General features: G+C 42.0%; 1 protein-coding gene across 1 annotated transcript; it reads right to left on the reverse strand.

The window, feature by feature from the left end:
- Positions 1 to 15632: 15632 nt before the first annotated feature.
- On the reverse strand, positions 15633 to 60551 carry ADGRA3 (adhesion G protein-coupled receptor A3). The gene is made up of 19 exons (XM_083630131.1): positions 59963 to 60551; positions 49262 to 49333; positions 41613 to 41684; positions 40841 to 40912; positions 39452 to 39523; positions 38750 to 38910; positions 38055 to 38268; positions 37629 to 37793; positions 31869 to 32070; positions 29795 to 29944; positions 26571 to 26732; positions 26144 to 26347; positions 24949 to 25162; positions 24610 to 24818; positions 22439 to 22554; positions 21078 to 21201; positions 18904 to 19049; positions 17316 to 17411; positions 15633 to 17217 (listed from the first exon to the last, which is right to left on the reverse strand). Exons 1-19 carry the CDS (start codon positions 60211 to 60213, stop codon positions 15969 to 15971), a joined length of 3951 nt encoding a protein of 1316 aa, XP_083486257.1. The 5' UTR covers positions 60214 to 60551; the 3' UTR covers positions 15633 to 15968.
- Positions 60552 to 60948: the final 397 nt, after the last annotated feature.

Raw genomic sequence — 60948 nt, forward strand, 5'->3', positions numbered from 1 at the left:
AAATGGAAGTGTGGCACTCCAAACGGATAGGCTTCCGAAAAAAGCTCACAAACCTGAACACTTACTTCCGGTTTGCAATGTTTGGGTTCCAAGTTGTTTGAGTACCAAGGCATTTGAGAACCAAAGCACCACTGTAGCTAGTTTGCCATCCTCCACAGGCAGAAGTCTGTGCCTTTAACAGAGGCAGATAAAACTTCTCAAATTGGAGTATAATTATTGTTTATTAAATTACCACCCTTCATCAGAGGATCACAGGGAGGTTTAAGTTACAGATAGGTAGCCGTGTTGGTCTGCCATAGTCAAAACAAAACAAAAAAAAATTTCCTTCCAGTAGCACCTTAAAGACCAACTAAGTTAGTTCTTGGTATGAGCTTTCGTGTGCATGCACACTTCTTCAGATACACAGGAGGTTTAAGATATAAAAATACTACTACCACTACTACTAATAATAATAAATTTATTATTTATACCCCAGTTTCCCCAGCCACTCTGAGCAGCTCCCAACAGAATATAAAAAACACGATAAAACACCAAACATTAAAAACTTCCCTAAACAGTGCTGCCTTCAGATGCCTTCTAAAAGTCAGATAGTTGTTTATTTGCTTGACATCTGACGGGAGGGCGTTCCACAGGGCGGGCGCCACTACCGAGAAGGCCCTCTGCCTGGTTCCCTGTAACCTCGCTTCTCACAGGGAGGGAACTGCCAGAAGGCCCTCGGAGCTGGACCTCAGTGTCTGGGCTGAGCGATGGGGGTGGAGATGCTTCTTCAGGTATACTGTGCTGAGGCCATTTAGGGCTTTAAAGGTCGGCACCAATACTATTGTTACATACCATTGTAACAAATGAAGATGGTAACTCGAAGATATACTGAACAGAACAGCTGTCCGAGCTGAATTTCTTCCTTTAATGTAACCTGCCAAGGGAACACGTGATCTGGATAGCCTAGTGTGTGCAATGCATTCATTTCTCGCTTTCCGTTTTCTGGAATGAGGATGAGCTCCAAGAAACATTGATTTAGTGCTTATCCATTATAAATTGCTAACGAAGGAGGACAATCCTTTCATCCCTTGTCTAATTCTGCATTACTATAGCAGCATGCTACTCTGAAACATTTCACCAATTAGTGAAATCTCCAATTAGTATTTAGAAACAGTTTTGCACAGTACAAGCAAAAATTAATAAATAAACAGATTGCATTAGAAAAATAAATATTTCAACTGTCTCCCTTGAGGGATTCCACAAAGTTGTTTAACATTCCTTGACGCAGTCTGTTTTCCGGTAGTGGGTGGAGGGCATCATTAGCAACTTAATAGCAAACATTAACCTAGTTGCATATACGTTGGAATGTGTTGGTACAGCCTACTCATGTTTTGCTTATTGCCCACAGGTTCAGAATTAATGATTTCCCAGCTACTTTATTTGTTCTGCAGAACCAGGCACGTAGAATTACATATTTAGAAATGCAAAATTGGACTTTGTATAATTGCAATGAATAATTACAACTGCAACGAAAACTCAAAGCTTAAAACCGAGTCTTGCAAACTATTGACTCCAGCAACCACGGGTATTTCCATGTTTTCTTTGGCAAATCCAGTCTATATAGCCAAATCTGTAACAAATTGCCTCTCTTGAGAGGGATTACAGTGAAACCCCTAGAAAGGACTGCAGGTTGCTTGGAACCACCTTGTTGAGATAATTCAATACACAATATACTCTGCTACATTAAAAAGAAAAACAAACCCCACACTTTTTCAGTATGCAGAAAGAGCATGTGGGGGCATTTGGCTGAACATACTGAGAAGCTGGGACGCGGGTGGTGCTGTGGGTTAAACCACTGAGCCTAGGACTTGCCGATCAGAAGGTGAGCGGTTCGAATCCCCGCAACGGGGTGAGCTCCCATTGCTCGGGTCCTGCTCCTGCCAACCTAGCAGTTCGAAAGCACGTCAAAGTGCAAGTAGATACCGTATTTTTTGCTCTATAGGACGCACCGGACCACAAGACGCACCTAGTTTTTAGAGGGGGAAATCAAGGGAAAAAATATTATTTCTCCCCCCCCCAGCCCCAAAAAGCAGCGGAGAGGCTGCAGGGGAAGCCCGGGTCCCCCCCCCAGCCCCAAAGAGCAAAGAAGCCAAGACAGCGAGCGGGATCCATCCCGCTGGCTGTCGTAGCTTCTGCCATAGCTCTCTCCAACCGGGAGCTAAACCTCTCCAGCGCAGCTAAAGAAGCGTGGCTAAAGAAGCCAAGGCAGCGAGCGCAATCCATCCCGCTCACTGCCTTGGCTTCCTTAGCCTTGCGTAGCCTCTCCTGGCTGGAGAGGCTGCACACGGCTATTGCAATTCCCCCACCTCCCACAAAAGCCCATAGGAGCTGCGCACCCTTTAAGGAGCGTGCGGCTCCTGCAGGCTTTTCTTATAGGAGGGAGAAGGGACTGACTGGCCGTATCAGTCGCTTCTCCCTCCTAGGGAAAAGCCTGCAAGAGCCGCGCAAAGCTTGTGTGCAGCTCTTGGGGGCTTTTCCTGCCTGCCTCCCCCCTGCATTCGCTCCATAGGATGCACAGGCTTTTCCCCTTAGTTTTTAAGAGGGAAAAAGTGCGTCCTATGGAGCGAAAAATGTGGTAAATAGGTACCGCTCTGGCGGGAAGGTAAATGGCGTTTCCATGCGCTGCTCTGGTTCGCCAGAAGCGGCTTAGTCATGCTGGCCACATGACCCGGAAGCTGTACGTCGGCTCCCTCGGCCAATAAAGCGAGATGAGCGCCGCAACCCCAGGGTCGGCCACAACTGGACCTAATGGTCAGGGGTCCCTTTACCTTTACTTTTACTGAGAAGCTTCCTCATGATTCAGCCTTCCTAATTCTGGGGAGATTTCTAAGCACATCCAGAGGAGCATGCTAGACAACCTTTCCAAAACTCCCCAATTACCGTATTTTTTGCTCTATTGGACGCAGTTTTCCCCCTCCAAAAATGGAGGGGAAATGTGTGTGTGTCCTATGGAGTGAATGCAGGCTTGTGCCATAGCCGCGCGCAACCCCTCAGGCAGGGAGAGGCTGCACGGGGCTATGGCTTCTTTAGCCCTGCGCAGCCTCTCCCGGCAGGGAGAGATTGCACGGGGCTAAAGAGGAAGCCAAAGCAGCAAGCGGGATCCATCCCGCTGGCTGCCTTGGCTTGTGCCATAGCCGCACGCAACCCCTCTGGCAGGGAGAGGTTATGCACAGCCTGTACACTGCTCTTTGGGGCTGGGGGGGGAGATTTTTTTATTGATTTCCCCATCTAAAAACTAGGTGCGCCCTATGGTCCGGTGCGCCCTATGGTGCGAAAAATACGGTAATGCAGGAAAGGATGGGGACGGGGAAACAAGGTACACCCAGGGAGGGACATTGAGATCGGGGTGGTGTGTGCCCTCCACCCCACCTCACCCCTGGCTTGAACCATCAGACTTTCTTTTTAACCACCCAAAGAGGATGAGAGTTCAATATCAAAGTGGTTCAAGTGTCATAAGATTCTACGCTCAGTCAAAGACTCCTCCAAAATGGCAGTGTGCTCAGATGGTGAGCATACATTTTTAATAACGCCTTCCCTATTAAAAATAATTGACAATATTGTTTTATCCCCCTTTGATACATTTACCTTCGATGGCAGCCGACATTTTAAGCATCTAAAACTTTTCCCGTCAGTATTTCAGTTGGCCCAAAAAGCTCCCCCAGCTAAATTTCTGCATGCAAGTCAACCAGCAGCCCCACAGTGCCTAGGACTTGCTGATCAGAAGATTGGCGATTCGAATCCACGCGGCGGGGTGAGCTCCTGTTGCTCGGTCCCTGCTCCTGTCAACCTAGCAGTTTGAAAGCATGTCAAAGTGCAAGTAGATAAATAGGTACCTCTCCGGCGGAAAGGTAAACGGCGTTTCTGTGCGCTGCTCTGGTTTGCCAGAAATGGCTTAGTCATGCTGGCCACATGTACGCCGGCTCCCTCGGCCAATAAAGCAAGATGAGCGCTGCAACCCCAGAGTTGGCCACGACTGGACCTAATGGTCAGGGGTCCCTTTACCTTTACACATTAGTGAGGGATGTGGGGTGACGCTGTGGGTTAAACCACAGAGCCTAGGACTTGCCAATCAGAAGGTCGGTGGTTTGAATCCCCGTGACAGGGTGAGCTTCCATCGCTGGGTCCCTTTACCTTTACCTTTTACACATTAGTAAGGTCCTCTATGCATTTCATGGCATGTTTTAAAGGTAAAAAGTAAAGAACCCCTAGCTTTGCTCGTGGGCATGGCAGGAGAAGCTTCACCTGATAGATTTCTATACATCAGCAAATCAGACAAGGCATGGTGGTGGGGAGAGATGGCAAACAAGACTGGGGCAGAAGGCAAGCCCTTCAGATGCACCTGCTGTGTTTGCATGTATACTTGAAGAAAAGTATGCGTGCAGAAATCTGTATTCCCTTCCCTCAGACTTCTCTTCTCCTCTGGTACAGGAGTTATAGCAGAGGACAGACAATATCTGGCAGAGGGAGCGGGTCATGTGGCCAGCATGACTAAGCCGCTTCTGGCGAACCAGAGCAGCGCACGGAAACGCCGTTTACCGTCCCGCTGGAGCGGTACCTATTTATCTACTTGCACTTTGACGTGCTTTCAAACTGCTAGACTGGCAGGAGCAGGGACTGAGTAACGGGAGCTCACCCCGTCACAAGGATTCAAACCGCCGACCTTCTGATCGGCAAGTCCTAGGCTCTGTGGTTTAACCCACAGCGCCACCCGCGTCCCACAGTACACAGTAGGCCCACTGAAAGTTATGAACCTAAGTTAGCCATGTCCTTGAATACCAGTGGGCCTGCGACATGTATGAGCGTTAGATGCAAACCTATGGATTCTTTTTTTTTGGCCAGTACAATAGTGAGCAACAAAGAAGAGTTAAGGAGTGCGCTGGTAGTGGCAAGGGACAGACCAAAGGATAGGGCCTTTGCCTTACTTCTCTGCTATTTATATCTAGTAAGGAGGAGTTTGAGAATGCCTGTTTAAGGGAGAACAGAGATGGGGCTTCTCTGGTATCACTCAGAGATAGCTTGTTCGGTGTGAATAAGACAGTTTGCACCCTGTGACATCAGCATCTTCACAAGTGGTCCACAGGAGGCTATCACCATATTGGCCTGAATATAAGCCACATCCGCAAATAAGCCACACCTTAAAAATTCAAGGGAAAAACAGGGGGGAAATGACAATACTGGAATATAAGCCGCTCCTTTAAAATTCCGCAGGCACTCACACCTGTAAATGGCAAATGTTTCAGCAGCGATATCGTAAAAAGCTAATTTTGGTAAGGTCACAAATTTAAGCTGCCCTTTAACTTTTTACGGTCAGAATTTGCGGGGGGGGGGGGGGAGAGAAGTGTGGCTTATATTTCAGTTGGGGAGATTCACAGCAGCAGAAAATGTTTTTCTCTTTTTTATCCATATGTGGCACATAAACCAAAAGCACAGTGCCATAAGCAATAAATGTCACCATCATTGTATACTGAAATCTCCTGCCTCTCCCACCCCAAGTGCAGATTTACATTAGTGAATGGCAGATGGGAGGAATTGCGTGAGCTGAAAATGCTACGAATTTTGAAGAGTCTCATTTGAGATGGATTTTTGCCCATCTTTCTTCAGGAAAGCACGATGCCCAGGAGACCCTGAGGAAAAAGGAAGGAGGCTGCGGATAGCAAAAGTTATCTGTTAAGGGAGCCAATTAGCTAGCATCTGAGAGAGAAGAGCCCAGCACTTCCCTTCCTTTCGCCCCCAAAAAGGTTACCAAACATTACGTAACAAGTCTAAGGATATTGTTGTTTTGCAACAGAATTATTGAAGCCGGGGCATGGCAGGACTTTCCACAGAAAAATGTACAATGGGAACTGTATGCATATCAATTCACTAAGCCAATTCATCTATCGGGCCTGATATGAAATTGCTCAGGTAAAAATCACAGAGGGTTGGGTGTGAGGAGCTGATGTTCATTTTCCAAAATATAAAAAGGCTCAAAATGACAGGCACACTTTCATCTCTCCCTCTCCCTCTCTCCTTCCTGCCCTATTTTGGTCTGCTACCATATACAATATTGGGTAGAAACAAGAACAACAACATTATACTGCATCTAATTAAACTTCATCCAAATGCCCAACCAATGTATTATTCAATGCCAAATTTTCTTCGTTTGAAAAGGCGGGGGGGGGGGATTTATTGCAGTAAGGAAATTGACAGGTAGATGCTCTGAAAAAATGTGGAATGATTAACAGGAAGACATAAACACCACACAGGCAAACCAGGATGAATGCCCATTGCTATGCGTATAACCTCCCTGGAAACAAATCAAAACTGCTCAGTAAAGGCTGGACGCAGTCTAACCTCCTTGTCAGCTTTCTGCAAGCAAATGAGGACGAACGCACAACAGATTGTCTGGAGGAGGGCTAAAGCAGGAAGGGCAAGGTTTGGTGTGCACGAGTCTTAAATGTGCTCATTTCTCATGTGGGGACTAAAAAATAAAGCGTGACTTGAGTCTTTGAGACCTTATGACCATGGGAAGCTGCTGGCCCAGGGGAAAAGTCCACCAAGGGTGAGAGTAGATGGCAGGCACAGCCAACCTCTCTTTCACCTCTTACAATGCCAGCATGGTGCGTCGATGGGAAACTGGTTTTAGAGTGTGCATGAGAGAAATCCCTGCTTTTTGAGGTATTTAAATATAATTTAATGCTGTACTGTTTTTAACACTTGATTGGGAGCTGCCCAGAGTGGCTGGGGAAACTCAGCCAGATGACCGGGGGATAAATATTATTATTATTATTATTATTATTATTATTATTATTATTATTATTATTTCGGTAAAAAAACCAGAGGCCTTTTTACTGGGATTAATTGACGAGGAAATTCAAAAAAAGGATGTAAACTTGTTTATGTATCACAACGGCTGCAAGAATTCTTATGGCCCAAAGATGGAAGGAGCAAGAACTCCCCACCCTGGAAGACTGGCAAATAAAGATGGTAGAATATAAGTGGTTTAACGAACCAATTTTGTTGCACCTCTGAAATAACAGCTGCAGCTGCACGCAGTCAAATCAAACCATGTTTAACTTCCCACCATCTCTCTGCAATTCATATGCTCGTGGATATTTAGGTACAATGGACGAGAGAGGCATAGAAGGCGTGGGCAGATAAAGCCTAATTGCAGATCATAAAATCCATATTGGAGAACAACCTATTAAGAGATAACTAAGGAGAAAGAAGCTAAGAATGAAAGCAGGCCTAGTGGCCTTTCCCTCGTTGCTGACCTTTTCTGAACTGTGGTCTTATCAGTGTTTTACAGCTCAATATTCAGACCAGTAACCTATGTGTGTTCAAACCACTTCCACAACTCTCAATACACCTGCCTGCCTCATTGAAAAGGCTGTAAATGGCTACCAGTCAGGATGGCTACATTATAACTTCAGTGTTAGAGGCAGTAAGTCTCTGTACGCTAGTTGTTGGGAATCTCAAGTAGAGAGAGAGCTGTTGCCCTCAGCAATTGTAGCTATTTGCTCTGCACTAGGAGCAAAGGAGGGACGCGGGTGGCACTGTGGGTTAAACCACAAAGCCTAGGACTTGCCGATCAGAAGGTCGGCGGTTCGAATCCCCGCAACGGGGTGAGCTCCCATTGCTCGGTCCCTGCTCCTGCCACCCTAGCAGTTCGAAAGCACGTCAAAGTGCAAGTAGATAAATAGGTACCACTCCAGCGGGAAGGTAAATGGCGTTTCCGTGCGCTGCTCTGGTTCACCAGAAGTGGCTTAGTCATGCTGGCCACATGACCTGGAAGCTGTACGCCAGCTCCCTCGGCCAATAAAGCGAGATGAGCGCTGCAATCCCAGAGTCGGTCACGACTCGACCTAATGGTCAGGGGTCCCTTTACCTTTACCTAGGAGCAAAGTAAGCTGCCTTATACCAACTCAGACCACAGGGTTCATCTAGCCAAGTATAATTGGCAGCTATTCTCCATCATTTAAGGCAGAGATGCCCAGTTGACCCTGAGATACTGTGCATTCAAAGCACATGCTCTGCCACTCATCTATGGCCTAATAATAATAATAATAATAATAATAATAATAATAATAATAATTCATTTATACCCTGCCCATCTGGCTGGGTTTCTCCAGCCACTCTGGGCGACTTCCAACAGAACACTAAAATACAATAACCTATGAAACACTAAAAGCTTCCCTAAACAGGGCTGCCTTCAGATGTCTTCTAAAAGTTTGGTAGTTATCTTTCTCTTTGACATCTGATGGGAGGGCGTTCCACAGGGCGGGTGCCACTACCAAGAAGGCCCTCTGCCTGGTTCCCTGCAACTTGGCTTCTCGTAGCGAAGGAACCGCCAGAAGGCCTTCGGTGCTGGACCTCAGTGTCCGGGCAGAACGATGGAGGTGGAGACGCTCCTTCAGGTATACTGGACCGAGGCCGTTTAGGGCTTTAAAGGTCAGCACCAACACTTTGAATTGTGCTTGGAAACGTACTGGGAGCCAGTGTAGGTCTTTCAAGACCGGTGTTATATGGTGTCGGTGGCCACTCCCAGTCACCAGTCTAGATGCCGCATTCTGGATTAGTTGTAGTTTCTGGGTCACCTTCAAAGGTAGCCCCACATAGAGCGCATTGCAGTAGTCCAAGCGAGAGATAACTAGAGCATGCACCACTCTGGCAAGACAGTCCGCGGGCAGGTAGGGTCTCAGCCTGTGTACCAGATGGAGCTGATAAACAGCTGCCCTACGGGGGAAAGGGATAAAACTGCCGTTTAGACCATGGGTAGGCAATCTAAGGCCCAAGGGCTAGATCCAGCCCAATCATCTTATAAATCCAGCCCGTGGACTGTCTGGGAATCAGTGTGTTTTTACATGAGTAGAATGTGCCCTTTTATTTAAAATGCATCTCTAGGTTATTTGTGGGGCCTGCCTGGTATTTTACGTGAGTTGAATGTGTGCTTTTAATAATAATTTATTATTTATACCCCGCCCATCTGGCTGGGTTTCCCCAGCCACTCTGGGCGTCTTCCAACAAAACACTAAAATACAATAACCTATTAAACATTAAAAGCTTCCCTAAACAGGGCTGCTTTTAGATGTCTTCTAAAAGTTTGGTAGTTATTTTTCTCTTTGACATCTGGTCAAAGAGATGCATTTTATTTAAAATGCATCTCTGGGTTATTTGTGGGGCATAGGAATTCGTTCATTTATTTATTTTTTTCAAAATATAGTCCGGCCTCCCACAAGGTCTGAGGAACAGTGGACCAGCCCCCTGCTGAAAAAGTTTGCTGACCCCTGGTCTAGACAATACTGCCCTGGACGAACCCATTGGTCAGGATCAGTGAAAGGCAGTTTTCTGTGAACCATGACCACTCAAAGCATGTTTAACAACTTCAGTTAATGGGAGAATTTGGCATTTCCCAATGAAACCAGTGAGACTGAGAAATGCTTAAGTCTGGTGTGACCGTGCTCATCTTGTTAGGAAGGAAGTCACCAAAATGTTTGTCAAATCTTAGTTTGCATGTTCTAAGTGCTTCCTGATGGCTCCATCTAGTGGCTCTATTATTATTGTATTATACACATCAAACTGGTTTTCTAGGAACTGTTACGTCTTCAGGCCACAAAACAGGCAAGTACAAAGGCATTGCTGCCCACATTCACCTGCACTGAGTGGGTGGCCTGTGAAGTTTCTTGAATGTGAATTTCAGCAAGAGGTGAACCTCAAACTTTGGAGCCATAGTTTTGCCCACGATGCCATTTTGGCCAAGCTACACCCACTCGTCCTATACCTGATGTCATACATGACTTTAAGTTCTGCACACCTGAATGATTGCCTTGGCTTGGGAAAACGAATACTGTTTAAACATTAAATGGCAACTTCAGTGTGCATCTTTAAATGACAATCTATGAATTTATTTCAAAATGGGAAGCATTTAAAATATATTTGAAAATTAATAATACTGACTTAAAATCCGTAGCGGCATTTGAATAATACCAGTAATATCGTTCACTAGTTATATGATATAACATATTCTGAAGTGATTTGAGATGATAGCAATAACATGTATCGGCAGCAAGGAATGGTAATTAGATTTATGGAGTAGATGGTCTCTTCCTTTTAAATCCGACTTCCCATTACAGTTTATGGATTATGAAATTTACATTAATTCTTTGTGTAATGCGCGGTTGATGATATTATTATGTTGTAATTTGTCTTTTTGTTGTTGTTGTTATGTGTTGAACAAATAAAATATTTATTTTTTTTAAAAAAATGACAATCTTTGGCAACTATAGCTACAGGTGGAGCCCGTATCTCAAACTCTTTGCATTATTCAATCCCTGATCATGCTTTTTATGGTACAGTCTGACAGCATTTTCACAATCACTGGCCCTAGACCAGCACAGTTATTTGTACTTAAGAGGCTCTCAAGGCAGCGAATCGCTAAGCCTAAACAAGAACATAGGGCTGCATCCAACATTACAGAGTAGACCCACTGAAATTCATGGATGCGATTAATTTAGGCCTGTAAATTTCAATGGCCTGTGTAAAACTTCATTGGCTACGTCCTACAGAATTTACTTCAAAGAAAAATATTGGCATTGCTGAAAATAAAATACATGCCAGCTGAGCAAGATATTAGAGAGGTTTTGAAGAGATTCTTAAATCCGCCTTTATGAAACTTGTTATTGCGGTCTGGCCTTCAAATCGGTTTTGGATGATGTATCAATACGTTGTCCAGCCCTAGCATCCAACTGCCTTCCCTACTCTGATAGAATACACCCAGCAGATAAACACATGGCAGATGACCTGAACCCTAGTTAGGCAGGAACATACTTCAGACCCCAGCAGCCAAATGTCATAGCCTCATGTTGAACAACGTGCAGAGCTCAGTAGAGTGGGAGCCAGCCTACCAGAAGAGTATCTGAGGTGTACTTGCCTGGATGAAGAGTCAGTATCCAAAGCCAGGTCCAGTCCTAGTGTTGGTCAAACGGCAATCCACTTGGTCAGAGAATCCAAAGGTCAGGGGGTCAGGGGCCAAGGCAAGCAGGAAGCAGCAAAGTAGGACCAGAAACTACAAGTGTTGTTTCCAGCATCTGAGTACTGCTGGAAGCTTGGCTGAAGCCAGCTGGTTCTCATCAGACCTTCTCCTGTGTGTCCTTGAAAGCTGATCAGCTGCAGGTGGAGTCACTTCCCCCTTCAGGCTGCTGTTCAGCAGGCAGAGCTGACTCCTGGCCCATGACATCAAATTATATGAAGTTTTATTAAGAGTTTAAAAAGTGAGGTGAAGAGGACAAAGTAGACTGGAAAATAACACGAGCTTTTTGGCTCCAAACTACTGTACCTAGGCTGACCTAGCTACTTACAAACAGGCTTATGGTCTTAACACACCATAGGTGGTCGATTGTATAGTTTTCCTATGGTTGATGTAGTGGTTAAGAGCAGTAGACTCGTAATAGGTGAACCGGGTTCGTGTCCCCACTCCACCACATGCAGCTGCTGCATGACCTTGGGCCAGTCACACTTCTTTGAAGTCTCTCAGCCTCACTCACCTCACAGAGTGTTTGTTGTGGGGGAGGAAAGGAAAGGAGAATGTTAGCCGCTTTGAGACTACTTCAGGTAGTGATAAAGTGGGATATCAAATCCAAACTCTTCTTCTTCTTGATGGACCCTGAGGTGAGGGACCTCATGACAGAATGAAGAACACCCCAATTTGGAGGGTTTGAATTGAGTGCATTGGATTGAGTGCTACCTGCACTGGATTGAGTGGCAGCTGACACCTTTTGACCAATCCAAGCACGTCACACCTGGGAGGTAACTAGTGTGACACCTTGCCCAGACTTGGGATGTTGGCCAGTACCCTCTGGGGGCAAAGATGGTTATCTCTGGTGGAAATTGCCACTGGATTTCTCAATCTTTCCTGCCAGACAGAATCTATTTTGGGTTTGTGGATTCAAGATTGATGCACTTGCCTCGCTCAAGCAAAATGGAAGAACAAGGGAGCAGGGCTTTTTGTCCACACTCGTTATTATGAACCTTACCCTAAAGGGGATCAAAGACCTCAAAACTCTAGACTCCAAACCGATGTGTCTACATTAGGTTTTGGTCGTCCCATTTTGTTCTAAATAGTTATGAACTGTGGTTACTACACATTTTAAGCATGCTTTGAAAGAGTATGTAGCACTACCCATGTGCCATGGTGTTTCATGACGTACAGACAAGAGAACATATCTCAGGGCTGAGAGGCTTACTCTATTTCACCATAGGAGAATCAAGGGAAGAACAGAGTAGAGGCAGGGATAAGTGGAACAAGAAAGAATTCCTTTAGTTACATGTGTTTAAGATGAGCCTCCTCCATAACCAGTTCTTACCATCTCATATCATGTGAGCAGATCATCAGGGAAGGATGGAGACAGCTGCAGAGGGAAGCCACATGTCAGGATCAAAACCACTGTTTTTTCAATATTTTAAAATATGTTTACTATTTTATACTTTCATTCATGGCGGTTTGCTTATTTAAGAGAACTTACAATTTTGGTCAAGCTATATTAGTATGCCAACTAGAAATTAGGTAAAGGGACCCCTGACATTTTCAGTTTAAGAACGTACCTCCAGAACTAGCAAGTGAGGAAAGGGACTTAGCTAGAATTCTTCCTTACATGCTGGTTTTTGTTATAAAGGTAAAGGTAAACGACCCCTGACTGTTAAGTCCAGTCGCGGACGACTCTGGGGTTGCAGCGCTCATCTCGCTTTACTGGCCGAGGGAGCCACGCAGACAGCTTCCGGGTGATGTGGCCAGAATGACTAAGCCGCTTCTGGCGAACCAGAATAGAACACGGAAACGCCGTTTACCTTCCCGCCGGTGCGGTACCTATTTGTCTACTTGCACTTGACGTGCTTTCGAACTGCTAGGTTGCAGGAGCAGGGACCAAGCAATGGGAGCTCACCCCGTCGAGGGGTTTCAAACCGCTGACCTTCTTATCGGCAAGCCCTGGGCTTTGTGGTTTAGACCACAGCGCCACCAGAAGTTAATTATACACAAATCGTGCCTGGGCTACCACCAACTGTTCTCTGTTGAGAGCCAGTGTAGTGTAGTGGTTAAGAGCGGTGGACTCATAATCTGATGAACCAGGTTCGCATCCCCGCTCCTCCACATGCAGCTGCTGGGTGACCTTGGGCTAGTCACACTTCTCTGAAGTCTCTCAGCCCCACTCACCTCACAGAGTGTTTCTTGTGGGGGAGGAAGGGAAAGGAGATTGTTAGCCACTTTGAGACTCCTTAGGGTAGTGATAAAGTGGGATACCAAATCCAAACTTTTCTTCTTCTTCTCTGAATAGTCAGTTAATAACGTAATTAGCATGCTCAGTACAGTAGTACCTTGGTTTGCAACTGTTTCGGATTACAACCGTTTTGGAATACAACCACGTCAAACCCGGAAGTGCGTGTCCCTTTTTTTGGATTACAACCCCCCCCCTTTTGGATTATAATTCTTTTTTTTGGGGGGGAGGCCCCATTGGCGAATGCGTGCCTTGGGTTACAACCTGTTTTGGTTTATAACCAGACCTCTGGAACAGATTATGGTTGTAAACCAAGGTATACTTGGTGCATTCATTTCCCCCTGGCCTCATAGCTTACCTTAAATTCCCACCTGCTGTACCTCTGACATCATATATGATGCCTGCTGATTTGTGGTCTTTCAAACTTTGGCTGGTGGCCCTGCCCACTTGTCAAAGTTGGCTTGCAAGGGTGGGAGAAGATAAGGATCTGTTCAGATCTGTTTTTCCACTTCTGGCTTACAGTCTCACCCCATCTCCCTGTGTAACTCAGGAAAAAGCTTCATGCTTCTGATGAAGTGGACTGTAATCTGTGAACCCTTACGCCATAAAATATTGGTAGTCATAGGTACCTGCTATAATTAGAGGCAAAGGAGCGCATTTCAACAAGAAATGCAGGTGAGCTAAAATGAAAGCATGCTGTACGACTTCCTAACTAACCAAGACTCCCAATGTGATAGGACCATGAAAGGGAGAGGCTCCCCTGAACAGACACAAAAAGGCACTCTGAATTCAGCTGAGATCGCATAAAAGGACAGAGGGAAGGGATACGAATCGAGGGAATTCATTACTAACTTGTCCTTGCAAAGGTGGGAGGCAGGTCACTTACAAAATTGATTTAACTGACTAAAAAAAAAAAGACCCAGTTAACAGAATTTTTACTGCAGAAAGGAGCTGTATGAAAAGTCTTCCATTTTCAAACCAAAAGACATACACACTTTAGCCAGGTAAAAGAGTGTCATTAAAAATGAAGTGTTGATGGATGATTGGGTGGTAGACAAAGAGATAATGCATTATCCTCAATTAAGTGAAGAAGTGACTCCAATAGAAATGGATTACATCCATTAGGAGAGAATCAGTGTGGCCTAGAATGTAAGCTTTTATGTCTAGGTTCATCAAAGAAAGCCTCAGCCACTGAGCATTCTTGTGTTTAGCCTCTGTTTTCACTCTGTAAAATGGAAATATCACCAACATGCATTACAAAATTACTGACAGAATGAAGACCTTGTACGGCAAAGCCTCCTGCTCATTAAAATTGTTTTACTGCTTTCAAAATTGTCAACAGGTGTCCCTCTGGAACTGAACTTTAAAGAAAATGAAGCAAAACTGGAATCTAACTGGCTTTAGAGCTGAAGAATGAGGGAACATGATATATTGCCATTATTATTGTTTTGTTGTGTTTCGTTTTGTGATTCTACCTGTTTTCAATGCTAGATTTTTCTTATATAGCTACTCTAGACTCTCATGATAGGAAGGGGTAAACTTAAGAATTAAAATAATAAAGGTCCAACATTTGGGGCTTATGCTTCTCCCCTTGCACTTTAGTAAATAACTTTTTTAATCGAGGGGTGGTTTTCGAAAAAGGTCAAAACCCCTCTAGGCATGTCCAAGTCTTTTGGTATGCATAAAACAGCTCTCCGGATCGCAACTTCGGGAAGATCATGCGAACATCTCAAGTTTCAGACTTCAAGTTTCAAAACATCACTCACCAATAACTCTGAAGTTGTTGCTAAAGGGAAATCTGAATGTTAAACATTTGCCAGCCAGTTTTTATTGATATGTTACTGATGTTTTTACTGACATGTCACTCCTGGTTCTTCTACTGTCGTTGCACTATTTTTATGTTGCGTAAGGTTGTACACAGCCTTGCTGTATTTCCTATGGAAGTGTGGTGTGAAAATAATTAAATAATACCCTGCACACTCATGTAACACAAGAAGCCTGAATGAAAACTCACTTTGTCAAGTAGAAGTGCTGAATTGTGCTGAATGACATGAGTTCTGGCTGTCTTCTGCAATTGAGGGAAAGGCAGTACAAACTTAGCAGAACACACACAACTTTCTATAAAGAACCCTAATAGATCAGGATGTGTTATGTGCAGGGCCCTTAAACTTTTGAATTGGAAACATTTTAATAATTTTTTTTTTCTTGTGCAAGGAGGTCCTGGATAGAAGCAACAGCCTAGAACTTACCATTTTGGCAGTGTGTCTTTTCTTGGCAACTGTAATGTCAGATTTTAGGCACAACACCCCACCACCTGACCGTCTCAACCAATATTGTGCATATGGATTTTAGAGAAAGTTATTTATTTTACACATTTAAATATAAAAGTGAAATGTGATGGACATACCTAAGAGAGAGAACGTTAACATGTAAAAAAATACTGTCCAATTCTGCATCTCAAAACAGAATCTTATAATGAAAGATTCACAGAGGAGTAACAGATCTCCTGCAAAAATCTCGCAGGTATACTTTTAAAAAGTATAAAATATTTTAAAATGGCAGCTCTCTCCTACCCAATACTCTCCCCGCTCAACGTACCCATGTCTGTAAACTGTGGAAAATTATTCATAGCACGGAAGAAAAGTTCCATTTAAATCCTTTCAAGGATAATGTCCAGTGGCACTACACAGTAGTTTCGTGTTTCCATAACCCAGTCCTGATATTGCCAGTGCTGTCAGCAGTCAGTAATGTCGCATCCTGGGCACTGCTTTTTAGTGGCCCGTTCTGGACAGCCAAATTTAAGCCATAGGACTTCTGCTGCCCTTCCAGCTCGGCCACTATGGGCTTCCTAAGTACATCCTTTTTGAAGTTTGTTGGCACTGTCTTTTCGGTATTCCTGTGTCCTTTCTGAAGAGTGCTGCAAGCATCACCACTGCTGTCTTGCTGAGACTGGTTATACTGCCGCTCCCTGTAGGCCAAATAAGCTCTCCGGCTCCTTGAATGCCCTTCGCTGATACTTTGACGAGGTTTGGGCATGCCATTTTGGATGCTTCCTTCCACGCTGGTGGGGACATCGTAAGCATACTCCCGCAAGACCGTTAGCCTGCTGGCACGATGCCCTTTACTCCTGTTTTTGTGATGGCGACCTGGGTGCCCATTTGTCCGTAAAGGTACCTCTAAAGGGGCCACGTGCATTTTGATCTCATTGTCTACCGAGTGCTCAGTAAGGCTGTTATCGAGCGGAGGGCCTGTGTTCAGCGCCAAGGGGCCTGCAGGACACTGAGCTGCTGCAGCCTGTATATTGGTCAGCTTACAGCCCGGAGAAGAATTTTTTAAGCTTGGCGCACTTTTATTAGTGCATGACGACTCTGCACTGCTATTGGTGCACTTGGCAGGTTCCCCGTTTGCCCCGCTCGCGCTGGAAGAGGGCTGAATGTTCACTTGTACCGAGTATGTGCTCCTTCCAGGGCAGCAGGTTGTGATCCAAGCATGTCGGACATCTTCCCGGTTGATGCAATGATGTGTTATTAGGAAACCACTAAGAGTTAAACACACAACTCCAAAAAAGCAGCTAAATACCAAATCCAAGGGGTAATATAAAGAAACAGCAAAGGCCCCGACAATCCACAGGGCCACGTACAGAAATAAAGTGAGGCTCACGCCCAGAAGCTGAGCATGGAAGCTGTGCTCATTCTCCAAAGCTGAAGTGGAAACCAGCGACACAGACATAGAATCCTGGTGGTTGAGGTCACTATGTTCATTGGTAGCTAAACGCTGCTGCTCCTCAGCTGGCTCTTTAAGCTCAAATTTACGCTCAGGGTGCCTCTTCAGTTGTATAAATATGCTGAGAAAATACATGCAGTTAACGAAAATAATGAAACTGGAGGGTCCATAAAATGCTCCCAAGCTTGGTTCCCATGCCATCCAACAACTGCAATAAGACAAAAAAAGCAAAATGTGAGAAAGGCATCTGCTTTCATGTTACTCTTAATAATAATTTCAGTTAAATATATCCACCCAAATACTCACTATGCTGCATGAGGCCTGCTTCCGTAATTCCTTATATTTGCAGCAGCTGTTATCCCACAGACTATCACAGGGATGCCACCACCAATTAGGTAGAACCTAAAAAACAAAGCAGATGCCAGTTAGCGGTTACAACAATTAAAGGCACACTCCAATTCCGTAGTACGACTGGAAAGCTCGCCCCAGTTCTTAGGATGGGATAGCACATGGAAAGCAGTATCCCCCCCCCCCCGCCACCCAAAAAAGTTTAAATGCTGGTGGTTGCTCAGTAGAAAGCTGAACGGCAGGGACTTCAAGGTAGCTGTTTCTGAAATACTACCAGAGCCCCTTGTGGGACCAGCTAGATAGATGCATCAGCATAGTCTCAAGGCATGGAGAGAGGATGGGGTTGGGAGAAGGAAGGGGTTTGGCTTTCTCAGACCAGGGTTGGGGAACCTCGGACTTGCTGGTCGAAAGCAGGCCTCCCTTTCTCCACCCCCACTGCTCTCTGACTGATTTTCACCTTCCCTGGGTTTTTTCTGGCTGGCTGGCATGTATCAAACTCTGATAATGCGTCTTGCTTGCCTAGTTTCAGGATAGAGAGGGATGTGCAAGTGTGTGTAAAGGTAACCTGTTCATTTACTGCTCTGGCCCTGCACACCAAAGGCTTGAAGCCCCCAGAGGGTTTCCCATTAGGAAATTTTGCCTTTTGGTGCGAGAACGTTCTCCTCCCAATGTCAGGTACTGGCCCACTCTGACTAGCAGTGGTTCTGCAGGATGTCAAGTGAGAGTCTTTCCCATCACTTGCTTCCTGATCCTGCCCAGAAAGCATGTGGTCTGCTACTGAGCTAAGGTGTCTGCCCCAGCTCCTTCAAAAGCAGGGCTATACAAGGAATATTCCAAATGGATTTTACTTCTTGTGCTCTCTTAGGCATGCAAGAGAAAAAATATTTTGTATGAGAAATTAACACAACGAGGCTATAAAGTTCCATTCAATTTTGGAAAAAAAAAAACAACTGATCAGTTTCTGCCACCTTGTGGACAAAGCCAGATTAAACTAGTTTAATGGACAATGGCTGAAACATCTGTATGAAATAATTTCTGTTGAAGTGCACACCAAGAGTTTATCCAGTTTGCAACCTGTTTTAGCATATAATGGAAGTTGGCTTGAATACAGTTTTACCTGTTCTGCTTAGTTTCATGGCTTTATTTTAACTGCTCCTTTTACTGTCTTATTTCTGTAGTGTTTCACTTATTTACTGTTATTTATATATTTACTGTATACTATCCTGGAACTGAAATCTTCTAAAATAAAAAAATAATAATCTTCATCAGCTTGTAAATCATAAACACTGAAAGGGAGTAAGTCAACCTAAAATATTTACATATGCTTTCTGATCTCATCTTGACCGCCACTAGAACAAGAAGCTACTCTCCCCCCGTTATACCCCAAACTTGGCACCCATGGCGATACTCTAAGCATGCTGGTCATTTTTATGTTCCTCAGTCTTTCCCTAATATCCACCTAGAACTTGCTGAGTTCCATTCAAGTAGAGAAATCCCAAGAACAACACACTAATTTAAGCAGAAGCGGAACAATAATATTTCTTACCTAAGCATTGGCCTAGGAGGTGGGGGCGGTTCATCAGGATCTTGACACCTCTTTGCCTTCCTAGTGACTTGCTTATAGATGTTCCTCGAAGTGACTCCTGTCCACAGTAAGGTGGCAAGTGTAGAATAGTGCAGAATTATCCCAACCTGGAAAATATACAATAAGACAATTAAGGCATTTGCTTAAGAGAGATACGGTCTATTTGTATGTTTAACACACACAGGCACTCAAGCACTTCTTCCACAACCGAGGTACCAACTTAAGCCAATACCTACTTGCTTAATTATGGCAAGTTAATTTTTAACTCTTGGTTGGACAACTTGTTTTGTAATGATCGTTTACCGCCCTTATAACCGCTAGTAAGAAAGAGTTCTTAAAGAAATGGGAGTGCCTGATCACCTCATCTGTCTCCTGAGAAATCTGTCTGTGGGACAAGAAGCTACAGTTAGAACTGGATATGGAACAACAGATTGGTTCAAAATTGGGAAAGGAGTATGGCAAGGCTGTATATTGTCTCCCTGCTTATTTAACTTATATGCAGAATTCATCATGCGAAAGGCTGGGCTGGATGAATCCCAAGCCGGAATTAAGATTGCTGGAAGAAATATCAACAACCTCAGATATGCAGATGACACAACCTTGATGGCAGAAAGTGAGGAGGAATTAAAGAACCTTTTAATGAGGGTGAAAGAGGAGAGTGCAAAATATGGTCTGAAGCTCAACATCAAAAAAAACGAAGATCATGGCCACTGGGCCCATCACCTCCTGGCAAATAGAAGGGAAGAAATGGAGGCAGTGAGAGATTTTACTTTCTTTGGCTCCATGATCACTGCAGATGGTGACAAAAAGTCACTAAATTAAAAGATGCCTGCTTCTTGGGAGAAAAGCAATGACCAACCTAGACAGCCTCTTAAAAAGCAGAGACATCACCTTGCCAACAAAGGTCCGTATAGTTAAAACTATGGTTTTCCCAGTAGTGATGTATGGAAGTGAGAGCTGGACCATAAAGAAGGCTGATCGCCGAAGAATTGATGCTTTTGAATTATGGTGCTGGAGGAGACTCTTGAGTCCCATGGACTGCAAGAAGATCAAACCTATCCATTCTGAGGCTCCAGTACTTTGGCCACCTCATGAGAAGAGAAGACTCCCTGGAAAAGCCCGTGATGTTGGGAAGGATGGAGGGCACAAGGAGAAGAGGACGACAGAGGACGAGATGGTTGGATAGTGTTCTCGAAGCTACCGGCATGAGTTTGACGAAACTGCGGGAGGCAGTGGAAGACAGAAGTGCCTGGCGTGCTCTGGTCCATGGGGTCACGAGGAGTCGGACACGACTAAACAACAACAACAAGAAGAAAGAGAACGACAACTATACACCCCCCGCCCATTAAGAAAACAGGCTGTTCAAAACATAACATATAATTCCCAGGAAACATACAAATTGGCTGAAAGGCTGCAGTTTCTGAGAGGTCACCTACTCATTTAACTTTAATGAACCATTTGATGGGTTTGCTTCAAACTATGCCTTGCTTTGCCGAAGTTGGTACATGCATTACTTTGTACTGGTATACATGGGAAAGTGCATTTACAACGTTGTGTTTGTATATCGGCACTAAAGTACAAATCGCTTCATGAAGAGTTCCTGAAGCCACTTACCTGGAATGCTAATGGGCATGGTTCCTGACTGGATTAAATTCTAGATCAGTGCTTTTTGTGTGGATTATATTATCACTGGGATGGTGTCCTGAGGGACCCTCAATAATCTCAGAAACAGCAAATGAAAAACCTTGAAAGCAGCTTTCCCTGCAATGTATATATTCTTGTGTGTGCTTGGCTGGGTGTGCATTCTTGAACACATTCCCAAATCCTCTGTAGGGATCGGGAATTATTTGGGGATAAATTTATATGGGAAAAGTTCTCTGAGGGGAGAAAACTTGAAAACCACTGGTCTAGATAACAGCATTCCTCAATAAATTATACTTTGAAACAAAATTCCAGAATTGTACATTTGTTTCCGCTTTAGCAGTTCTCTATAAGACGGCAACAGGAAACTGTCAAATTTTAATATTTCTCCATGGGAAAACGCCCAGCAGCTCTTGACAAAATCATTGCCCCCACCCCTGAGCTCTTTATTACTATTTCTTTTCTTAGTTTTCCCAACACACAGTTTAACTTACTGCTTGGCAGATGCTAGCATTCTTGCTCTGGGTAACGCCTCCAACAAACATGACACATGTCAGGAAAATATGAAAGCTGAGGTTAACTAACATGTGCCAACTTTTAAGGCTGATCCTGATGACACTGTTAAACAACAGAAGCAAAGCAATTCTTCATACAAATGTTCAATTATACAAGCATATATTTTTAACCAGAATCATGCTAGTTGCATCAACCTGAATCTATGTGGACCTTTATGATGAAAACTGAATTCAGCAATGCCAAATCACAGAATGCCCTCCCTAGGAAATGCATCTGGAGGAAGGAAAAGCATCTGGACAAAGCATTAACAGCTAAATCAGTATTTAAATACTTTGCACCTTCATGGAATGCTTTCCACAGCCGTCATGGCTATTCAGCCTTATCAACCAATGTGAACAGAGTGCTCCCTAAATGCAGCTAACAGCTGCACTTTCAGGAAAGCTTGCTTGTCGTTACTAATCTCTTACTGAGATCTCTCTGAATTTTCCAAGAAACCCCAAGGTTTATTTAAGTGCACTGGGCTAAATTATTAGAACTGTAGCATAAATCAGAAAATTTACCATTCCGATGTTAATCTATGTTCTCTAATTTGCCTGCTATTTGGTTTTACAGTGGTACCTCGGGTTAAGTACTTAATTCGTTCCAGAGGTCCGTTCTTAACCTGAAACTGTTCTTAACCTGAAGCACCACTTTAGCTAATGGGACCTCCTGCTGCCGCCGCGCTACCAAAGCACGATTTCTGTTCTCATCCTGAAGCAAAGTTCTTAACCAGCAGCACTATTTCTGGGTTAGCGGAGTCTGTTACCTGCAGCGTATGTAACCCGAGGTACCACTGTAGTTCTGTTGAGCCCACTGTTGAAAAAGCTGTCCCGCTAATTTATACATCATCTAATGGCAGCCCAGAATGCAGTAGCTTCCTGTAAGGGTTAGGGTTTTGTTTTGGTTGGGGGGGCGGATTTGAAACCCTTAAAGAAAACAACTCGTTTAAGTGTAGATTGTAACAGGCAATACATGTAAACGCAGAAAGAGTGGTGCCCCCAGAGATTACCCCAGAGAGTGTTTGAAACAGCACTGCAAATTGAAATATATAACACAGATTGAGAACGAATCTGGACTAGATTCTACTCTTATTGGTATGAACTTATGAAAAGGTGGTTGATAGGCATGCCATTCCGTTATCCAGCTACCTGATACTTTGAAGCAAACTAACCGACATCGCCTACTAATTTAACATGAGTCTATATTTCTGGTGCTGGACTGCTGTGTACATATAGCAACCCGTGGCTAATTACTTGCGTTTTGTCTAGATAGGACAGTATGAATTCAAAAATCTTGATACCTGTGATGGTATATGTAGCTAACTTTGATCATCAGGAGGCACATCAAGAGAATCACAGCTGAGGCATAGATAACTGGATGTAAGAGGTCAACTGCCTGGGCATACCCTGTCAAATCCTGAAAGACAAGACGATGCAAATGATTAATTATATTTATAGCTGTATTTGGTGTTAGGATTGCTATAATCAGGACTGCCCCAACAGCCCCATGAAACCGTTAAAAGAACAGCAGAACATCTGAGCACAGTCAGAAAAGAGCTCTTCCCACTTGAGCTCCTTTGGGAGTTCTCAGTTCTAGTCCTTGATCAGGAGTCCTTAAAGAGAAGACTGATTCATAGTGCAGATAAAGGGGGAAATTATTGAGGCTGCATGAGTCGCTCAGCACAATTTAATGGCCAAATTTATGAAGTAATGCTAACAACTGAGGGGTAGCTTACACTCTCCTAAAATTAACCAGGTTAACACTCTTGTCAAATTTTATTCCTATGAATGGATCTTTGTCAGAGAAGGTAACGTAATATTTATTTTTGTTCCTCCAGGTGGCACAGTTATATTTTACTTGAAACTGATTCCCTCTTTAAATATAAACCGAACAGTAGGAAATGTTTCCTTCTTTCTTTTTCTTCTTTTTTTGCAAGCAGGCTGTTCCTTTACATAGAAGGATTAGATGTAATTGCAAGAATCAAAGAGTAAGAATGTTCAGTTGTGGGATTATATTGATTTAACTTTTTTAAAAAATACCTGTCAATACCACCAGTTCAAAAATAGATTTCTTTTATCTTTACTTATGTAAGGGCTTCAAAGAGAAAACTATTATACACAAACTATGAGACACATTGATAATGAGTATCCAAAGACAAAATAGAAGATATACTCCGTAGTCACGATCTTAATAAAGAACTTGGATACTTATAAACTAAAGGTAAAGGTACTCCTGCCCATACGGGCCAGTCTTGCCAGACTCTAGGGTTGTGCACTCATCTCACTCTATAGGCCGGGAGCCAGCGCTGTCCGCAGACACTTCCGGGTCACGTGGCCAGCGTGACAAGCTGCTTCTGGTGAGCCAGCGCAGCACACGGAACGCCGTTTACCTTCCCGCTGATAAGCGGTCCCTATTTATCTACTTGCACCTGGAGGTGCTTTCGAACTGCTAGGTTGGCACTTATGAACTACTTGAAACTTATTGTTTCCTTTTCCTTGTTTGTTTTGTTTTTAAATTTTTATTTAGTTTTTCAGTTTAAAATTTTACAATCAATTATCCAACAGCCAACAAGATTCCAAAGAATCTCCTGGCCTCCCCTCCTCCTCTTTGTGGGTCCTGTTGCTAATCACTTCCTCCTGCGTCTTTTATAATAATCCAAATCTTTTACAACTTCATTATATCCAAAATTCAACATTAAACTATAAGTGTTATTCCAATCCTACTAATGATTACAATGGTTTTTAAGATAAATTATGGATTTTCCCCATTCCTTATTAAAATTTTGGTCTTGCCGATTTCTGATTCTTCCGGTCATTTTTCATTATCTGTTGTCACAATAGTGGTGTCAGTGCCCAAACTGCTTTACAATTCTATTCTTAATTATCATGAAGCTTGTTAAGGTACATTAAGACTGAGGGCAGCCTTGCAAATAGTTTGTGAGCTAGTGGTCGTCAAATACAGTGGCACCTCTGGTTACAATCTTAATTCGTTCTGGAGGTCCGTTCTTAAGCTGAAACCATTCTTATCCGTTCTTTCACTAATGGGGCCTCCCGCTGCACACGCACCTCTGACGAGCGATTTCCGTTTGCATCCTGGGCGAAGTTCACAACCAGGAGCAGCTACTTCTGGGTTAGTGGAGTTCGTAACCTGAAGCGTTGGTAACCAGAGGTACCACTGTATTTTGGGGACTCACTTGTCCACACATACCTGTGTTAGTGAATTGTAGCACAGATTGCCCCACAGAAGAAAAAGATAACCCCTCTTCCAATTTGCAAAGGCTGGGCTGTGTTTTGCCCATGATCACCTCAATATTTCTGCTATGTATATGAAACTAATGTTTTCTAAGTTGCCTTAGGAAGGCACCGTCTCCAAAGGAGGCACAGAATTTCTTTAAATAAATGAAAAGTTTTCACCTTTGATAGAAAAACATATTAACCACATAAATTTGGATAAAATGAACAGCTCACATACCATCAGTACTGCATAGTTACTGAGTGAGTAGCACTGTATAGTAGTGACGTTTTCATCTGAAGAAAGAATGTGACATCCATCAGATTTCCATCCTCCTTGCCCATTCAGCAAATCAAAGTCCCACTGCACCGCAACAGCATCTGCTCCATGCGCAATGCGCCGCAATGTCACATTAATAGGAGTGTGTTGATGGGGCAGACTCAAGCCATCTTGTTTGGTTATACAGAAAGAAAATGGGATTTTATCTTATTACACGCAAACTAAAGCACTGACATTTTACAATTAAAGACAAAGACAGAGGCGAAAGTTCTCGGAACAGATAATATGCCAGAAACACACCTAATTTGGTGAGGATAACCGGCGTGACCACTGTAAGGCGTTTTCTATCCACAGCTAAAGTTGTTGAATTCCCTGTTGTTGGGAAAAGTTTCCCATTGCGAAATGCAATAAGTTGAAGCTTGTAGACAGTGTCATCTGCTGGCCTGATCTCTCTTTTGTGCTTGTGTGAAAAAAGGGCAGGTGGAAGTTGTATTGAGGCCTCCACAATTGTGTTCTGCAAAACAGACATGTGGTGTTAATACTGAAACAAAAGACAATGCTTCCTATCTCTGCTTTGATATGTTGTTCCCTCCATCCCTCAGTTTCCTTTCCTTAATGTGTGCTCAGGGGTGTGCTTGTCAAAACATCATTTCTTTTGTGAGGAATTGCTTCCATGAGGTTAGTTTGCCGTGACCTGACTAAGTAATGTCTGAAGCCTCCTGAGCACATGGAAGGGTTAACCAAATTCAAATAAATAATCCACATATTCTATTAGAAGCAATTGCAGATGTTAAAAGTAAATTGAGAATAGTAGTTGCCAGTTATAGCTCCCCTTACTTCCAGCTCATGGAAGAGAAGATAATTCTAAAGGAATGATAAAGGATAAAGGAAGAAATTTCCATAGACAGTGTGGAAGAAAATCCTTGTGTTGTCTGTTAAAACTTTTTAAGAATTCCATTTGCCAGTTAAGTTGGACTTTCTCTCTGTATCTCAAAATACCCTTCTTACGTAATCTCAAAGCAGGGCTGGGAAAAACTCCTACCTGAAACCATGGAGAGTCACTCTGCATGACTGCATGACCATGAAGAGACAATACTGAGCTAAATGGACCAATAGCTTAGGGACACAGGAAGCTGTTTTATACCTTCATCTATACAAAATAATTTCTTTAGGGTTAGCTTATCAAGCATCTAACACAAACTCTGTATATTCAACAGAATCAAGTGATCAAGCTATTCCTGAGCTGTACATTTCAGTCTGCAAAAGGGATGGGGGGCCTCCCTCAAAGAAAATTAGCCTACCAAGGGGAATGGGTTTGGCCTAGCCTTCTCCCCAAAAGAGTTAGTGTACTTTTGTGTGTGCGCATGACGTAGAATATTTTAAACAAAGCTTTCCTGCTGATTATATAAATTGCCTCAAACACATATTCTCTCTCTCTCTCTCTCTCTCTCTCTCTCACACACACACACACACACACACACACACTTAATCTAACCTTAAGTGCCAGGCTTGACAATGTATTTGAGACATTGCACTTAAAGCCCAGTTGCTTATCAAGGCTTCCATCCAGATCTCTTCGTCCATATTCAGGAAGTCCTGTGCGGTCTGCTGCCGCTACTTTCTGGAACACAGTGCAGGTCATTCCGGTGAAGCTAGTTCCTTTTATTACATAAGCTTCCACGGCAATATTTGGAGAATACTGTAGAAAACAAAGATACAAATAGATGGATGGACACATACACACACAGAGAGGTATGTCTGAAACCTGTTATATACTGGTAATTTAAACCAGTTAAAGTACACAATTTCCCTTCAATATTCCAAATATTCTGTTCCTACTTAGTTGAATAGCTTCCATTAAAAATAATCTACTATTTTAATAAAGCAGTGCTTATCAATGAATAAAAAGTGTCATTTCCTACCGTTGAGTAAACCTGAGCTCCATTAGCTAGCCGGTATGTAGCAATCTTCTGCAAGCACTGTACAATTCGGGTACAAGCTTTAGCTTCCCTCTGTGCCATCCACAGAATGCGTTCATCAGCTAGCATTATGTTACTTGCAATATCAACCATCACGTCACCAAGCTAACAGAAAGAGATCAGAAAGGTTGACATATATGTTTGTGTACCATTTTTCATAGTTTTTAAAAATATTTTATTTTCCCTGTCCTGCAGCATTTTATTACATTTTTATTCCACCATTTCCACGTACTGAAGGAGCTCATTACACGGTTTTCTCCTCACCCACTTTTTATTGACCACAAGCACACTAATTTAGAAACTATTTTCAAGTAACAGACATACCTATTTAAATTTATTTTTTAAAATCATAACTAGCAGAGACTAAACCCTTTTGAGTTTGCAATTTAACTCTGCAATATCCATCATTCTGTTTGAGGCCTATTATAGAGAGATGGGGAGACACACAAACACACACACACACACCTATTTCCATGCTACATAGTTTCCTATTTTTCATCGATGTGTTTTAGAGTTTTTTCTTCTTTGATCGTGGACATTTTCATAGTACTCTTGCTTTCCCCAGTCAAACATATATATATTTAAGTCCCCATGTGCAGAGTTAGTTCTTGTAGTTGATCTCTCTTATAATTTAATCTAAGAAAGCAAATTCTACAGTGCTCCTAGTACAACAATGCATAAAACGTGCCTGCCTGGCCTCATAATAAAGACACAAAAGAAATTTGTGTTTTTAGAAGTAGAACTAGGAATTTAAGACAGCCTGATGTATATGCTTATTTTGTTTTAGTTTTTCTATTAAATAAGCAAAAAGTGAGAAAGGAAAATTTAAAAAGCAATTTCCTTCTTATATTGCTGTTGAAATAAACCTAAAAATGGCCAGAGCCTAGTGAAATTTGGAAACCTAGGCTGGGGTGAGCAGGATACTCAGGCATCAAGTGATGGGGTTTCAATGATCCATATGGCTTTTTGATACCCTCGCCATGGGCTAATGGGTAAATCATCAAAAATAAAATTTAGACTAGTTGTTTTTTTTTCTAAAAATCTGCCTGCCAAGCTTTAATATGTATACAGTCGTACCTTGGTTGTGAACATTTTGGCTCCCAAACGCAGCAAACCCGGAAGTGAGTGTTCCGGTTTGTGAACGTTCTTTGGAACCTGAACGTCCGACACGGCTTCCGAACCTTTTGGAAGTCAAACGGACTTCCGGAACCAATTCCGTTCAACTTCCGAGGTACCACTGTATATATATTCCTGCCCCTAAAATCAAGTTTTCCCAGTGTCCAGTGCCTTATTTACAGAAATGCTTTCGAGAAAGATTAAGGGAGGAAGAAAATAAACTCAGGACATTCAGGGGCATACAATGCAGCAAATTTGCTGAAGCTAGAAAGGCTTACTCAGGATGGAAAATCAGAATGAGAACCCTACCATGCATTTTGAATATTAAGAATAGCAGGCCATTCGTGGAAAGGGAGTTCATCACCCACACCCCACGCCTTTCTGCAGCTACCTGTACCCCCAAAGCCTCTCTAAAGGGTTGGGGACCCCCTCCTGAATAGTATAGAATGGGGCTTGGGAGATTGCTTGGGGAGGTGTGTATTGGCCAAAATTGGCAAAGGGACCTCGCCTAAGCAGAGGCCTCTAGAGAGGATTTTTGGAGGGCACAGGTGGTGTAGCGATAGGGGATGAAAAACGCCTCTATTTGACTTCCTTCTGCTCATGGTACTCAAGATTCAAGCCCTTGTGTATGTCAGCAAGAACTTCCTTGGAGGCTAAAAACTGTAATGAATAAATAAAACATGTGCTTCCTTAGACACTGAGGGACACACATACTGGGATGTGCTGAGGATTTAGCACCTGCCATTTGCCCTTCACAATATTTGTTACAATAAACACCTGCATAGCCAAATCAGTTGTGACAAATCCCAATAAGGAAATGGAAGCAGCTCTGAACTATGGATAATGTTGCCATACAGCTTGTAGGTCCCAATTTTACCTAGAAGTGCTGTGTTGCAATAAATGCATGCTGCAAGTTCAATTCATTAATCCTTATTTTTACTTCCATGTAAACTATGTGAGGGACGCGGGTGGCACTCTGGTCTAAACCACAGAGCCTAGGGCTTGCCGATCGGAAGGTCGGCGGTTCAAATCCCCGCAACGGGGTGAGCTCCCGTTGCTCGGTCCCAGCTCCTGCCCACCTAGCAGTTCGGAAGCATGTCAAAGTGCAAGTAGATAGGTACCGCTCTGGCGGAAAGGTAAACAGTGTTTCCGTGCACTGCTCTCGTTCGCCAGAAGTGGCTTAACCATGCTGGCCACATGACCCAGAAGCTGTCTGCGGACAAATGTCGGCTCCCTCGGCCTATAGAGCAAGATGAGCACGCAACCCCAGATTTGTCCGCGACTGTACCTTTACCTTTAAACTATTTGTCCGTGATTTGTACCTTTACCTTTAAACTATGTAATGTACTGAACATTTATACTTAAATAGAAAGCTAGCATACTTGATTTTTATGGCTGAGCAAAGCAAGACTAAACTGGGTTTCACTAAGTAATGTTAAGAATGCATTGTCTATTGCCACATTTACTCTACTATGACAAACACTGCTCATGAATTTCTGTCTGGCATTTTTATAGCTTTTATTGCCTTCAAGCAGTGGCAGAACAGTGTCAGAGTGTGTCAATCTGGACCTCATACATCACAGGAGGAAAAACAACATCCTTATAATGCAATAAATCAACCTGTAATCCATGGCCTACACATATTTTAGGTCACATTAAATCAATCACTTAATGAACAATTTGGATTGCTCCACAGCCACAGTCCATGACACTGTAATACTACAGCTCTTGCCAGAATAATTTTAAACATTTGTTCCCAGGTTCTTTTTGATTTGACTGCAGATCTTGAGTGCACTGCAGATATTTAGTAAATTGTGGTCTCCAACATTCAAATGTGCCTAAACATAAAGATCAATAAAGTTCAACAGTGAAATGGAAAGCCTCTAACCACAAGCACATATTTACCCTTAAAGGCTATTTGAGGAATACTCTAATTTAGCTGGTCTCTATAAATAGTTACAGCTTTTAAGAGGTTTGGATATTAACCGACAGCGCAGTTGAGCTTTAGCAAGGGCATTTTTAAAAAGAGATATTGAGGAAAACATAATTACCTCTTTGTACTTCTCAGCAAATCTTCCAAATTTTTCTATCATTTCAGCCACAAAAATAACATCCATTTTGTCAGAAAAGTTTGCAGCTTCGACAGTGTAAGCTAACAGTTGTCGAGCTGTTGCTACAGCATTGGTAAGGTTCAGCGGCATCTGTATGGAGCACAATAATTGTATAAATTACATAACCAAGACAAAACAATAGGGCCAATTCACATTAGCATGTCATAAAGGTATGTATTTATTATTATTAAAGATTTTCTTGTTTTACAGAAGTATGTGTAATGTCTCTCGTATTTTTTCCATGTAACATTTTTACAAATCAGTTTAATTTGTTGAGACATTGGGGGTGGGGAAAGGGGTGGGTGGCAAATGGGGGGGTGGGGTCGGGTGGCGATGTATCTATTTTGCTTAATGTATGTAGGGTTTGGTGTCAGTGTTGCCCGTGCAGGTTCTCTGCTGTTCACTTGTGTTTCTTTGGTGGTGAGAGAGGTTGGGGTTGGCTTAGGGTGTGGTTGTTTGTTTGTGATTGGCTGTGGTGATCTTTGTTTTCGTGTGTGAGTGGGGTGGGTGGGTGTTTTGGATCAGGTTAGCCATATTGATTTGTATGCTGTTGGTGGATTATTGTCATTGTTTTGTTGGGCTGTGTATGTGATAAAGGTACGTGTTTATGAAGTTTAAAATGCAACCAGTTTACAAAACAGAGCAATTCTATTGTTTGTGTGCAGGCGTAGTGAGGGGGAATCTGTGGCAAACCAAATAGCCATGTCCAAATAATTGCCAGTTTGTTGCATCCAGGGTGGGAAGGCAGTTTTACTTCCGCAACCTCACCCCCTCCATTTCTGGTAAAAGGCATGCAAAAGTTCCCAGGTTCAACCCAACATCTCCAAGCTGGGGCTCTGGAAAGATGCAGTCAACGAAAGTAGCTGAATGTGACTGAGACGAAACAATAACCAAAGTTTAAACAGCTTCCTATGTTTTTACGACTGCAATGGGGGAAAAATGACAGCCCCAGTCAGGACTGGCATTGTTTCACGGTCTGTTTGGAAACACTTTGTGGAAATAAAGTAGGTCAGGATCATGCAACTTCATGGCTTTCCCAATAGGCCCCATTTAGGCCCATGGTGGAATGCTGCCAGCAGGAAGTATATGCCCACAGAATTTTCCAACAGCTTCCTTGGGGCCAATTTAAGGATTGCAGCCTTAGCCTACCTTAGCAAAAATATCAGTAAGCACAGCAAAGTGAAAAAAGAAAAAGCAAATTCTGATTTCCTAAAAACGTGGAAGCAATGATCGGTAATCGACCTTGTCACAGGGCTATCTAGCACCAATTCCCGTGAGAGAAAGATAATCAGATGTTAGCTGCTAATAGCCTCCAAGTATGAGGATCTTGCTGCACATATTGCATATTTATATTGTTTGTCACTTTAGGACTACAGGCAAAATGTGAGATAGAAGACCTAATAAATATGAAACTGATCCTGCAGAGTAAACTGCAACAAGCAAACATGCTTACTTTTAAAAACCAACTTCTAATAGTTCACTGCACAAAGATGCAAGCTTGTATGTTAAAACTGAGCTTCTCTCTTAGCAGCTACATCATTCAGTTGTGTGCTAGTAAAATCTTTAACATTCAAAAAGAAAATATAATGAGAACACGTGTTTTCTACCTGTTTATGATCTAATACTGGGCTTCAGGTATCCTAGGCATACTTATAAACAAGTAATCTTTTTTTTTTAAAAAAAAAGCTACATGAAACGTAGACTTTTCAAGCTACTTACTCCTGAAAAGCTGCACCTGAAGATCAAACACACTTATTGGGCAGAATTTGATAAAGGATGAGGAACTACATTTGGATGAAGAAATGAGCAACCCATCCAAGCACAGGCAGAATTTACTTAGGGGCACAAAAAGGGCAATTTGGATCCTGGCATAACACATTACACTTTAAACATGTGTTCTTCACTGAAGAGGAAACCCTCTTCTGGATGGAAGAATAAAGACAGCATGGAAAAATCTTACAAGAATTTATGTGCAAAACATTTTACGTTAAGATTGGGAGAAAGAATGAATAACCTGATTAAACATATACAGGATTTGAGTGGCATCATTTGTATACTGGCAGCGAGAGTAATCCTCTTCGGCCCAAAATCCTCCCCTATCACATCTGCGCCAAGCTCTCTTCTCAGCCTGGGAGTTTCCTGTATATATTCCACTGCCACCTGAGTAACGAGTGCACACCAGGTATGAAGTAATACCTGCCAAGGTACGAGGCCACCTAAAGAGTTGAAGGCAAAAGATTAAGACAAATTTTCAGGGCCGCTCTGGGAAAAAAGTAAACAGAAGAAATAAGGACTGGATCACAAAATGAGACACACTTCAAATCTATACATATGCAAACCACATAAAATTTCAACTTGGCTAGCCTTCATCATTGCTATGCTCTTCATATGTTAACATTACAAGCCTTTTAATCTTCATATCCTACTGTTTATAGACTTTTCCACAATTTGGCAAGGGGAGGCGGGTTACACCAAATCACCAGAGAAGTTATATACAATTTTCCACCCAAAGTGAAAATGAACTCTTCGTTTTAATTTAAAAGTAATTATCAACAGTTTATAGTATTTTGGCATTGCAACTAAAATAGAAGAGCAACAGGCTACATTTATAAATGAAGTTTGTGCTGTGTCCTGTAATTAGGTAGAAGTTTATGTTTAAGACAACAATTCTTGGGGAGCAACAGAATTATTCTATCCTATTGTTCTCTCATTTTGGCTATAATTTAAAAGTAAAATGAGGCAGCCCTGCAATTCAACCCAGAATAATAATTGCACTTGTCAATTAAAGTATCAAACACTTTGACTTTTGACAAAACTAGAACAAGTAATATTATTCAAGGGATTATGTTAAAGAGCTTAAAAACTCTGTGGAAAATATTTTTAATCTCTCAATGCCATAATACAGAAACTTAATTAAATTAATTGGAGATGCAATGAGTACTCCATCTTACCCCTGTTGTCTTTTTTGTTTAATAAAAGAGTATTGAGTAAAGTGGGCCAATAAAGGTAACCAGATAAAGATGAAGGATATTAAACAGCACTGTATTTTAAGCATAAAGGCTACAATCTTTTGCACACTTTCTTGTTTGGGAGTAACTTCTACTGAAATCTGTACATTTTACTCTTGAATAAACATGCATAGGATTGTTTTAGAGGACTGATAAACCAATAAAAATGATCAACCAATTAACTACATTATTAATTAGGCCCTTGTGGAAAGTATCTAATTTACACATGTTTATACCAAATTCACATAATGTTGATGTACCAGACGGTTCACAACCCCCCAAAAAGTTATACACAGAAACCTTTCAAATCCCAGAATTTATCCTTTTTGGGGGGGATGCTTTTATTTTCCCCTTTTGGATCTAAGCATGTTGAGAAAATTATTATTTCTATGTACTAACATACAAGTTTAGCTAAAGTATTCAATGATATTCTTCAAGATACTCTACAGAAATGTGTAGAGTAAGAAAGTGAAACCTATTATTTCCACAAACTAACATAGATCTGCCCTTTTTTTCTTGAAACACTCTTCTTGCACTGTTCTTGATACTTGGTTTATTGAGAGTCTGCCTGTTGAGTGAGTTAAACTGGCAGTTTAACTATTCCTTAGGTATAAATCGTAACTGTCCTTCGGGAAGATTTTAAGACCTCAAAATAGATACCATTTATCTCTGATGACGATAAACAGTAACAATGGAAAACACTTCATGTGTTTATTGGATTTTTAGACAAGCACCAATACAATTCTTTACATACAATGTTGACTCATTATTAGAAACCTTTCCAAAACTGTAAATTGCACCAGCTTTGACAGCTTTAAAAATTTGAAGAGGGCAACGAAAATGATCAAGGGAACAGTAGAATATTTTCTCTATTCTCTACAAGGAAAAGATAAAAAGCATCTGGAGCTTTTCAGGTGTAGACAAAGGACTAAGGGAAAGACACAATAGAGGTTTCCAAAATTATGAACAGGGTGGAGATTATAATATAAATTTTCTTCCTTGTATATAATGATAGAACTTGGGGACACTCAGTGAAATTCAGGGGTAGTAAATTCAGAACAGAAAATTCAAAACTTGCGAAATTCACTGCCACAAGGACGTTATTTAAAACATATGTATCCTGAATTGAGGCACTTAATATGGCTTATACCACACAATCAATATTTTTTGTGAAAATATTAAACACACAGCACGTAACAGTAAACAAAATTAAGGAAACAAACAGCAGTAAGCTAAAACAGCTAAGATAAAAAAAGCAATGGTACAGTTCTATGCCAAACACCTACAGGCCAGAGGTCTGCCAGGACAACAAGGTTTTTAGTTTTGTGCAGAGAAGCCTTAGAGAGGCCACAAAAATCTCCCATGGCAAGAAGGCATCTCATGCGGAAACCCTATCCCACATTCCTACCAACTGAATGAGAGCCAAAGGTTAAGATGGGTTTTAGAAAAGAAGCAGGTAAATTCATAGAGAACAGATCAGTGGCTATTAGCCTTTACAGAAAAATGGAACTTTTATGTTCAGAGCCTGTGAACTACAAAACAGTTTGGGGGAAAACAAACTGGAGACAGCTCTTGCCTTCATGCCCTTTCTATAGGCATCCGAGAAACATTCAGCAGGCCATTGCTGAAAACAGAATGTTAGACTAGATGAACCTTTGGTTTGATTCACCAGAGCTGCCATGTTCTTAACTATTTTCAGAAAAATCCTGAAAGAAAGATGTGCTAAAATAAACGTGAATGGTTTTTCAAAATTGGTTTGCTATTTTACATTTTGCCATGGTGAGAACTAACAGGATTCTGTTTGTGCATGATGCACAAAATAAATGCAGTTGTAGAAAAGCATATTGCTGCGTAAATACTGAGCTAGTCTTTTTTCAATTTGAAAAGGACAATCAAACTGAAATGAATGAAGTATAGCTAATACATATGTACTTCTTTCTTTGCTTGAATATACTATTTTCTCCCTGGAGAAGAGATGCATTTAAGTTCTTCTACTTCAGTATGAAATAGCTTCTAAGCAGAATCAAAATAGACACTTCCAGCTATGCTGTAGCCGTCCAAACCAAGAACAATAAAGGTAAATGTTCCTAGGTGCATTCACAGCCATCTGCTCAGAATAATTTCCTTTACAAGTCAGAGCCTGCTTTCTGTATGGCCTCAAAAGGTGAAATATAGCTCTTTGTTATTGCTTTTTCTATACCACAGATAGAAGGTTTTTGCAGTAAACCCAACTCTAGTGAACCTCCTGATAAAATGAATGTTTCCAGAAATTGTGTTTCCTTCCAATGAATTCCAGAGAGGCAAAATCCTATTAAACTGAACAATCACTGCTAAGCACAGGTTAATTTAATAGAGAATGCTCAAAAACAAGCTTTACCATCTGTTTTTACCTCTAATTGTAAGTCCAAAATGAACAATTCACAATTGTATTTTAAAAGTTATTTAAATTCCTCTGCATTTTTTTTCATAAACACTGCCAGAAACTTTCTTATATTTTTTATCTTCTCAACTCAACACAGCATTTCCTATAAATGGAAAAGGTTGCACCAGGGAAAGGACTAAAGTAACAGGAGAAGGGCAGACATGGCTCGGCTCCAAAGAACTACTTGAGGCATTTAAGGGCCTGGAGATGGCTAATGAAATTTTACACCTTTCATCTTTGAACTGTTGAAACACCACACACACAGGCCACTTCCTCCAAACGTTGTATCACAAATTGCTTTTAAAGCACCTCTCAATCTGTGATGCAGTAATTGAAGGTTGGAAAACCAAAAGCATCAATCTCCCTAAGGTACACAGAATTAGAGTAGTTTTGATCCACGTCTTATTGAAAAGGTGACCAATGCAAACCTAACATATATTTTGAGCATATAAAGGCCACCACTTCCTAAGGGCATATCTTCCTGTAAACTCACCTGGTCACCTCTGACAAGCAAGAAATGCTTGAAAGTAAAACAGGGGGAAGGGGGTCTTTCATTCCCTCTTTTGAACAATCAATCCCAGTTTGTATGTCAAACGGACCAGGATATAAGCGCCAAAGCCTTGAGAGGACTGAGCTAGGAAGGAAACAAGTCAGAGCCTGGTTTGTGCGAACAACATACAATTGTGGTTTGTTTCCCTTAAACAAACCAAGAGTGCTAAGCCAAGAACAAATCTTGGTTTTCCTCAAGAAACAAACCACAAGCCCAGGTTCACATACAACCACCATTTCCTTCACAGTGCAGCATAAGCAAGGGAGAAGATTGAAGCAACAGTATTTGAGCAGCATGCTACGCATTCAGCTTAAACCATAGTTTACTTCACCTATGTTTTAATATGACAGGCAAGCCAAGTCTCACAAATGATTTTCGTAGGGATAAGCAAGCAAACAAGCTAATAAACGATTTGTGGGCTATACATGCCAGGTATTAAGCCTTAACTTGAAATCAAGGCATTTTATTCATTTACTTGACAAGGTTTATATACCGCTTGACAAAAACCTTTTAAGTGGTACAGTCTTATATCCTGCAGTTCATAGTATTTGTATGTTTCCACCACATGGAAGTGATATCCATGTACAAAATCATCCTATGCAAAGTGATCCAGAATTGTAGGTGGGGAGAGGGAATGACAGGGACAGGCTAACAAAAATCAAAAGACAAATGGCCTCTACACTGACTTACTTCACTTCACAGTACGCACTACTGCTAGAAAGTGCAACAGACGTAAGTTAGAAAAGGCGTTACCTTACACAGAGACTCTAACTGTTATGGCTGGCACCTCCAGAGGCAATGTGCTGTTAGTGTAACCAGCAGCAAAGAGGTCAGAATGGAAAAGGTGAAGAAAGAAACAAGTGCAAAATGAAGGTGAGTGTGTGCAATGTCCAACAGTAATTAACATCGCCTAGCTGCAGATAGTGGTTGTTACATCTATTATACTTACTGCTTGAACACAGTAATATGCAAACTGGTTTTAAATGACTGAACAAATAAACCAAGAGCAGGGAACCTTCTTCGGTTAAGGGGCCACATTCTCATCTGGGCAACCTTCCAGGGGCAAGGCCAGGGGCAAAGCTGAGCAAAGAGGCAAATGTCCATTTTACCTTTGTACAGGACACGCCTCTCTATCTTCCATTAAGGCAACCAGGAAGAGTGATCACATTCTAGCCAGGCAAAAGCACATAAGGAGGGTATGAATTGAGGCAGATTTAGGGAAGTGTGACCGGTTCAGTCACACTGGGCGCAGAGACTTGGGGGTGCTGCAGCAACTATTATTTAGAATGGAGCACAAGAGGCACCAAATTTTGTCGTTGCACGGGGCACTGTTGAAATTTGAGATCCCAAGGTCCGCCACTGGTATAAAGTAAGGGATGTGTCATAGGAAGTATCTGAAGAGCCACGCAGAGGCCGGGAGGGCTGGATTTGGCCTCTTCTTGTGAGGTTTCTACCCCTTAAATAATCTAAGTGGTGTTTCTAGATAAAGTTTTATATTTCAGTCCACCTCAGCAACTTTTTTTTATTATTAAATCAAGGCTACTTATTCTTTATTAATACCAGCTTTGTACTTTTAACTGATTATTTTTAATCTGAAGGAGTTGTGATGGCTTTCTCCCAACAAGGAGGCCCAATAAATAAGACACTGGCTCTTCATTTCCTTATCTAATGCAACTGAGAGTCATGATAACTCACCCTTAATCATAAAGGAGAACAGAATCAGGTAACATTTGAACTCAAAAGCAATCTGTAAGAGCAGCAGACACATTCTCCTTCAAAGCTGTCATCACCAACCTGAAGTCGCCTTTGTTGTTGACAACTCTTTCCGGCGGGCAGTACTGCGCAGAGCTGTTCAATACCACTATGTCAACAGTCCTTGAATTATTCCCACGTCTGGTGTGCACATGACAGCCCCAGTTTCCAGTAGATCCAGCTTGAATGTTTGAGATGGTCAGAGCACTAAGGTAAAAGGCAAAACCAGCATTCAAGAGCAAGTAAACAATTTTTTAAAAAGGTGAATAAATGCCTGCTTTGCCAAAGATATCTACTAGAATAGAGCTTGCAAACATAAGGCCCGCCAGATGTCATTTGACTCAAACTTCGATCAGTCCCAGGAAACACAGCTGATGGTCAGGGATGATGGGAGTTGGAGCCCAATAACATCTGAAGGGCCACAAGTTGACCACCTGTTCTGGAAGAAACTACAGCCCAAATCCTCACCTTGCAATGAGTGAGCAGTTATGGATCATGTTTTTTTCAACAAAAATGCCTTGGGATTCATCCGTTTCAACTATCTTCCCATCCTGGTACCACAGAACCTGCATGTCCTGATCAATATACGAAGCCATACATTGGAAAGGCAGGCTGTCTCCTTCAAATACAACCTGACGATGAGAGGGAGTCATGTAGAAAGATGGTAATTCCAGAGGGGGGTCTGTATTCCATTGAAACAAAACACCATGTTTTAGATCAATATAATGTATTTACTGGATGTAAAATAAAAAATTATTTTAGAGAATTGCCATGTCATATAACCAGAAGCAGCATCAGCCTAAAAGGAACGATAATTACAAAATATTACGATTGCACTTACTGCAAGTTAAAGATTCTCAAACTACCAGCAAACCTGGTCTTATATTGGAAATATTCATTTAAATACAAGAATAACACCTAAAGTGGTATGTCACACTGTTTGTCTAAAGCTCAACTTCATGTATTATGTTTATTGTTCCTTCTATCGCTGTCCACAAAGACAGAGGGGGTAAATGGGCTAAACTTATTTTTTCCTTTTTTAAAGAAAGAACACTTAGGCCCTGGTGTTAGTGCAAAAGTACCAAATTGAGTGAGAAGAAGGGAAAGGTGCACTTTGGGAATAGTTATTAAGAGTCAGCATTGCTTTGTTATAATGTTCTTACCACAAGTTAGAAGACTTTGCTTAACACTCAAAACTGGTTGAGCCTGCAGTGACTTGGGGTAAGCACATCTGGTCTCACGAACAGTTATATTTCGTTCTTGCAACCACTGCTGCATCCACAAAATATTACAGTCACAAAGTAGATAATCAGTCTGAAATTCACTGGAAGAAACAAAAGACAGATTTTTGTTTTTTAAAGAGGCAAAATCCCACTGAAACCGGTATAAATTTGGTGTATATAACTGAGCTATTTCCAAATATTTGTAATCAATCAACAGCCCAACTCTGCATTACTGAAAATACTCAACTAGGCCATATAAATTCAGTAGATCATTTGTCCATGCATACCTTCTTAAGTCACTTGTAACATTACAGTGGCCTAAAGAACAGCCAACAACTCTTCCATTTGCCTAAACTTTTACACTTGGTTATCCTTTCATACTTAAGTTATCTGGAAGGAATTCTTATATGCCACAGGACACCTGGGAGGTGCTGTTAATATTCCTATGTTCATACTTGCTCAGTACAACACTTGTAGTTTGAAGAAACAGCAACAAAAAAATCATAATGCCTGAGGCAAAACTGGCTTTTCGGTAAAATAAAATGAAATCTAATTTGGTTATGTTCTGTACTTAATTTTAACACCAATATCTTGTAGCTTTCAAAATTACACCAAAAAAACCTCACCCAGATTCACACTTACAGAGATTTCAGTGATGTAAGATGATCAAATGTTCCTTGCGCAAGTGATGAAAACAGGTTTCCTGAAAGGTTTCTAGGAAAGTTTAAAACAGTGACATTAGATACGTACAAGTGGAACTGACAACAAACTTGTTGCAGTGTAAGGTGTTGTTATTCAGGGTTTAATTCTTCCCCCCCTCCCCCCTGTTTTCCATTCCACCTCTCCAACTGTGAGCATTCCATGCCCACAGACCAAACTCAATCCTTACTTTTGGGAATTTATCTCTCCCTCCCCCCAGTATAGATTCAGGTAGGTAGCTGTGTTGGTCTGACACAGTCGAAATATATAAAATATATAAAAATATATAAAAAATATTATTCGTGTGTGTGTGTGTGTATGTATATATGTGTGTGTGTGCGCGCGTGTGTGTGTATATATATATATGTGTGTGTGTGTGTGCGCGCACGCGTGTGTGTATGTGTGTATATATATATATATATATATATATATATATATATATATATATATATATATTATTCTTCAGTGTATCTGATGCACACAAAAGCTTATACCAATAACAAACTTAGTTGGTCTCTAAGGTACTACTGGGCTTATTATTATTATTATTATTATTATTATTATTATTATATACCCCCCCAGCATATTTTACCTAAAGGTATTTTGTATTTCTGCAAACCTTGGCACTCCCAAGCCACCTGACATCTTCCTCTTATGGTACTTTTTTGGATCAGCACTTGGAAGACTGAGATTGCTATTAGTACACAGAAAGTGTTTGGTCAGCTTCAGAGAAAGTCTTGTGCTATTCTGGACTATTCTGGATCAAAAACGTAGATTATTCTCAATTCCAATTGTAACTCATTACACAAACCATCATTCTGGTGGGGGCTGCCCCTTAAGCAAGTACTGGTATGCATGTATCTCACCCATGTCTAGTTCTCTGTCTAGCCAGGCCACCACAGAGGAAAAGTATTACAGTGTAATTGGCCAGTGGCGTAGCGTGGGGGGTGCAGGGGGGGCCGGCCGCACCGGGCGCAACATCTGGGGTTAGGGCAAATCCACGGGTTAGGGGGCGCAAATCCACGGGTTAGGGGGCGCAAATTACTTGCCTTGCCCCGGGTGCTGACAACCCACGCTACGCCACTGTAATTGGCAAAACAATCGCAGCAGCGGAAGTTGAATCTTTAGGTGAATAATGTGGAATATAAGTCTGTTTTACAAACCATGTATACATTTTGAGTTAGGAATACATGGTTTGTAAAACAGAATTCCAGATAAGGATTTTGCAATCCTTATATGAACAATAGACTACCAATTTAGCTAGCAATACAGTTTACTAAAAGCTTAATTCAAATTATTGCTAAAAATAATATTTAACAGAATGATACTTACAACCGAACGAGATTTGCAAGTTCTTTAAATATATCTGCATTCAGGCATCCTATTTGGTTGTTTGTTAGGTCTCTGTTCAAAACGAAAAAAGACCCCCAAAATATTTCATTTTACCATGTAACATGTAACTCAAAATTTAATTCAAGTAATTTTAATTCACTCAAAAAAATCAGCAATCGAAACCAGAATTTAGATTGTGATCAAGCAAGCCCCTTGGAATTCAATATGAGTTACTTCTGCATAGACATAGTTGGACTGATCTGTAAGGCACCAAATTTAGGGGTGTCCATTTGAATCCTAGCTAAAACGACAGAGATAAAAAAGTGCTGGTCATTCAGTATGTCAGATTTGCAGGGAAGACTAATATCTACTCAGAAGTCCCACTGAATTCACTCAGGCCAGTTCCTAGGTAAGTGTGTATGTCTTAAAACACACAATTTTTCTGAATATAATAATGGAGGGAGAGAAGAGCACTGCATTGTTTTCTTTTTAAAAAATAAAATAAAATGCCCAAGCACCTTGTGATTTCTATACCTTCTCCAGATCAACTTTTTTTAAAAAAGATGGGGCAACAAGAACTGCATACAGTACTCCAGAGCAGTGAACAGTATAGATTTAAACAACAGTAATATAACATTGTAAAGTAAGAGGTCTTGTGCCTATGGCTTAAGGGCTTTTTGAAAAGATCAGAAAAGCTTTAGTTCAGACTACATTTAAATTGCTACTTTCTGACATTCCATTTAATTCCAGGTTAACAAATGTAAATACTTACAGTCTTTTTAGAGATGAAAGTCCTACAAAAGCTCCTGGATCTATAGTGCTAATGAGATTGTTCTTAAGGTCCCTGTTTAAAAAAAGAAAAAGAAAATTTCCAAAGTGTGTGGATTACGATAGAAAAGTAGTAGTATGACTAAATTTACAAGGTGGATAACCACTTTATAATATAACATAGGTGGGGGGGAATTAAATACCCACTTCTTGATTTAAATATTTTCTTCAGAGAAATAGGTTAGCATGAAATCCTTCCACTGATTTTCAGCCTAAGTTACAAATGTTGATACCAGCCTTAATAACTGTTTTTTATGGGGACATTTCTTCCATTATCCTGACTCAGTGTTAAAGAACCTGAACCTGAGCTGAGTTAGAAGCAGAAAAAAGCCAAAGGATTTAATCTTTCCCCACGTGAGCAAAATGCCTGCATACAAAGGGTCTCCAAAAGGCTTAACAAAGCCTTGCCATCTCCTCCCAACAGCACATATTTGGAACACATGCAGTTTTACACCAGGCTTCCTCGACTAAAGCTTGGACAGATTCGTGAGAGAGAGAGAGAGAGACAGAGAGAGACAGAGAGAGAGAGAGAGAGAGAGACTGTCAACATCCCATTACCTCCCATAAATCCCTGGTGTGCATCCACACTTGTGCAGGTACAAAGGCAAGAGTGGGAAAGCAAATCTGTTCTTCCCTACTGGGATTCTTACACCCATGTTGAGAAAAATTGTGCCCAAAGAGTTTACATCTGATTTGAAACAAAAACTCACTCTCAATAACACAGTAAATTAAAAAGTAACAATGAAGTAATGATAAATAAAACAAATGAAAACCAGAATTCTTTTTTTGCTCTTACCTTGAGATCAATAATATACACAGAATAAAAAGTATATTATGTCTGATTACTCCAGAAATCTTATTCAAGAGATGAACACTGGGTTTTCATTACCTTGGTCATCTAACTCATCACTAAACAACACAAGGTATTCACTTTCTCCCCAAATCTCAGTGCTGCTCACTGGTGCCAAACTGCACAACAATAACGAAGTTATAACTGTCAGATTAATAATTCTATGTAAGATATTGGACAAATGCTTTAGGGCTAGGGTGAGGGTTCCTTTATGACACCAGCAAACTTTATTCATGCACCTTTGTTCCACATAGGTAATCTAATCTGTAGGTTAGATTACTGGAACACATTATACATAGGGCTGCCTCAGAAGACAGTTTGGAAACTTCTGCTGGTGCAGAATTTGGTGATCAGCTTGCTCACTGGGGCAAGATGGTTTGAGCATATTACACCAATCCTGGCCCAACTGCACCGACCGCCAATTAGTTTCCAGGCCCAATTCAAAGTGCTGGTGCTGACCTATGAAGTGTTAAATGGTTCAGCACCACAATACTTCAAGGACCAATTCTCCCCATATGAACCTACCCGGACCCTGCAATCATCATCTGAGGCTCTTCTTTGTGTGCGCCTCCTCCACAAGAGGTCTGGAGGGTGGCAGCACAAGAATGGGCCTTGTTCTATGGTGGCTCCCCACTTGTGGAATGCCAGGGAGGTTGGTTACGTATCTTTAGGCTCCAGGCAAAAAGGTTTCTCTTCGGACAGGCGTTTGGCTGATTAATATTCCATGGCTTTTTAAATGTGTTTGTGGGAAGGAGGTTATTTGTTTGTGTTTGCTTAATTGTGTATTTTGTATTCTTATTTTATATTTTTCTGTTGTGAACCACCCTGGGATCTTTGGATGAAGGGCAGTATTCAAATTTAATAAAAAATGATGATGACGATGATCTTCTGATAGTGATCTTTATCATTATACTGTGGTTTCACCTCCAAGACAAAATATTGAGTAAAGTTTATCAGAGAAAGCAAAATAGTAAATAGAAGCTTTGGGGAAATGATGGTAAAGCATGACAACAGCAAACACTCTTCAATAAAAACTCAGCTGGGACTTCAGGAAGAATTAAAGTAGACTGGGATGAATAACTGCCAAGGCTACCCAAATACAGCCTTTTTGGGGATGCTGTTTGACCGCAAACTTGCCAACTAAGAGTCAAAAGGGCTCTGTGAAGCCCTTAGGACAGCACTTTCTGAAAAGTGAATCTAGATGCTGACCTGGGCCACAGATAATCAAGCCTGGAACAACATACAAATTCCCAAGCACCATAGCAAATAACACATTTTAAGGTTAGTACTGTATTCTGCATCAAAAACATCTGTTGACATGCTACAAAGATGCACTTTGCAGGTTTACAGTCTCTCTCAGCAACTGCTGCAGTTCCTAAAATAGATAGTAGCTTGTTCAAGTGGGAAGTGACTGCTAAGCGAAGCAACATGTGTTCAGACAATCAATTAATGAAAGCTCCTGGATATATGGTTATAAGCTCCTACTAAAGAGATCATTGGAACTGCCAAAGTTTGTAAAATGCCACATTTATACCCATTGGCTGCAATTCAACACAACATTAGGCATGCCTAAGCTCAATGATTAGAAGGGACTTAAGTGCATAGCTCTGTGTTTGATTACGCTCATCATGTTTGAGCCACAAAACGACAGCATATTTATTTATGTTCTACATTACATTCTGGTTCTAAGGAAAATGTGGTATTTGGGATGAACACAAAATGAAGGAAATGTTAAATCCTTTCCTCAAATACCTTTCAAGCTCCTGTTGAACTGCATAAAGAGACTACAGGGCTGTGCTGCATGCAAAAGGTATTGCATTCAACCCTTGGGAATCTCAGTTAGGGCTGCGAATGGCTTCTATCTGAAACCATGGAAAGCTGTTGCCTCCCAGTGTGGACAATGCTGAACCAGAAAGACCAGTCATCTGACTTGATATAAAGCAGCTTTCTGTGTTCTAATGAATAGAAAGAAGTAGGGCTTTTGTGTGTATAAGAAGCTCAAGGAACATGGAGGCAGGATCTTGAAGACAGCACATGGAGGTGCATACAAACTCTCATTCTGTGCAATAGCTAATTAAGTACTTAAACGTCCTGTGCGATGATAGACCATTTCTCCATCTGCACACCTGACTTAACTTTGGCTTCAGGAAAGCAACAGCAGGTTGTCTCGCCCCTCAACTGCAGCTTGGGAGTAAGCCTCAATGAATCCAGTGGGATTTGCTTCCAAGTAAATGTGTACTGAATAAAGCTTTAAATAGGAGCATCCTAAATCGAAAATTGTTTTAGGAAGTGATTAGAAAGCAATTTCAGCAATGCTGCAGAAGACCAGGAGCCATTTTAAACAACATTAAACAGGAAGACATTGCTAACCAAAGGGTATACAGTGGTGCCCCGCAAGACGAATGCCTCGTAAGACGAAAAACTCGCTAGACGAAAGAGTTTTTCGTTTTTCGATGTGCTTCGCAAGACGAATTTCCCTATGGGCTTGCTTCGCAAGATGAAAACGTCTTGCAAGTTTGTTTCCTTTTTCATAAAACCGTTAAAACCCAGGGTGCATTGCTTGAAGAGGTGCAGTTGCGACTTGAACTTCGAGGAGCAACACATAGCACGTGGTGTGGTAGCCTTTTTTGAGGTTTTTGAGGACTTTGGTGCTTTTTGAAGCTTTTCCAAAACTTCTTTTGCATCCATTTGGTAAGTTAAACTTTTAAAACTTTTTTGGGGTTTTTTGGATTTTGGGTTGGGGTGTTTGGAATTCAAGGACTTGGTGTTGGGGAGAGGTTTGCAAGAATCTGGGAGCTTGTGTGGTTTTTTTCTGCATTTTTATGATTTTTTGTGACCATTGGGCCATGTGTTTTTTTTAAAAAAAAAAAATTCTGGGTTTGAATTTCTGTGTGGTGGCTGGCTGGGGGAACAGTTGAGGAGGGGTTTGAAAGAATCTGGGAGCTTGTGTGGGGTTTTTTTTGAATTTTTATGATTTTCTGTGACCATTGGGCCATGTTGTTTTTTTTAAAAAAAAAATTCTGGATTTGAATTTCTGTGAGGTGGGTGGCTGGAGGAACAGTTGGGGAGGGGTTTGCAACAGTTGGGGAGGGACTGGGGGAACAGTTGGGGAGGGGTTTGCAACAGTTGGGGAGGGGTTTGCAATTTCTGTGTGGTGGGTGGGTGGCTGGGGGAACAAGTTGAGGTTTTTGAAGACTTTGGTGATTTTTAAAGCTTTTCCAAAACTTCTTTTGCAGCCATTTGAGGATTTTGAAGACTTTGGTGATTTGCAGCCATTTCGTAAGTTAAACTTTTAAAACTTTTTTGGGGGGTTTTGGATTTTGGGTTGGGGTGTTTGGAATTCAAGGACTTGGTTCTGGGTTTGATTTTCTGTGTGGTGGGTGGCTGGGTGCTTTTGAATTTTTTGGAAGTGAAGCACTGATTTTCTTTTTCTTTTTCTGAGTTTATGAAGGTAGGAGCTGTGCTGCCATGGGACCCAAGAAGACTGCTGCTGCAGAGGCCGGCGAGAGGAAGAAGGAGAAGGTGACGCTGGAAATGAAGAAGGAGATCATCCAGAAGCACGACGGTGGAATGCGTGTGACAGACCTCGCCAGGGAGTACGGCAGGAATCCATTGACCATCGGGACCATCCTGAAGATGAGGGAGAAGATCCTTGCAACGGATGCAGCCAAGGGAGTCACCAGGATCAGGAAGAACCGCCCAGCTGTTCTGGAGGAGGTCGAGAAGTTGCTGCTCATCTGGTTAGAAGAGAAGCAGCGTGCAGGGGACACAGTGACTGAGGCCGTCATTTGTGAGAAGGCCAAGGCCTTGCACGCAGACCTCGTCCGGCAACAGCCAGGAACCTCAGGCGAGCCAGAAGTCTTCAAGGCAAGCAGAGGTTGGTTTGACCAGTTCAAGACAAGATCTGGAATCCACAGCGTGGTCAGGCATGGAGAGGCTGCCAGTTCTGATGTTCCTGCGGCTGAAGACTTTGCAGCGGAGTTCCTGGAGGTTGTGAAGACGGAGGGCTACGTTCCACAGCAGGTCTTCAACTGCGACGAGACCGGGCTGTTTTGGAAGAGGATGCCCAAAAGGACTTTCATCACTCAGGAGGAGGCCAAGTTGCCTGGCCACAAGCCCATGAAGGACCGTCTGACCCTGCTCTTCTGTGGCAACGCAAGCGGCGACCTGAAGATCAAGCCCCTGCTGGTGTACCACTCGGAGAACCCACGGGCCTTCAAGAAACACAAGGTCGACAAGGAGCAGCTGAGTGTCATGTGGCGATCCAACAGCAAGGCTTGGGTCACACGTGTGCTGTTTGTGGACTGGGTCAATCTTGCTTTTGGCCCTGCTGTCAAACAGTACCTGCTGGACAACGACCTGCCGCTGAAGGCTTTGCTTCTGATGGACAATGCTCCTGCTCATCCTAAAGGCCTTGAGGAGGACTTGTTGGAGGAGTTCAGCTTCATCAGCATCATGTTCCTGCCGCCTAACACCATGCCACTGCTCCAGCCGATGGATCAGCAGGTCATCGCCAATTTCAAGAAACTCTACACCAAGGAGCTTTTCAGGCGATGCTTCGAGGTGAGTGATTGCACCACCATCACCCTGCGGGAATTCTGGAAGGACCACTTCGACATCGTCACCTGCCTGAAGATGATCACCACGGCCTGAGACGGGATCAGCCAGAGAAATTTGAATTGCGCTTGGCGCAGCCTGTGGCCGGACTGTGTGGCACCAAGTGACTCTGATGCACCAGAGTCAACAGTGGTGCAGGACACTGTTGCCTTGGGGAGGACCATGGGCCTGGAGGTCACAGAGGAGGACGTCAGCGAGCTGGTGGAGGAGCACGACCACGAGCTGACCACCCAGGAGCTGGTCGAACTGCAGGCAGAGGCTGCGCAGGAGCAGGCCTCGCTGGAAGAGGAGGAAGCAACTGAGGAACGGCTGTCCTCCAAAGAACTGAGGGACATTTGCCAGAAGTGGAAGGATGTGCAGGCTTTTGCACAGCGGCACCACCCTAACAAGCACGTGATACATGACCTTGTGAACACTTTTGATACGACGGTCATGTCGCCTTTCAGGGAGGTGCTGAAAAGGCGGATGAAGCAGCAGACCATGGACAGGTTCTTCAGCAAGAAGCAAAGAGTGGAAGAGGAACCTTCTTCGAGTGGTCCCCCAGAGTCTTAGAAAATGTACAGTACACTTTGTTGATTTTTAAATGTTTTTCTGTCATGTTTAGAAACTTAATTTATTGTTCCTTCAGTTTTTGAACTGCTCTTTACAGTATGTGTGACTTTAAAGAGCACTTAATAAACTCTTGTTGTACCAAATTTGGCTTTGTTTGGACTTTTTTTGACCATAGGAATGCATTAATTGAATTTCAATGCATTCCTATGGGATTTCGTGCTTCGCAAGACGAAAAATTCGCTAGACGAAAAAACTCGCAGAACGAATTAATTTTGTCTTGCGAGGCACCACTGTAATTCAGAATAGGACTTACTTTTGAGTAAATGTATTTATGATCTCTTTGCATTGCCAATCCCAGCTCAATAATGCCCATTTAGTTTTGCTTTGCTGTGGGCATGATGGTTTACAAACTTGCAGCAAATATGACTTTTAGGTGCAGTGTGAATCCAAAGTTAGAATTCCACTTGCAGCCTCACTGCACAAAACCAGCATTTCTGTACTGCTAAAAGGCGTTAGGAGGCAGTGAACATTAAAACAATCCTATCTGTCTGCAACCTGTTTTCTCAATGCTCACTCAGTCCTCAATCACTTTAGACAAATTCTTCCTTTATGCTCCGAATGCTTTCCCCCACTCCTCCCCCAAAAGAAAAGAAAAGTAATAATTTAGAGTAGTTCTTTACCATTTAGAAATATTACTGGAATATTTAAAGTTTTTAAGTTACAACCTTAATTAAACGCAGTAAAAGAGAATTCTAGATTTTTTTGCACTGCAAGAAAAACTGTTCCCATCTCTCAAAAAGTTAACACACTCAAAATGTGATTATGGAAATATATATATATATACATTACTATTGTAGTGAAGGCATCATCATCAACAGCACAGTTTGCCTAAGAAAAGTTTAAATATTTGTTTCTAAATAAAAAATAATAAAAAGTCTATCCCTCACTGCATTGCACTGCACACTTCTTTTGAAACTCTAGGGAATTTTGTAAGTAGGCTGTGATTTGCCATGCGGCACTGCCATTCAAAAAACAAAAATTTAGCTGGGTGTACCTAGGCCCTTGGATGCACCTAATGAAAGTTCTTTAAATCTTTAAATCCTTGCTATTATTTATATTGCACCTAAGAGCTTTACAGCAAACATGACTGGAATTGTAGTCATAAGTTTATTTCCACGAGAGAAAGTAATTTTAATGTGTGATGTTGTACTGTGTTTGAACTATTTTTGTTGGGAGCAGCCCAGAGTCGCGGAGGCAACGCAGTCAGATGGGTGGCATCATCATCATCATCATGGCAACTTATTTATAAGTAAGCATTGATAGAATAATATGCTAAAGTAATATGGAAATATCTTCCTTATTTCTTATTACATTTGAAGCAATTAGTTTTGTATTTATTATACGTACACTAGGAAAACTATTCATCCAAGTGTATTAACTTCTGGAGTATCTTAATGTTGTTGTTGTAGTTTTAAAAAAACTCAAATATAGTTAGAGAGGTGAATTCTCCCTCGCCTCCATTACATCTCCTTCTGCATTATAATACTTAAAACATAAGGGGGGGCAGGACTTACAATCTTTCAAGAAGGCTTAATCCAGCAAAGGAACCATTCTTCAATTCTGTTATCTTGTTGTTGCTCAGAATTCTATAAAACAAAATAATGTAAAAACATTACAATATTTCCCTTTTCAAACAATTGCAGTAGCATTAGATTAAATGTTTGTGGTTTTCCATCTTACGCTGCTTAAAATGATGCTTTACAGCAGAGCTTTCCAAACTTTTCATATTGGTGACACACTTTTTAGACATGCATCATTTCGCAACACAGTAATTCAGTTTTACTAGCAAATCAGAGGTTAAACTAACGCCTTCCCAGCCCCAAGAGGAGTGCGGGGAGTATATGCGTGACACACCTATACACTGCAGTGACACTATTTTGTCATGACACACAGTTTGGAAAGTTCTGCTTTACAGAATTGGTCCCCTAAGTTATTGGTCCTGAAGCTAAGCTGCAAAAACTCATGCACACCCTAGTCTGTTATATTAGATATGCATGCATTAGATATAGTTCCTTGGATCAAAATTAGAATTCCAAGTAAGCCCTTTTTCAAGTGTGCAAGAAATAAGGAGAAAATGAGGTAGACAAATTGTGAGCATTGGGTCTCGCTGAGCTCGTTCACATATAGTGCCAAGCCAGACCATGAACATGGGTGGCACTGTGGTTGAAACCACCAAGCTTGCCAATTGTAAGGTCGGCAGTTTGAATCTGCGTAACAAAATGAGCTCCCATTGCTTTGTCCAAGCTCCTGCCAACCTAGCAGTTCAAAAGCATACCAGCTTGAGTAGATAACTAGGTACTGCTGCAGCGGGAAGATAAATGGTGTTTCTGTACACTCTGGTACTCGTCACGGTGTCTCACGCACCAGAAGCACTTTAGTTATGCTGGCCAGATGACTCAGGAAAGCTGTCTGCGGACAAATGCAGGCTCCCTTGGCCTGAAAGTGGAAATGAGTGCCACAGCCCATAGCTGAACTTGACTGGACTTAACCGTCCAGGGGTCCTTTACCTTTAGTGCGAGGGCATGAGAGTGACAGTTCTCTGGACTGATTTGGCTTAATGTGTCATCCAAACCTGGGCTTGTGGTTTGTCTCATCCAGACAAACCACAAGTGGCAAACCTCGGTGACAGCTGAGCCTGGATTTCAAAGACATGCTAAGCCAAACCACAGCTCAGCTCATAGAATCCCTGGAGGAGCAAAGAAGCTGCAATCTTCAGGAGCCCACACATTAATGGTAAACTGTACTTTGACTTATCATTAATGTCCTCTCTCCCTCACTTTTTTCTTTAAATCTATATAGTGATTTATTGTTTAAAAAAACCCACAAACGTCTAAACCGTTACAAAAATAACAAAACAATAAAAGTATCAATGAAAAAAAGTATATAAAGCATTCAATATATGAAATAAAAGCTAACAGTAGCTTAAAAGAGATAAAACAGATGTAACGTCTACATGTCTAGATAGGTTTGCCTACCAGGCATGGCTAAACTTGGCCCTCCAGCTGTTTTGGGACTACAATTCCCATCATCCCTGACCACTGGTCCTGTTAGCTAGGGATAATGGAGTTGTAGTTCCAAAACAGCTGGAGGGCCAAGTTTGGCCATGCCTGGACGAAAGTGTTAAGAAAGTGCCCAAAAGAGTACAGCCTTTCTGTTTTCAACAGGAGGGGGAGTTTCAAAGTGTAGATGCTGCCACACTAAAAGATCAATTTCTTACAAGTGCAGAATGGGTCATATGCAGTACCTGTAACAGTGCCAGTTCTGCAGATAGCAAAGCAATACCACAAGTAGACTGGTCCCAAGCTGTTAAGGGTTCTTTATATCAACACCTTGAATTTGGCCCAGTAGCAAAGAGGCAAACAGTGAGCAGATGTGTCAAGAGGCTGACAGGGTCTCACTGTGCTGCAGCATTCTGTACTAACTGCTGCTTCTTATAAACACAATAAAAAGAAAGCATTTAAACTATCTGGGAAAACATCCTGACCATTTTGTAGGCAAGATCTATCCAGTTAACACGCAAACAGTTTAATGTTAATTGGAGTTCAAATAATATTAGCTAACACAAAACAGTATATAAAGACACTTGCGAATATGATATTGGTCACTCAGGAAGTACCCCCGTATGATACATACAAACACTGAAATTTGTTTAATAGTCTGCCTATGTTCACTGTTTGTGATGCGACATAGGAATCAGCTGCTTAAAAGGGGAAAAAGAATTCTGTATGACTGATAAGAGTCCCTTGTGTGAATCAAACAAGCTTTTTGGATGCCAGCCATTATTAATAACAGTAAATACTTCCTATCATAATATGAAAGGTTATCCTAAGAGGATATGTTATCATCTGTACAATCATGAAATATCTTTCCTACAGAAAACAGTGGCCACACTGAAAGCTTTCTGAAGTGTAAGTAAATATTTTTCTGGGGAAAGTTCCAGGGAACACTGTGAAAGAAACACTTGACAAAGAAAAACCCTCAAAGAGTTGCACAGTATTGCTTTAAGCACCATCTGCAGATGTTTTGACAGTATAAACTGTTCTAAGCTCCGTCCTCTGTCAAGGTACTTCTATATATAATATATTTTCAACGGATTGTTGCTGAACATTTCACCTTGTGCAGCACTGAAGCCTCCAACCCGGGGGAAGAGGGATTATACACCACACACTGAGAAAATAAAGTACAAAGTAGAAGACTATTACTTTTTAATGAGACCTTTGAAAACGTACAAGGTTCACTTTTTATTATCTGCATTTCATGAGCCAACTAGGTAGCAACTTTATGCTGAGGCTTTGCAGCAGTATGATTAACAGCATTAATGCAAGCAAATATTGACAGAGCATAATTAGATATAATTTTAAAACGTGGGGCCTATTTATTACACTTTAATATTGCCTTTCCACCAAGCAGCTTAAGATGGAGTGTACAATTCCCTTGTTCTGCACTTTTAGCCTCAAAACCACCCTGCCTAACTACAAAGCTTACTAGAGATGGGCTGAGTGACTAGCCCAAGTCAGTCAGCTTTCTGCCTGGCTCTGACTCTGCACTTGCCTCTGGCCTTTTGATTCTTATCTGTCTATTGTGTCTTGCCTTTTGTTCCTAGTTCACCTGATCCAATGTGAACTTAACACCAGTTGCATCCTGTCTAGAACCTAGGCCAAGACCTGACAAATCCTGACAGTCTGCTCAATTACAAAGGCATAAAGTTCATTTAAATTAACTGGTAGTGTGTTACCTCAAAATGATCAAACCACAAACATCAAGTCTAGACAGCAGAATCCTGCCTCCTCATACCCCCCAACCTTTTCCAGCTGGCTTCTTTCTTTTGGTAAGGCAAATAAACTGGTTTTATTTTTACAAGTTTGAACATTTTACAGCCATACAGCAAACTAAAAAAAAGATGTACTCAAAGTAATTTTGGAGAACAGAAATGCAAATATGGTTTTATTACTACAATTACTACTGATATAAAGATTCTATAATGGGAAAAAATACTAACCATAATTGAATTATATGAATGGCTAGCATACACATAATGTAGCTCTGGAAAGAAAAGTCTTGCATTTCTCAGTTTTGATAGTGGACTGCCTCTTAAGCAGTAGTTAGCAAAAGACAGGACTGTTAACTCCATGAGATGCTGGAAAAACAAAAGGAACTTTTCACTGTTCAGTATACGTAAGGCTCTCTGACAGATATTTCCACCCTTAAAAGGTGGAGAGATTGTCTTACTCTGGAAGGTAAACAGGAAGACTGGTTCAACTATGGCACTTTAAAAGTATGGTAGGACACAAAGCTGCAAAAAGCTGTACAAACAAGGCATCTGCAGGTCACCCAGAGTATTTGGTTCCAGGCAAAACCATGTTGCACTTAACAGATACAGTGGATCCTCGGGTTGCGAACGTGATCCATGCGGGAGGCATGTTCACAACCCGCAGCGCCGCATCTACGCACACGTGTGATGCGATTCGGCGCTTCTGTGCATGCGCAAGACGTGATTTAGCACTTCTGCGCATGCACAAGCACGGAAACCCGAAAGTAACCCTTTCCAGTACTTCCGGGTTTTGGCATGTCCGTAACCCGAAAATGTGCAACCCACAGCAATCACAACCTGAGGTATGACTGTACAGGTTAAAATCCTTGTTCATTCACAAAGCTCAGAGCCAAGATAGATTGCATAAAGGGGCTTGATGATTATATGTTTATTTAGAAGTAGCCCCAAGATCCCCAAAATTAAGTTGAAACAACAGCAAGGGGTGTGTGTGTGCGCGCACACACGCACAAACACATTCCTTCCATGATGTTTCCTCAAACTAAATTGCCCTCCATCCCTCCCTCCCGCTATCTGCCATACTGCAGGGAACATACAGGTTTGCGGGACTGAGACCTTGAGCGCTGGCACAAAAAGGCACCTTGTCCGCTTGCTAAAGCCTGAAGAAAAGTTGCATCAGGACTTGAGGAAAGCCCATTTGTGACAAAGCTTCAGGTCACCTCCCAAGGGCCACCAAATTCATCTTGCCTTTCCCATACCAGCAACTGCATTGCTTCACTTTTCTGGAATGCTGCTTTAGCCATTGGAGTAGCTGCAGTGGGATGTGGCATCATGCTGCAAACCTACTTCTATCCATATATTTTGAGTTGTTTTGTGAACGGATTTGTTATGAAGAAAAATCAAGGCATGAAGAGGAATTTAACACCATGCCGTTACAAATGATCTGTCAATGCAAGTATTTCTGCTTGCCTGGTAGAGCAATCTCCCCTCTGCTCCCCTCACAGTGTTTCGATTCAATTTGGGGAGAGCAGGGGTGCCACCCTGCTGTGCTAGCAGAAGTTCTTGAACAGGCTTCCACTAGTGGGAACAGTTAGCTGAATCCAGCCGGTGATGTGGAATTTATGTCCACTTTTGGGCATAGCTCCTGCCCCATCCCAAACCCCTGGTAGTTTTGGGGATTCCAAGCAACTCAATATCCTAGCAGGCCACTTAATATCTAGTAATGATAACACTTGATGGGGAAGTGGATGGCAAGAGTATCTGATGTCTTTACAAAACCTGCTGTTTTGTTTGTAAATCCTCTGGAAAACCATCTCTCAAAGGACCTGTTGATGGCATTTTACCATTGTAAATTTAATAAATAAAATATAATCAAGTCAGCTAAATAGAAAATAAGAAACTGAAGGGTGAATATCTTCAATTGTTGTTTCACAGAACAGTTTCCTGGTCATTTTCAAATTCAATAAGAAAGTAGTAAAGCAGTGGCTGTTCTGTAATAAAACTGTTCATTTGTATATATAAAATTTTAGTTTTCATTATTCTTTTAATGCAGAAATTTTTTTTGTTCTATGGGCTAGAGTTCATAAGGTTTAAGAAACTACATTCCATGGGGGGGGGGATAATGTCTGAATTTTAAGCGGGAAAATATTGCAAAATGACAATCAAATTAACATCTGTAGTTCATGGTATTGTTCCAACTAGATATTTATCAGTCTTTATGAGAACCACATATCCAAGGTTAAAGAAAGTAACCAACTATACATTTGAGGTTTTATATTTTTCACTAGTGGTACTAGTGTTTTTGAATACCTCCCTGCTGGCATAGAGAAGACCTCGCCTGTACTGGCAATCTGCAGACTCTTAAAGGTGCATCTATTTAGGTGAGTGTTCCCTTTCCCTTGATCTTCCTGATCCAACTGTTATACCTGCTCTTTTAACTGTTATGCTTTCTGATGCACTTGTTTAAGCGTTTTGATGCATTTTTTTAATTGTGCGTTTTAAATACATATGGCTTTTATAATTGATTTTATCCTTGGAAACTACTTAGTAGCCATTCTGTCATGCAAGTGATGTATAAATTAATTAATGAAAAATAAATGAAAAACTCTCACAGCCCTAATTAGGGCTGGTACTCAACTTGATGACTACAAAAAAACTGTTTGGCACCTCTGAAATTTGATCTTTTGGAGTGGCTGGAGATGGTTCTTTCACAAGAGCTGCTTTGTTAGATCAATCCCAAGAGTTCTTCAATTTCCTGCAGCAGCTAACCAAATACTTTTTCAGAAGCTTACACAGTACGATGGTGGGAAGTATCCAGTTGTTTGTCTCCACCATACAGTACTCCGGGAATACAGATTCTTATCTAGCCACTGACAGATCTATTCTCTCTGAATTTGTCGAATCCCCTTTTTTAAGAGCCATTTAAGCTTGCGGCTTTCACTATATCCTGTGGTAATGAACTCCCTGAGTTAATTATATGTTATATGAAGTACTTCCTTCTGTCTTTCCTGTACCTACTGTCAAACAATTCCATTTGATATCTCACATTCTATTATTCAAAGGGAAACTCGTTCACACTCTACACCATTCCTTCTTTCCCAGTATCTTACAAGCCTTAGCAGTCAAGTGATCACCTAAAAGTTGTGTCCTGTAAAGCATTACCAAAGTAGCAGGAACACTTGCCAGAACCAACAATGAAATCCATCCTCTAGACAATCCTATAAACAAGTGGCAGTCTTTCCCAATTCTAAACAAGTTATACACACCATATATATTCCAAATGTACCTCTTGCTCAGGAGCTTATTTTATTAGTAGCGTGAACAAATATAGACATTATCTTAAAACTTAAAGGCTTAGTAGTTCATGGCATTCACTCCAAAACCATTTTTATTACAGTGCCATTCTCCTCCTGCCATAAAGAAGAGTTACACTTAACACAATCAACCTCTCAACATAAATGACCAATACAATGCCTGTATCAATTATTGGGTGTCCTATTGCAGTCAGGCAAACAAGGTGAGCTTTGTATTTTTCTGCCACAAATATCTAGCAACAGACACCAAATGTTGCCATTACTACAGTGTTAAATTTGGCCAAATTTCAAATTGGCATGAAATGTAATTTCAGATGTAATGGGCACAGAAATCTCTTTCTGCGTGATTTATGGAGATTCTTTGATACAGAACGTACATCGTTCTGCATAGAACATAAAAATTAGCTGCCAAGAGCTACATCACTATTATTTTACTTCATATGCCACCTCCCTATGCCTGCCAAGTCCCCTCAACACAAATATATAAGATGTAAACTCCAAGTTGATATTCTGGCAGTCACTGTAATGAATAGATCTGCAAAGGTTACCAGTGTGTTAAAATGTTGCTTATATGTTATTACCTACAACTTCAAACATTTCCAATAGCTCCTGACTTTTCTTATAATATTCCATACTGCCTCTTTGAAATGGATCTTGCACTTAAAAAAATAGTAACTTGAATATTAAAACAGATGGTCTAATCAACATGTTTAAAAATAAGCTTCACTGTGATGTAACAGGTACCGTACTTTTTGCTCTATAAGACTCCTAAATTTTACAAACTACTGTAACAAATAAATAAATATTCTTTTTAAAAAATGAACAAAAGGCTGCTGGATGGTATTTTTGATCTGATCCAGTATAGGCAAAGGCTTTCTTAGAATGCTCATGCAGCCTATGTACCTGCAGGAAAGCAATTTTTTCCCAAAAAACACTGTGAGTGAGGTGTGAATTGGGAAGAAGGAAAAAAGATGTTGTTATTTACTTTATTTTCAAAGTGCATGTGCAAAAGAGTGTTACTGCACCATTTACTACAGGGAGACCAGGCATCTTCCATACATCCCTTTTCCTGTATGCTGCCTTTCCATAGTGAGGAAACCATACTCAGGTGGGAAGGAAGAAGTTGTTATTTACTTTATTTACAAAGTGCTTGCATGAAACAGCATTATTACACTGTGTGACAAAAAAAAACAATTATGAGGAGGAGACCAGGAATCTTCCATGCCATGCACACGTTGCTTTATCTGTATGCCACCTTTCCATAGCTAAAACGCCACGCTATGGTGTGAGGCGGATGGAGGGAAGGAAAGATGGTGTTATGGGGTTGTGAGAAGGAGCGCTGTTACGCAGTGACAAAAACCAATTACAAGAGGGAGACAGGACATCTTCCACACTTCCTAGGGTTGCCATATTTCGAAGAGAGAGAAAAGACACATTTGCCGACTTATACTTTTAACTATGGATCGCAATGATGGCTCTCATTTTACATACCCATGAAAAAGAGGACGCACCCTGCAAAAAAAAAAAAAAAGGTACATAGGACAACCCCTAACATCCATATACTTCACATTATCTGCACGCCGCCTTTCCAGTCAGAAAGCAGGCTCCAGCATGAAGCAGGAGGAGGGAACAGAAGGTGTTGTTATAGTCAGGAAGACCAAATTTTTAATAAGGAATGGGTAAAGTTTATAACTTATCTTAAAGGCCACTGTAAACAGTTAAAATCATTAGTAGGATTGGGATAGCACTTCTGGTTTAAAGTTGAATTCTGGACATAATGGAAGTAAAGAGTTTGGATTATCAAAAAAGACGCGGGAAGAACTGGTTAATAACAGGACCCACATAGGGAAGGGTGGAAGTCCAGGAGATTCCTGGAATCTTGTTTTTATGACTGATGTTTGATAGATCTCTGTAAAATTTTAAGTTGAAAAATCATATATATATATATATATATATATATATATATATATATATATATACACACACACACACACACACACACACATAGTAGTACCTCGGGTTACAGACGCTTCAGGTTACATACGCTCCAGGTTACAGACTCCGCTAACCCAGAAATAGTACCTCGGGCTAAGAACTTTGCATCAGGATGAGAACAGAAATTGCGCGGCAGCAGCAGGAGGCCCCATTAGCTAAAGTGGTGCTTCAGGTTAAGAACAGTTTCAGGTTAAGAACGGACCTCCGGAACGAATTAAGTACTTAACCCGAGGTACCACTGTATAGGTAAAGGGTAAAGGACCCCTGGACGGTTAAGTCCAGTCAAAGGCGACTATGGGGTTGCGGCGCTCATCTCGCTTTCAGGCTGAGGGAGCTGGCATTTGTCCACAGACAGCTTTCTGGGTCATGTGGCCAGCAGGACTAAACCGCTTCTGGTGCAACGGAACACCGTGACAGAAACCAGAGTGCATTGAAACGCCGTTTACCTTCCCACCGCAACGCTACCTATTTATCTACTTGCACTGGCATGCTTTCAAACTGCTAGGTTGGCAGGAGCTAGGACAGAGCTCTTCTCCATTGCGAGGATTTTAACCGCTGACCTTCTGATCTGCAAGCCCAAGGCTCAGTGGTTTAGACCACAGCACCACCCGCGCATATATATATATATATATATATATATATATATACACACACACACACACACACACAGTCATACTTCGGGTCGAAGTAGCTTTAGGATGAATATTTTCGGAGCCCGTTACTTCCGGGTTTCGCCACTCGCGCATGCACAGACACTCAAAATGACATCACACGCATGCGCAGAAGCAGCGAAACGCGACCCACGCAATCACGTCTTACGTTTACTTCAGGATGCGAACAGGGCTCCGGAACAGATCCCGTTCGTATCCAGAGGTACCACCATATATTAAAAGGAAGGTGTTGTTATAGAGCATGGGTCGGCAAACTAAGGTCTGGCTGCCAGATCCGGCCCAATTGCCTTCTAAATCCAGCCAGCGGACATTCTGGGAATCAGCGTGTTTTTACATGAGTAGAATGTGCCCTTTTATTTAAAATGCATCTCTGGGTTATTTGCGGGGCACAGGAATTCGTTCATTTATTTCCCCCCCAAAATATAGCCCGGCTCCCCACAAGGTCTGAGGGATGGTGGACCGGCCCCCTGCTGAAAAAGTTTGCTGACTCCTGTTATAAGGGTTGTGCGTTGATAGTCGAGTGAGGGGGAAGGTAAAAAAAGCAATCAGGAGAGGGAGATGGGGCATCTTCCACACCCACCCACCCACCCCCAAACACCCCACCACCTTTTTGTCTGCACGCTGCCTTTGGCACAGCCCGAAACCACACTGAAAAGGCGGCTTGAAGGGGAGTGGGAAGGAATAACAAACAATGAGCCAAACACACGGGGGTAAAGAGCAGGGCCGAATCGATCAGTACTACTACTACTACTACTACTAATAAATTTTTATTTATACCCCGCCCTCCCCATATACTACCGAGAGGAGGGAAAAACCACAACGAATAATAATAATAAGAATAGAGATTTTAAAAAGAAGTCTCCATCGCAGGGACCCAATCCCACTCCAATAATAATAATAACAACAATAACAATAACAATAATAATAATAGAGATTTTAAAAAGTCTCCATTGCAGGGACCCAATCCCACTCCAATAATAATAAGAAGAATAGAGATTTTAAAAAGAAGTCTCCATCGCAGGGACCCAATCCCACTCCAATAATAATAATAATAAGAATAGAGATTTTAAAAAGAAGTCTCCATCGCAGGGACCCAATCCCACTCCAATAATAATAATAATAAGAATAGAGATTTTAAAAAGAAGTCTCCATCGCAGGGACCCAATCCCACTCCAATAATAAGAATAAGAATAGAGATTTAAAAAAGAAGTCTCCATCGCACTAACCCAATCCCACTCCAATAATAATAATAATAAGAATAGAGATTTTAAAAAGAAGTCTCCATCGCAGGGACCCAATCCCACTCCAATAATAATAATAATAGAGATTTTAAAAAGAAGTCTCCATCGCAGGGACCCAATCCCACTCCAATAATAATAAGAAGAATAGAGATTTTAAAAAGAAGTCTCCATCACAGGGAGGACCCCGGCCCTCCCCCAAGCCCTTCCCTCGGCGTCGCTTACTCACAGGGTGACCGTCCTGTTGGGGAGCCCGCCGGGGTCGGGGACGCGGGCCAGAGCCAGGCTGCTGCAGACCACCTTCCCTCCCGCTCCCGCTTCGGCCGGCGGAGAAGCCTTGCCGCTCCTGAGGCGACCGCCGCCTCCTCCTCCTCCGCCGTCCTGTTTGCAGCCTTCGGGCAGCCCGGAGGAGCCTCCGCCTCGGACCAGCGCCAGCGCCGCCGCCGCCAGCAGCACCAGCGGAGCTCCCCGGCTCGCCATGGCCGCCTCCCTCGAGGGGGGGGACCGCCCCGCCGCCGCCCCGGCGAGGGAGCCAGCGAGGCCTAGCGGCGCGGCAACCCGGCCGGGGCCGCCATGAAGGGATTTAACCGAGGAGTCGGCGCCAACGGCCGAACCGAATCCACACACACACACCTCACGCACGACGCCTCGCCCCGCGCGCGGGCAGCAGGGCGCATGCGCGGCCGGGGAGGGCGCCCAGCACGCGCAGTGAGGAGCCCTGAAGCCGCCGCGGGTGCCCTGGCTCTGCGGAAGGAAGGGCAAGCAGAGACCTAAGTTTCACTGGGTTGTGATTTCGCCTCGCCCCCGCGCGCGCGGGCAGCAGGGCGCATGCGCGGCCCGGGAGGACACCGAGCACGCGCGGTGAGGAGCCCTGAAGCCGCCGTGGATGCCCCTGGCTCTGAGGAAGGAAGGGCAAGTAGAAACCAGGAGTTTTGCCTGTATGGGATGATGGGGGTGGGTGTGTGTGTGTGTGTGTGTGTTTGTTCCAGTTTTGCAATTCCGTTTCTGGGCTGTTCTTAGAAAAGGTACGGGTTGGTGTTTTTTGTTTTTGTTTTTTTAAAAAGGGTTTTCAAAACTGCTTGCTTTTTTCATATTAAATTTGTATTCTTGCAATTTGGAGTTTCTATGCTGTTCTTAGCGGAGTTTGTGCGGGTTGGTTTTCGCCCATGGGAATTTTTTTAAGGGTTTTCGGAACTCTACTTGTTTGTTTGTTAA

The sequence above is a fragment of the Podarcis filfolensis genome (genome assembly GCF_964270895.1).
Source record: "Podarcis filfolensis genome assembly, chromosome: 9".
Taxonomy (NCBI): Eukaryota; Metazoa; Chordata; class Lepidosauria; order Squamata; family Lacertidae; genus Podarcis; species Podarcis filfolensis.

Excerpts from the sequence above, each read along its gene's own strand:
- ADGRA3 (XM_083630131.1), bottom strand. The coding sequence starts at position 60,213 with ATGGCGAGCCGGGGAGCTCCGCTGGTGCTGCTGGCGGCGGCGGCGCTG. Across the intron at positions 38,269-38,749 it reads GCAAAGTCTTCTAACTTGTG|ACCCCCCTCTGGAATTACCA; the intron begins GTAAGAACATTA and ends AATGGAATACAG. Across the intron at positions 22,555-24,609 it reads GTAACTATGCAGTACTGATG|GATTTGACAGGGTATGCCCA; the intron begins GTATGTGAGCTG and ends CTTGTCTTTCAG.